At 38.0% G+C, this 72,089-nt stretch overlaps 2 protein-coding genes across 6 annotated transcripts; both read left to right on the forward strand.

Annotated features, from left to right (window-relative positions):
• Positions 1-6,027: 6,027 nt before the first annotated feature.
• Positions 6,028-21,382, forward strand: LOC122035201 (signal peptide peptidase-like 4). 4 transcript variants are annotated; one of them, XM_042594613.1, is made up of 15 exons: positions 6,028-6,335; positions 6,823-6,981; positions 7,067-7,178; positions 7,438-7,557; positions 11,216-11,367; positions 11,454-11,636; positions 12,080-12,114; positions 16,294-16,450; positions 17,523-17,576; positions 18,891-18,983; positions 19,056-19,198; positions 19,768-19,838; positions 20,854-20,937; positions 21,074-21,192; positions 21,284-21,382. In XM_042594613.1, the coding sequence occupies exons 1-15, from the start codon at positions 6,195-6,197 to the stop codon at positions 21,290-21,292; spliced, it is 1,632 nt and encodes a 543-aa protein (XP_042450547.1). In that variant the 5' UTR covers positions 6,028-6,194; the 3' UTR covers positions 21,293-21,382. The 4 variants fall into 4 exon arrangements, with proteins under 4 accessions (XP_042450547.1, XP_042450546.1, XP_042450548.1 ...); XM_042594612.1 differs by having other exon boundaries at positions 21,074-21,382; XM_042594615.1 differs by lacking the exon at positions 6,028-6,335 and having other exon boundaries at positions 6,847-6,986; positions 21,074-21,382.
• A 668-nt stretch (positions 21,383-22,050) lies between these two features.
• LOC122033620 (acyl-CoA-binding domain-containing protein 2-like) lies at positions 22,051-34,816 on the forward strand. Of its 2 annotated transcripts, XM_042592684.1 has the most exons (6): positions 22,053-22,595; positions 23,938-24,043; positions 24,139-24,239; positions 24,725-24,816; positions 33,756-33,853; positions 34,500-34,816. In XM_042592684.1, exons 1-6 carry the CDS (start codon positions 22,171-22,173, stop codon positions 34,662-34,664), a joined length of 987 nt encoding a protein of 328 aa, XP_042448618.1. In that variant the 5' UTR covers positions 22,053-22,170; the 3' UTR covers positions 34,665-34,816. The 2 variants fall into 2 exon arrangements, with proteins under 2 accessions (XP_042448619.1, XP_042448618.1); XM_042592685.1 differs by lacking the exon at positions 24,725-24,816 and having other exon boundaries at positions 22,051-22,595; positions 23,938-24,048.
• Positions 34,817-72,089: the final 37,273 nt, after the last annotated feature.

Below are 72,089 nucleotides of genomic sequence, written 5' to 3' on the forward strand. Positions count from 1 at the left end.
CAGGATTACTATGGAGGAACTAAACTGAGTCAGGCCCTATGACTATGCAAAAGAACTTTAGGATCACTTGATAAAACTACACGAGGAAACTGATGAATCAAAGATAAATAAGAGAGATCTTTTATTAAATAATTTATTTATTATTAAAAAGCTTCCTGGAGAAACAGCTACCCAACTGTATGCGTGACTCAAAGATATCCTCAATAACCTCCATATGATTGGACACCAACTGGAGAATCACGACACAATAAGGTATATACTAAACGTCTTCCCATGGAACACTTTGTAGGCATCGATAATGGATGCTTACAAAGTTTTAAGGGATATTTCAATTCTTAAGTTAGATGAATTATTTTTTGAATTAGAATTACATGACTAGTCTAACTTGAGTCAAGTCGAGAAATGAATTGTCTTATATGCAGGACCAAGCAAGGAGACCAAATCAAGAACAAAGAAGGAATCAGAAAGTGAGTCGAACTCAGACTCAACAAATGAAGAAGAATTGGTCAACATGGTCTGAAGACTGTTGACAAGGAAGAAGTTCAAGAGGAGCACCAAGAAGGTACCAATCAATTAGACGCAAAATAAATCAGAAATGATTTGTTATGGATGCAATAAGAAGAGACATTTCAAACATGAATACCCAAACCAGAAGGAGGAAAAGCCTAAGTCGACAAGGAGGAAGAAAGCTCTCCAAACAACGTGGCACGAGTCATCTTCCTAGGAGTCTGACGCGAAAGAACCGAAGCACTCGAGACATCTTGCCTTTGTTGGTGCAGGTTGCACCAGAATCAAACATAAGTTTTGATGTTGTCAAAGGTTCAAGTTAAGTCTTGTTGCGATCTAACAAGTTGACTAAGTGTGCAGGCTATTTACTCAATCGGGAAAGACCTAGTTGGAGGCTAGGCAGGAAAAGTCTTAGCAGATCGTGGAACCCAGGTGAAAAGTCCAAGTTGGTCGAGAGGGCTCGACACTTGGCAGTGAGATCGAGAGAAAGTCCTGACAAGTCGATCAAGGCTAAGTGAAAAGTCTAAACAGATCTAGAGGATCAAAGTTTGACAGGTAGGTTGAGGTAAACAACTAGAGGAGTAACAGTGAGGTCGTGTTCCTGAAGGGAACAACCTAAGGTCGCTTATCCAATTAAAAAAATCAGAAAGGTTTCCAAGTTGAGATCAAGACAGTTCTACTATCTAATACTACTCATGCATTTTATATATATTACTGTGCTAATCTCTATTTTATAGGAATATACTGTTTAACTCTGTTTTGTAGGTTCGGCCTGATCGGTCGATCGAACAGGAGGATCGATCGATCGAACAAGGCTAACTCAGAACAAACACCAGTTCATATCAAAGTAGAGTGAAATCCGATCAAAGCTTGATCAGTCGACCGAACCCTGAGGATGTGGCACAAATCATTTCGATTAGAAGCAGAGAAGGAAACTAAGTTGATTGGTCGATCGAACGAACACCTCATCAATACAGCATTAAGTGTGAATCTCGTCGAATAGGGAAATTCTCTCTTCGGTCGATCGAAAAAGGTATCAGTCGACCAAACACTTTAATGTCATTAAATGCCAAAGATTGAATTAGCATCAGATCTCAGCAAAGATGGAATGGAGCTAGTTCGATCGACTGAACCCAAGGATCGGTCGATCGAACGTCGACGACTCTTATAAAAGTGAGCTCGAGGTCCGAGGTTGAGGGATGAATGAAAACTGATCTGTTCGAAGTTCATCTCTGCGCAAGTTGCTGTTCATGCTACTACTCTTCTACGCATCCATCAAGCAAGCTACTGTACCATCCAAGAAGTACCGATCGAGCTGCATCTTCTATCTAAGTAATCAGTATATTTATTTATCTTATTTTGTACTTAATATAAGTAAGATAGTAGGCTGTTACTATCTTACTCATTTCATTGTATGATCTGCTTCTCTCCGAGGTTTTCGGAGAAAAGAGTTTTAGTGGATTACCCAACGGTATGATCAAGGATCACGGGCCTTGGAGTAAGAGTCGACCTAGGCTCCGAACTAAGTAACTAAACCTATTTTTTACTTTCTGCTGCACGACTTTGATTTAAACGATTAAAAGAAAAAGTTTTTTAAAAGCGCAATATTCACCCCCCTCTATCGCACTCTTTTGATCCTACAATTAGTATCAGTGTCTCGTAGCTCTGAAAGTACTTAATCATTTTTTGAGCACTTTTAAAAAAAAAATCTTTTCCCTTATTCTTTTTCTTAATTCTTTTTCCAGCACTACTAATTCCAAGACGAGAGTCTTGAAAATTTTCTTATTTAATTTTTTTTTACAAGGATGTCGAACTTTTACCAAGAAGGATACAACACCGTCCAACCTCCATTGTTCAAAGGGGAGAATTTCACTTATTGGAAGAACAGAATGGAGTGTTATCTTAAGTCTGACATTGAGCTTTGGTTCTCAATACTGAAAGGCTATACGCCTCTAATGAAAAGGCTATACACCTCTAATGAAAGATGGAACGCCATTAGAATCAGAAGACTGGACTCCCCTAATGATCAAGAACATACAACTAAACTACAAGACAATCAACACCATTCAGTGTGGGCTTACAATGGAGGAGTTGAACTCAGTCGATCCATACGACAATGCTAAAGAATTATGAGACTATCTGGTAAAGCTACACGAAGGGACCGATGAGTCTAAGGTAAATAAAAGAGACCTACTTTTAAATAATTTATTTAATATTAAAATGCTCCACGGAGAGATGGCTTCGTAACTACACGCTTGACTAAAGGATATCCTCAACGACCTCCATTTGATCGAACACAATATGGAGAATCACGGCACAATAAGGTATACACTAAATGTTTTTCTGCGGAATACTTTGTGGGCATCAATAGTAGATGCTTACAAAATTTCTAAGGATCTTTCAATTCTTAAACTAAATGAGTTATTTTACGAATTAGAATTACACGAACAATATAACTTGAGCCAAGTCAAGAAAGGAGTTGCTTTGTATGCATGTCCAAGTAAGGAAACTAAATCAAGAACAAAGATCAAATCAGAAAGTGAATCAGACTTTGATTCAACAAATGAAGAAGAACTAGTCAACATGGTCCGGAGATTGCTAACAAAGAAGAAATTCAAAAGAAGCATCAAAATGACATCAATCAACCAAACACAAAACAAATCAGAAATGATTTATTACGGATACAACAAGAAGGGGCATTTCAAAAACGAATGCCCAAATCGGAAGGAAGAAAGACCCAAGTCGACAAGAAGAAAGAAAACCCTCCAAGTGACATGGGACGAGACATCTTCCGACGAATCTGACACAGAGCAATCAAAGCACTCGAGTCATCTTGCATTTATGGTAAGAAACGAAGATTTCAAATCCGAGGAAGAATATGAATCCGTGACCGACATCAAGTTCGAGAAAAGCCAATGATCCGCATCCGTTTCTGAAGGTCCAAATATGATAACGATTTATTCAAAGTCAAATTTGCTTAAAGTAATTAAATGTTTATTTAAAAAATTATCAAAATCTGAAAAACAAAAAAACTTGCTACTTAAAGAAATAGACCACCTTAAGAAGTAAGTTAACTTGAGTGACTCGACTAACCAAGTTCAAGTTGGAACTTCAACTCAAGATGTAAAACTTGAGGAAGAAAATTCCAACTTGAAAGGTCAAGTCAAGTGACTCAAGAAAACGTTGGAAAAGTTTGAACTAGGATCCAAGTATCTAAACATGGTACTTGAATCGCAATGAGCCGTGTACAACAAATCAGGACTTGACTATAAATCAAATAAAATAAACAAACCATATCTGTTTTTAATCAATTAAAATATTAGAAGTCAAGTCCAAGCACTGATTTTCACATTTAAATTTTATCCATTTCTCAATTTACACTGGTTTAAAGTTTAGAATTTAGAGTTTAATATTCAGAGTGAGTGTGTTTTTTTTTATGATTTAAGATTTAAAATTTAGAGTATAATATTTATGGTGCGTAATATTTTTTTTATATTTGTTAATCCAAATGCACAATCATATAGTAAGTATATAGATATAAGGAGGCTGGTAGACTTACATTGTAGGTTAGTTTTAATTTGAAATAATTTGGAATTTTCTAGGTGGATTAGTTAGTTTTGAACAAAATTGATTAGTGAATCTATATTATTTAAAAATTTAATATTTTAATACTTTTTAAATTAGGAACATCTATAGAACTTATTGGTAATATTGGTTGATGAATATCATTGCCCTAGGTTGTATAATGAATTTGTGATAAATTTTATCATGTTTTTATAATTTTAAAAATTTATTACTTTTAATTTACACTCTATATTCTTAGATTTGAATTTGACGGTGTAATTGAGAATAGTGAATTGTTAAAGGAGTAGGATAAAAATTTAAATGTGGAAATAGAGAAGTACAGATGAATACTATTGATGTTCTGTAAAAATCCAAATATATTAAAATAAATTATTTTTAAAATTTAATACAATATTATTAGATTGTAATACAATATTATTAGTATTGAGTTAAGGTTAAATTATTCAAAATGACAGTAGTTAGGATATAGTTTAGTTTGAATGTCAATATATGTCAATTTTTTTTTAAAAATATATATAGAATTAACATATTACACAACATCTTTCTTTTATTAACACTCATATTCAATTTAATATTAACATATTATTAGATTCTACTATCTACTCGTGCATTTGTATACTCTCAAGGGCCCTCTTAAAAATATATATGAGAAATGATATTTGCCGCGACAATTCGTCGCGACAATTCGCCGCGATAACTTGCTGCGACAACTACCTGATCGATCTATAGACCAATCAGGAGGCAACCTAATCGGTCTACAAACCGATCAGTAACCTATCGCGACGAATTGTCGCGGCAAATATCATTCCTCAAAATATATAGGTGATCTTATGCCCAGTGGGCAGTGGGTGTAATCTAGATAGTACTCGGACAGAGTTTACAATTAGAAAGGTTGGATTCGATTTTTAGCAAGAGCAAATACTGCTTGGAGTATCTTAAACTCTTTATCTGTCTAAGAAGTAGTTCGGTTAAGATGGAATAAATCCCATGATTGCTCAGAAAGACCACTACGAATTATCTTGTACCCTATCTGACCGCTCAACTAATACGAAATAAGCCCCCTTATTTAATCTCCTTTCAGAATATATATATTCTGACGGTTGTAAGTGGCCGTTCGTCTTTTAGCCTCCGGAATAAGAGAGATCTCTTGGTTAAAAAAAATGGATTAGAGGATGGTCCACTCTGAATTATGATTAAATTATAATGGTAATTTGATCGTAATTGATTATGATTTTTTTATGGGTTTATCATTCCTATCAGATTATAGTTTGAGTTGGAGTGGATGGTCAGAGACCCCCTAAAGGTTACCGAAAATAGGCAAATATCCAGATTATCGGACACTGAGCAGGGGGCGGCATCCAGTGGCCCGTTACGACCCAAACTATAATTTGGTGGAGACAATGAACCTATAAAGGGATCACAACCAATTACGATCAGATCATAATTACGATGTGACCATAATTAAGAGGGAATCATTTTATTATTTCTTTATAAATAAAGAGATCTGGTCTTCCAGAATAAGGTGCTTTATTGAATTGTTGGGCCCCTGAGATTATGGTGTAGCGGTAGAGTATTCAAGTTGTCATCCAAGTACTCACGGTTGGAATCCCAGCTATTATGAATTTGTAGAAATTTTAAAATTTTTGTGGGATCCGATCGATCATTCCAGATTCGACGTTTTTCAACCTGATTAATTAATTTTTTTATAGTCAACTGTTGAAAATAAAAAAATATTTTTAAAAAAATAATCCCTTTTGATGATAAATTTTTAAAAAATAGCCTTTTAACTATTTGAATAAAAAAGCGACGCGTTATTTTTTCCCATTAAATTTGGTTCAAAAGAAAATAAAATGCTGCGATTTTGCGCATTAAATTTGTCCTTTAAAAAAATGACCTTCCGGGAAAAAAGTACTATGTCGTACAAGAAAGCCGGATGACGTCAGGCAGCACTCGGTTTTAGTGCGCAGTACAAGCTTGCGGGAGGAAGCATGGCGACGGTCCGAACCCCAGGACGCCCACGATTCCTCTCACTCTTCTGCTCTCGCCAATCCCTTCCTCCCTTCTAGTTCTGCTCTTTCTCGCCGAGTTGCGTGGCTTCCTCGATGGATCCGGGCAGGGTTTGGTTGTCCGAGGTGCTCGTGCTGCTTCTGCTTGCTCCTGCTTCGTTCGTCCACGGCGGAGACATCGTGCACGAGGACGACGAGGCACCGAAGCTACCCGGATGCTCGAACAACTTCGTCCTGGTAAAATATCCCTCTTGATTCTTCTCGTGGTTCTGCGATTTACTGAAAGTTACCGTGTATTGTTCGTGACATCTTGGTGTGATCGGAAATGCGACTTCAAATCCTTTCTTATCCCTTTCATCCTGGTGCTTAATCGCGTGGTCCAGAAAATATTCTAGTTTATCAGTACGCTTCCCACTTTTTTTTTTTTAAAAAAAACCAATTCGTTTTTCGTCTTCTTGTTTTCGATCGAGGAATCATACTGGCAACATTCTAGGGTTTATAATTTAGCATGGTACATGCCCTTATGTAATCCCCTCTTTATTTCCGCTTCCTGGCATTCTAGTATTCAATGAGTCATTGCGTATGGTAGGCTGGCAGCAGTGTTCAGACTGCTTGATTGCATTGGACTAGCTCTTGACGATTTTATTTAAATGTGCTCCGTGGCTTTCCAATTTGGTCCTTGAATTTCATTTTAAGTTTACTTTCCTTGTTCTATGTCTTACAGGTGAAAGTGCAAACCTGGATTAACAGCAGAGAAGATGCTGAATTTGTCGGTGTTGGCGCTCGATTTGGCCCTACAATAGTTTCAAAAGAGAAGTATGCCAACAGAACGCGTATTACTCTCTCAGATCCTTCTGATTGCTGCACTGCCCCTAAGAAAATGGTTGGGTATATTCCCCATTTCAGATTTGGTACACTCTTAAAGCTTTCCCATTTTGAGGCTAATAATTCAGAATTCCATTTCTTAGCTTGCTGGAGAGGTACTGTTAGTGCATCGTGGGAACTGCAAATTTACAACAAAGGCAATGGTTGCAGAAGCTGCTGGTGCTTCTGCTATTCTCATAATTAATGATCGTAAAGGTTTGTGCTTCTTTTGTCCATGGCAAACAAAAGTTTGACGGTGATTTGTCAATCCTGCTTGTCCAATGCTCAACAAATACACAGGAAGTTGAGGGAAGGCAATTTGATCCTAATTTCATATTTGCTTTATGTAACATATTAGAACTGGTTTGAGCTAGGAAAACATCTGGACTTTTATGTATTCATAGGAGAATAATGCATGATGATGTGAGTTTTACTCCCCTGCTTGCTTCACTTCCATTTTTTTTTTTGTTTGCAGAGTTATACAAGATGGTCTGTGATAAAAGTGAAACAGATTTGAATATTGGTATTCCTGCAGTTATGCTTCCACAAGATGCAGGTGCTAGCTTGGAAACCAGTCTTCAACATGCTTCTGCTGGTAATTTTATTTTTTAGTAGATTTAATTGCTAAATCGTGTTTTAAGTAATTTATCATGAACTTTCAAAATTAATTAATTTATCATATACTTTAGGAATTCATAACAAATTTATCGCACCATTTAAATTTTTTTAAACTGTTGAACTGTCAACATGCCTAGTCATCATTTTATCCATCTCATGTGTCTTATCATGTCCCGTTCAATTATTTTTTTTTTCTTATCTTCTCCTAGCATTCTATAGGCAATCTGGAAGATACGCAAATCATAGATTTATTTATAATACTAAAGAGAATAAAGCTACAAAAAATCCAGGTTTGGAAGAGATTCCTATTGAAGTATGGAAGAGTCTAGGAGATCAAGCTCAATTTGGTTGATTAAGTTATTGTATAAAATTTTGAGAATTAATAAGATAGTCAACGAATAGACAAAAAGTTTTTAAGCACCTATCTATAAGAATAAAGGTGATATACAATATGTTGATCTAATTATGGAGCTTTTATGTTGATGAGTCATACTATACAATTTTAGAAAAAAATTATTGGGAGGAGAATAAGAGATTAGACAACCATTTTTAAAAATTAATTTGGTTTCACATTGGGAAGGTCAATCATAGATACTATAACTAATGAAAAAGAAGAAGAAAATGAATAGGATTTACCTCTCACACTCCATAAGTTGACTCTGCAAAGCTAATCTTCCAGCATAGTCTGGACACTTAACTCCTCATTTCTATAACTTTTCCACACCCGGCTATCCAGATTACTAATAGCCACTAGCCAGGCCTGAATCAACACATTGCCTTTCTTGACCAACCTTATGGATTTGCTGTAGTTCCAGCCATGCCACCAGTTAGGAAAAAACAGTATCAACGTTTGGAAGTTCAGTAGACAATTAATATCCCATCCGACCACTGTCACTGGGCAATCAAAGAATAGGTGCTGTATTGTTTCATTTCAGTGCTCATTCTCCCCTCCAAATAGGACAAAATTGATATCCTCCATGAACCCCTCTTCGTGCCAACCTGACCTTAATATTGACCTTTCCCAAGATAATCAGCCATGTCAGCAGTTTAACTTTGAGTGAGGCAAAGGAGTTCGAAACAGCCTTCTCCAGACCAAATGGATATACTAGGGTTGAAGAACATATCATACACTGAGGAAACTGAAAAAATCTGTCACTGCTCCATCTCCAGGTAAACACATCTGGACAAATTTGCTGGATTCCTCTTGATTTGATGATAAGTGACAGCAAAGCACTCTGTGAAACAGTTTATTAAATCTTAAGTCCAACAGTTGTTTAGGAGGTTGCAGATTACACACAAGTATTTGCTTATCCACACTGGCTTGTTATAAAGCAGGAAGTTGAGTTACCAGTCCATTCGGCCATCCGGAGTACCAAAAATGTTCTTGACTACTCCAACAAAGCTTTGTTGTGATGCTTTTGAAACAAAAGTCCTTCACAAGCAAGAGCCAAGAAGTCCTTCCATAGAAACAACCATCACCCATCACTGTAACTAAGAATCCGATTTCCTTGTTTGAGATAAGTTCTGACCTCAATCCAAGACATCTTTGATTTGTTAATCAGCTTCCACCACCACCTGCAATGCACTCTGTTATAGACTTCTAAATTTAGTAAAATATGACCTCCAAACTTATTTGGAAAGCAAACTGATTCCCATGCAACAGGTGTCAAACCCTGGGCAACCATTCCACGCCAAACTACCAAAAGAAGTACCTTCTGAATCTGTCCACCTCTCTCAGCTCCCTAGCTGAAATCCAATATACCATGTCTGGATATGAAGCAGTTGAGGTAAGTGTACTGCAGATGCAACCACTCAAGGTGAAGGGAACCATCTGCCATGGAGGAAGCCACCTATGTATTTTAGCCACAAGAGACCCCCAATAATCTATATCGGGTTTTTTTCCAGCCCAGCTGAAACCCCAGGTATGTTTTAGGCAGATTAACTAACTGTTCCATTAAAAATGCTTGTCGACTCCAAGCCTTTGACCAGGTTACTTATATACAATATCAATGACTTCTGATATTTTATCTGAAGTCCACTGTATGTGAAGAAGCTGCCAAAATAACCTTGAGATTCTTCACCTTATCCAAATCAGGACAAGAAAACAGTAGGGTATCATCCATGAATTGCAATATTTGGAATCCTCCAGTAGAGCATCCACTACCAACGCCACTGATAAAACCCTCTGCTTGGCTTCTGAATGCACTTGGTGAAGGGCATCGGTTAAGAGGATGGACAAATAAGGAGATATGGGTTGCCTTGACAAGATCCCTTCTTCATTGGAGTCCTTATTGTTGAGTAAAATAGTTTTATTGGCCGTGGTTACAATGTCTATTACCTATCTTCTCCATAACTCATGTAAGCCGAGTAGTTTCAAGATGTCCTCCAAGTCATGCCAACTAACTCTACCAAAAGCTCTAGAGTAATCTAGCTTGCTCAATATTGCCTCCTCATTGCTCCTTTTGCACCAATTTAGGATCTCAGTTGCACTGACATAGCAATCAACGGCACCCCTTGACAAAAAGTAAATTGAAAATCCCAATTAACTCATTAATGATCAGCTGCAGCCTTCATGCAAGAACTTTGGATAGGATCTTAACCATAAAGGTTTCCAATGCTATCGGATGGAAGTCATAAGCTTGACAAGCTCCTTCCACTTCAGGCATCAATAAGAGATATAAGTGATTCATGTTGTTTGCTGGCATCTTACCCTCATGGAAATCATTAAATAGAGCAGCACCTTAGGTTTAACAACACCCCACATGGAAACCTAGAGCTCATGTTAAATCCATCCTAGGGCATTTATTGGGTCCTAAAATTTTTATATCCTAAAAAAGTTCTACCTCCAACAAAGAGCGAGGCATACCCAAGAAAGTCGAGGATGGCCCCTGGGAATAATGATTGGTTGGTGGTTAGGTAAGAGAGGTGTGATTTACTTGTTCTCATAATCTACTAAGCTTCTGCTGCTTGCCTTCAATTGGAACTCAGTTTTCCTCTAAAAAATGAATGGTGTTAGCTTTCTTTGTACTGTTGGCAATTCTTTGAAAGAATCAGATATTTTTATCACCAACTTGATCCATTGGACCTTGGCCCTCTGCTGTGAACTGCATGCGCTTGCATGCATTGATCAAGTTTGATTCTGAATGGCGTAGCTCTGGTAGATCCAGCCTGAGGTCTTGGCCTGTATGTCATCAGATCAGTATTGATATGCATTTTTCTTCATTCTATTGCACTCCAAATAGTGAGGACAAGTAACACATGCCTTGACCGCCCTTGCCGGGGAACGCCAAACTGCCACCCACGCCAACCCTGACAACTCTTGTCAAAGTCACTCCTTTCACCACCCCTCACACTGCCTCTTGCACTTCAGAATGTGATCCTCCCAAGCATGAAGGTTTATGAGAAGATTATTTGTGTTTCTAAAGCCATTTGAAGAGAAAATCATAAATTCCAAGAGCAAAGAGAGCTGGCATGAAGAAGTATAGAAGCGTTCTGTTCGGTTCAAGGATTTAAGAGAAGACATGGTTCTACATGCTTGTATATTTGTTCAATAATGTATACCTTTTGGCATTTGATTATGTTATTCTATTTTACCCTCTTTGGTAAAAAATTTATAATTGTTCGGCATTTTCCAGTTGCTGTGCAACTCTATTCTCCAGATCGTCCTCTGGTTGATACAGCAGAAGTTTTTCTGTGGTTTATGGCAATTGGTACCATCTTATGTGCATCATATTGGTCAGCATGGAGTGCTAGAGAAGCATTAATGGAGTATGAAAAGTTATTAAAGGTTTTCATTTATTCTATATTTACCATGTGAATCTCTATCCTTAGGAGTCGAATTTGTCACAATAGTTGGTGGAATAATGATTGTAGGATGCCCCAGAGGAGTTGATGAACATGGAAGCTACAGGATCCAATGGCATAGTGGACATCACCACAACCTCAGCTTGTTTGTTTGTTGTGATTGCTTCATGCTTCTTAATTTTACTTTACAAACTCATGTCATTCTGGTTTGTGGAGCTTTTGGTGGTTCTGTTTTGCATTGGTGGTGTAGAGGTGCAATTCTTTACCTTTATTCCTACTTCCTTTTGATCATTTAATTGTTTTCTTTTGAAGTTTTGATGCAAGATAACTAGAATTTGATGCACATCAAATCCTAAACAATAAGATGCTAAGGGTCAGACATTCTATGAGCCTGGCATGAATTTTTGTATTTACTTTACATTCTTTTTCAAATAGATAGAATTTACACATTGAACCAACTTTGAAATTCTTTGTAAATTTTTTTGTCGTGTGATTGTAGTTTTGTGCACCATGTTATTTTGGAACTTTGATTTCGAATAATCTTGGTGTACTTATCTTTTATTTTGATATTTTTAAAGGCAATTTATTATTGATTAGTTAACTTGTTTATGTAACATTCATTTATTGGATATTTTGAAACTTAATTTTTTTATTTGTATATCAAATTACCAATTAGATTACTTGTTCTGTATCAGGGTCTACAAACATGCTTGGTAGCTTTGTTATCACGGTATACCGCCTCATACTTTGTGTCATTTATAGGCTGCATGTTCTTTTCTTTCAACATATTAGTTATGCCAACTATTTACTTTGCTTACAATAGTATTGTTAATTATCAAATGCTCTTTATAATTTTTTTTGCTAGAATTTTGTACTACATTATTTGAGAATTGTTATGTATCTTTTAACATTTTCTTCCATTGGTTCATCTTTGATGACCAAACTGGCCTAATATATCATTTATCATGCTTACAAGAGTATTGTTAATTATCAAATGCTCTTTATAATTTTTTTGCTAGAATTTTGTACTACATTACTTGAGAATTGTTATGTACATTTTCTTCCATTGGTTCATCTTTGATGACCAAACTGGCCTAATTTATCATTTATCAGAAAGTATTCCTTCTGTATTAAGATTACGTCCCTGATAAATTGTTTTAGAGAACAGTAAGAGGACTGTTTGCTAGCAAAATCCACAAAAAATCATTCGTATAGCAAGATATTCTGAAAAATAATCCTAAAGCATGCTCCATGAGGGTTTTATTCAAACTGATCAGTTGAAACAGTTTGACTGCACTTTGGAAGGCTCCCACAATCATTTATGGCACTATCAGTATCATTTTATATGGTCTTTAGATGTTTCACAGAGGATCTCAGCTCGATAATTTGTTGGCCAAATGATTGTTTAAATTGATTTGCACGCACACAAAAAAAAATTTAACTCATATATGAGATATTCAATTTATCCAAGATTGGTAGTTAGTACCATGAGTAAAGGTAATGAGCGATCATTGAACTGAGAATTCTATGATCGCAATGAACACTGGTCTTCTAGAAAGTATATGAAGGAGAAAAGAGGATAAAAAAATAGAGAACTGTTTTAGGATTGAACTTGTTTGATTATTGGTTGATGAAAAATTAAATATAGCCAACTCATACAACTTAGTCTAACATAAAATTTGGCCTCACATAGTATTTATAGAGTATAACTTTTCTAGTACTATGTTCCATGGTAGATTAATTCCTGTTTAAGACTAATTATAATAGTTTCAAATATAATTTAAAGTAAATATAATTTATCTATTATTCGTTAACGTTGACATGGAGCTATGATAACGTGGTTGTAAGCACACATATTGCTCCTCTCTTAGATAGCATGCTTGTCCTCTAGCAGAAAATTATATTATTTTTTCTCCCATATCTCCTTTTGCATCTTGATGACTAGGGTGGTGTAGGAACTAAGTGGTGCTTGCAAGTTGCTGATGTTTTTGATTAACCCGTATAATTTAGTCAATGCTATAGAGTTCAGTAAGACTCTTTATTGGAACCAAACCACTCCTAAATCCTAATCAAGTTAAACAAGAATAAAGTTACTGCTTCTTTTGTACGGTGGATCATCTCAATTTTAAATATTTAAAAATATACAATATAATTAATTATTGTCTTATTTTTTACTGCTAATGTTAAGCCCTGCTCGTGGCATATAAGCACTAACAACACATCCCTTGAGAATTATCAAATATGGCGCACTTTTTGCCAGAGACATCAAATGTGGATTTTGTCTTAAACGTAACCACAAGGAGATCATATTCTATACCCTGTTGCTAGAATAGGATATTGCTTAATATTTGGCAATAACTAGTTCAAACTATTCTGATGGAATACTTTAGCTAACTTTGTTGTGTACAAAGGGTGAAAAGAGAAGTGATATTCCAAGGAAATATGGCTAACCAAGCTCTACAATGACTTTTAAATAGGGATTGAGATTTCGTACCGAACCGGGTGAAACGGGCAAAAGATCTTGTTCCACCCACCGACCAGCACCGACACTGGCATTGGCACCGACACTAGCACCAGCATCGGCACCAGCACGAACCCAACACCAGTCCCAGTGGCAGTTGGGACGCTCGTGGCGGTGCCAGGGGGCGTCGCAACACCCGCGGTCGCACAGGGGGGCGTTGCTACGCCCGCGACCGCGCAGGGGGGCATCGCTACGCTCGCGGCCGCGCAGGGGGGCGTCGCAACCTCCTCAGCCGCGCATGGGGGCGTTGCGACCAGTGCGGCCGCATCAGAGCGGCCCGCAACCCAGCGACCACAAGGAAGGGTCGTGCAACCCCTGTTATCATGCGGAAAGGAGCGCGCGACCCCCGCGGCTATGCAGAAGGGGCCGCGCAACCCTCACAGTTGCGCAGAAGGGGTCGCGCGACCCCCACGACTGTGAAAAAGGGCCGCGCAACCCTGAGGCTGCACAAAAGGGGTCGTGTGACCCCGCAACCCCCTTCCCCGCGGCTACGCAGAAGGGGCCACGCGACGACCCTATGGCCACACCGAAGGGGTCGCACCGTCTCGGCCTCATGACCCGGCGGCTGGGGATCGCGGTAGTTACGACTAAGGGTATAAACGAGCCAAGCCGCTCCTGACCTATTCGAGTCTCGGCTCAAAAAAAAATTCGTTCGAGTTCGTTCGATTAAGTTAATGAGCCAAGCTCGAGCCTGATTTTGAGTTCGTAAACATTATCGAGCCGAGCTCGAGCTTAACAGTATTTGGTTCGTGAGCTGCGAACATATTCGTTTAGAGGTTCGTGAACGTGTTCGTTAAGAGGTTCGTTTATCTTATTATATATATATCACATAAATAAAAAAATAATAATATATTATTAATTATTATAGCTAATTATCTTAAACGAGCTCAAACTAAGCTCGTTTAATTTTTAAACGAGTTTTTTTTCGAGTTGAGCTCGAGTCGAACTCGAGCTATTTAATTTTATTACTAGCCGAACTTGAGCTTAAGAACTAAGGCTCGAACAAACTCGAGCCGAGCTCGAGCTTAGGGATAACGAATCGAGCTCGAGCCTCTTACTGTTCAGCTCGGCTCGGCTACAACCCTAGCCACGACGCGTAGTTTTTTTAATTAAAACAATTCCTAGGAGGAATGAAGATAATTCAAAGAGGCTTAATTAAATCTTAATAAAATTATCTAATTAATTAAATATTTTATTTATTTTAATTTTTAAAATATATAATAAAAATTTTATTTATTTTTTAGTTATGTTATTATTTTTTTTAATGATCTAGTTATCTCTAATTTAAATAAATAATAAAATATATTTTTTTAAAATCCTAATTAAATTATCCCATTAAAAATATAAATAAATTAATTTAAAATTCAAATTTTTTTAATAAAATATTATATATTCCTAAAACCCTCCATGAGGTCATTGCAACCGTGATTTTTTTTTATTTTTTAAATATATATTTTTTTATAAATAAACTATTATTAATAATAATTATAAAATATTTCAAAATTTTTAAATAATTTAAAATTTTAATAAATATTTTATAAAATAATTTAATTTTTAAAATAATTTTAAAATTAAACATAAATTTAAAATAATCTAAAAAATAAAAAAAATATATATAATTCTTAAATATTTCAAATATTTTTTTTAAAATTAAAATTTTACAAATGCATTAAAAAATAATTTAAATTTTTTAAATAATTTTATAATTTTAAATTTAGTTTTAAATTTTAAAAATTACTTATTTTTTAAATATTTTTTATAAAAATTTAATAGGCATTATCTTTTGAGAAAATATTAAAATATAAATTCAACATCTTAAAATATGAAACATATTTAATAATCAAATATTAATATACATTTATATTTATATTTAAAAAATACCGAAATTCGGCATGGCACGATACGATACCGAAACCGTATCGTTTCGGTCCAACCAAAATCTCAGCACAATTCGAGATTGTAAACCTTGCTTTTAAATACTATTTATCATATAAAAAATACCATCATAAAACAAAATGAAGAAACTTTGTTCCTCTAGATATTTGAGGTGTAATGAAACATCTGTAGTTTCATCTACTTTTAAACTCATCAATTAAATGGACCTTATACATAGAAAAGCAACACATCTTCTATTTTCATACGGTCACATTGTCACATCCTAGGTTTTCTTAAAGCTGACTTTATTCATTCAATAACTGTGCCTATTTGACCAATAACTCATGACTACTATGACTTCATTAAGGACTCAGCTTTAGCTAAGTTAGTGCAACTAAAACTTGTATAACACAATTGATAGTTCTATGTCTTGTTGCAAGATAGTGTTTTAATCCAGCCAGTATGATTAAACACTACAAGTGGTAAATGATTATGATATGTGGATTTTTCCAGTTGGTTCAAACGTGCTGGAGAATCTTTCCTTAGAGTTCCCTACTTTGGAGACGTCTCCTACCTAACACTAGCTCTCTCTCCACTATGCATTGTCTTTGCTGCTGTATGGGCTGTCTATCGCCGTGAATCCTTTGCATGGATCGGCCAAGATATCCTGGTAGGAAACTAGCTTTATTTTTCTTACATTCTGACATAAGTAATCACAAAAGACATTGTTTGTTATTTATTTTGGTATCTCTTTCTCTTTTTATTATAATTTTCAAGTGATTTTCGCTGAATCTTGGCCCATTTGTTAACTTCATGCATCTTCTGTTACTTGTAGCAACTAATCAAATCTTGAAAAGCAATAGTTACTTAGCACCACCTACCTGAAAGACTTCACAGGACCTGTGATGTACTTTCATTGTGAATAGAGCTGACCCAATCTCTAGACATTAATTAACAAAGACAAAATCCAAAAGTGACACGGTAGAATTCAAATATATAAATATAAATGGATGCCACAATTGATCGATTTTCAAAGAAAATTCATTTTAAAAATATTATTTTTATGTCATGTAACTTATTCATTAGAATAGTTAAGTTTATCTTACACCTTATTAAATTATTTTTATATATACTTTTTTTATGTTATCTTATATTATGTTTTATTTAACGATTGATATAAACCATTTATAACACAATTACGAACTAAAAGATCCCCCCCCCCCCCCCCTCTTTAAGAGAAAGGAATAAACCCACCAAAATTGCACTTCCAAGACCCGTGCTAAGCCAGTTGGCACCTTCGCATGTAGGAAATTAGTAATTATAAATATGTGAACTGTTAGCAAATATTGCATATGTAGAATATCCACATATACTGCAGCTTAGTACACATCATTTTGAAATTTACATTTAGTTGAAATTTCTCATTTTACTAATTGTTTGGAGAGAGAAAGCAAGAGTTGATGTCTTCTTTAGAATTAAATTGGTTGGAGAAATATTTGAGTAAAAGTTGCTTCCATTAGTTAATCTAGATGACTTCAAGCTACTACTGTCTAGATATCTCTTAGGTTCTACTTTGTATTTCAATGCTCATTTTTTCAATCATATACGCATTTCCTGGTTGCCTGTGGTGATTGTGAACTGGATTTTTTGAATGCACTGTCATATGTGTCACCTTACTATGCTTAATTACCTTATCAAGGTACTCACTGTCATTTATGTTAATCTACTTCTATATCAATCAGGGCATTGCATTGATTGTCACAGTTCTCCAAATTGTTCGAGTACCTAACCTTAAGGTTAGTTTTCTTCTGCATTTTTTGCTCAAAAAAATTCTCTTCTTTTTTGAATAACTTGATTAGAGCTGTGCTGTGCTTGCCTGGTGGTGATTGGAATACTGTGTCATTACTAACTCCTAATAGGTATGCATCTGAATATTGTTTTCTTAAATCATTTAAAGCTAATATGGCTAGAACATCATGAGGCTTTTCTGCTCTGACACAGATGTCAGGGTCATAAGTGCTAAGATAGATATATTCTCATTGGAAGTATTTTGATTGTGATATCTATTACATTTGGAAATGCTTGACATTTGTCTTCATTTTGACTTTGTTAGGAGGACGGATTCCTAATGGGATACCCTAGGTGGCTCCCCACTACTTATTTATAAATTATTACTGAACAAGATATATTACAAATAAACCCCTACTATTTCATAATTACATATGGGTCCATAACACTTCCCTTCAAGATGGGTCAAATATCATAAAAATCTAGCTCTTGATTTTCCCGCTCTCTTAACTGTTGACAGCTGCCCGAATCCCTTGGATGTTCAGGTGGCATGCTGTTGATGTCCATTGTACACTCATAGAGGAGGTATATCAGTAGGTGGAATCCTAGGAGGTGGAGTCTGAGAATATGAGGCCTCAGAAGATGGAGGATGGTGCAAATGAATAGAAAGAAGTGGATTTGAAGAAGCTCATATTAGCAAAGATAAAGACATGATAGGACTCCAAGGAGTAACAATGGTAACCTTTCTAGATGTTCAAATAATGAAGAAAGATGCACTTGAGAGATCATGGTGATAATTATCACAATCAGAGGACACAAGATGAATAAATCAAGTGCACTCAAAGATTAGCTGGTGGAAGAGAGGGTTAAGGGAAGTGCTCTACGTCATTCACTGAGATTTTGTTTATCTATGGATTCTTTATCTCTATTTAGAGGTTCAATGCATTCCTGTCTACCTATGGATTCTTTATCTCTATTTAACACCAGCACTTTTTTCCTATATATATATAAAGTGTTCTCTTGTCTCTTATGGCTCCTGTACAGGTATCTCCAGTTAGTCACTTATGCATGCTAAGTGGTTTTTAACCCATCCTACAAATATGAACCATACTGGTGTTTTCTTGTATTTTTCCCAACTGGTGCAACCTTTGCATCGATTGCTTACTTTCTAGATTCTCCATTACCATTTAGTTTGAGTTTATAGTTGTATGTTATTGAATATTGTTGTAGTGATTAATGCTTAATGCAATTCTCATGAATGTTGCTTCCTTGCTGATTGAACTGTTTATCCAGAAATTCATGTTTTGATCTTCGATATTCAGGTGGGCACTGTGCTTCTCAGTTGTGCTTTCTTGTATGACATCTTTTGGGTTTTTATCTCAAAGAGGTGGTTTCATGAAAGCGTAATGATAGTGGTATGTAATATTCTTTCCTTTCAATTTAATTATAATGGTATGGAGGAAAATTTGTCCATGCCTTATTCTTAGGTAGCACGAGGGGATAGGACCGCCGAGGATGGTGTGCCTATGCTACTTAAGATGCCTCGCTTGTTTGATCCATGGGGTGGATATAGCATTATTGGTTTTGGTGATATCCTTTTACCTGGCCTGATAATTGCCTTTTCATTAAGGTTAAGATCTCTTGTTCTTTAGATATCTTTATCTTGTCAGATATAGTTTTCGGATGATAATCTTTTGTTTATATGTTTTATGAAATGCAGTCTCGTATGATGTTCTTTTGTGATATAAGTGATATTCAGAAGTATATCCAGAAGTCGTATGATGTTCATTAACTTATCTTGAATGTTGTGTTACTATGATTTAGACTTATATTCCACACTTCCTGGTGCTTCTTCAGCATACTGTAAACATATCAGACTGCTATCACAATGTTATCTTCGGCTGTGTCAGTGTGTGCTATGAGCTAGGCTAATTTGATCTATACAATCCTCAACATGAGGAGTGATTTACTCTACAACATGAGTGATATACAATAGTTATGTGCCCTATGAAGATACTTTTCCTAACGGCTTGAATATTTGATGCCTCTTTGTAATGGCAGTTTTGTTTTGATAGGATTTTGTTTACAAATGGCTGTCCAATCATACATGTAATCTCAATGTTAATGTGCTAAAGTTATTGGAATCTTTACATTATTATGCAAAAATCTCAATTTTAACTTTCCTTTTGCAATTGTCAGATATGATTGGGCAGCAAATAAGAGCCTACGAGCTGGTTACTTCTTGTGGTGCATGGTGGCTTATGGATCTGGTAAGTGCCCCTGATAGTCTCAAGTATGGGTGTGCTATATTATGAACTTCAAAAATTTGTCAGTAAGCTATAAATGACTAAGCAACTAGTTCCTTTGATCTGCTTGATTAATCTTGTTAGACTTCCCATTTTGTGGGAATGAAGGGTGAATTCGTCGGCCATTTTCACATTAGTTGGAAGGCATTTTGCAAATAGGGTGATTTCTAGGGGCCAAATTTAGATTCACTTGATGCTTGGGTATACTCGAAACACCTTTTGGTACTCAACCTTTTCACAGAATAACAATGTTCATAATCCAGCTAAATCTTTAACATTTGAATACTTGATCTTTGGAAACGATAACAAATGCATATCATTTTTATAATCTTCTTTATGTAGTAGTAGATAATGTCATGTGGCTCTCACTCGAGAAAGAAACAATGTAGACATGACACATCGAAATATAATCAATAACTAAATCTATATTTTGTTTCCAATTTGAAATAAAGGCCAAAATGGATCATGATGAGAATAACATTGCTTCCCTTGTTTGTCTTCCTATTCTGTGCTTTTCTTTTTTGTTCCTCGCCTTCTCCGTTATGCTTACCCCATCTAGTGGGATAAGGCTTGGTTATTGCTGTTGTTGTTGCTGCTGCTGCTTTCTCTGTTATGCTTAATATGGTCCACAAGCCACCTATGCTGATAACTCTATCCTTCGAGAAAAACAGCACTGAACCTTTTGACGATACTAATCTCATTCTCCACCTCAATTGTAAGGCTGCCCGCGTCTCATCCAGAGAATGCATCGCTTTGTTATACTACTCTTCTTTGTCCATTCTTTGCATTGTGCAACAAATAGGTCGATCTGCTTCCCATAATTCTGCCCTATGCTTTCTTTGACACCTCCATCAGAAGCAAGCAAATGAAATTCTAAGCTGAAAATCACTGAAAGAATAATGCTAAACTACCATGCTGCTACTTGGATAGTTGCGCCAGTTTAACATTGATTTATATTGTTTTGATAATTCTTTGACAGGTCTGCTTATCACTTACATCGCTTTGAATTTGATGGACGGACATGGTCAACCAGCCTTGCTTTACATTGTGCCATTCACGTTAGGTAAGTTGGGGTTCCTCTCAACAAGTGAAAGACTTGTTGAGAGGAATCAAACATGCAATTGTTTAACAGCCTTGCTTTTCATTCTAGCATGGCTTTTGACGTTTAGAGCTATTTGGCGGAAATAACCGCGATGCAGGAACATTTTTGTTCCTCGGGTGGAAAAGAGGAGGGCTTCGAAACCTATGGATACAAGGAGATCCACCAAGAGTCTGTACGCATATTCAACATTCCCGAGTAAGAATCCTCAAGGAAAATGTGAGCTCAGGAAGGTCACTGAATGCGATGTAGATGTAGTGTTTTAGCTTGTATCTTGACAATTGATAATGTGTTTCCGAAATGTCTACAGGTTATGTAGTGTCTTGTTCTTGTAACGACGAGCAGTATAAGAAGTTCGATTTAACATGAAGCCTTTTTGGTATAGTGGATGCGATAGCTTTCCCTTTAATTGCCCTGTTGCTTGGATGTAGAGAGTAATAACTTGTGTTTGAGCATGAAGATTTAATTCAAGGCATGGTATCCAATTATGATTTCAACAATAATGATAGTTATTTGTTTATTTTTTATTTTAATTGACATTAGGTATTCAATTTATATTGGTTAATCCTAGGATGATGGATTCGATGCTATAAAATTTTTTACCAACCATCATTTGAAATAGACACTTTATTAATCGTGGGTAATCGTCTATATAAAAAAAAAATTTATTTATTAATTTATTGGAATTGAGATTTGATTTTTAAGCGGATGGCCTATTTGAAATACCTTCAATTCTAAATTTGAAATTGAATCAAATTAATAGGTTTTATATTAAAAAAATTGAATTTTTTAATTAACTGAAATTTCTGTCTATTAATTCGATTTAATCAATATTTTGTTCAATTCGGTACCACTAGTTTTTTTTTAAAGAAAGAATTTAAAGATCTACCTACCTTTACACTTGGTAATTATTTAAGTGGATTTTAGAACCCCACATCCATCCCTGACTGGGCCACCTCTTCGTCGAACCACAGCGGGTTCACGGAATCGGGTCCAGCCAGGGCTGGGACGTTTAGAAGCATCATCATGTGCCGGTTGGCCCGGTTCCACTTCCATAAATGGTATAAAATCCGGGTTCCCAAATCTTCCATTAATTTTGCCCTTTTTAATTTTTCTCCCTCTTCCCCCGGCCGCCGTTCTACCTCGTTCTTCGATTCTCCTCGCGCTGATCCGTCCGACTTTGCAGAATTTTCCGGTATGGGGGACTGGTTGGAGCTCTGTCAGGCCGTGATCGTCGGCCTCATCTTCTCCTTCCTCATCGCGAAGTTGATCTCGGTCGCCATCTCCTTCACGGAGGACAACGTCAAGGTCTTCCGCGGGGGTGATCTGGCCATCTCGCTCGATGGGTCGAAGGAGGCGGGAGAAGGTGCGGGTGAGTTCGAGAAGAAAATGGAGAGCTTTTTGGAGGATGACAGTGACTGGGAGGGGGTTGAATGCACCGAATTGGAGGATGCCTTCGTTGCCGCCGCAGCTTTTGTGGCCGCTGCAGCCGCGGACAAAAAATCGGTAAAGGTGTCGAATGATCTGCAGCTGCAGTTGTATGGACTGTACAAGATTGCGACTGAGGGTCCCTGCATTGTGCCTCAGCCATCTGCGCTCAAGATGACCGCTCGTGCCAAGTGGTATGCCTTTGTCGACTTCTTTGTCCGCTTCAGCTAACTGTAGTGGCATTTTACAGGAGAGCCTGCGCTTATCTATGCCATTTATAATGTTAGCTAACCAAGATAGTTTGGTTAGACACGCAAGGAAAATTACTTAGTAGCTTAAATCAATGCTTGTTTCTCTTGAATTTCTAAACCTTTTCCCTTCTTCTCATTATATATGTGACAGATGTTAATTACCACTGGTGAATGCTATCTATGACAACATATTTCACTGATGAAATGTTACTTGAGGTTAATTCTGAATTTAACTTGTAAATAAGTTTTGAAATTTGAAGGATCTAACTTAAGGAGGGGATATGCACGGCTGAGACTGAATGTTGGAAATGTAATATTAGCTAAAGAACCGATAGGATGGATGCACAAAAAAATATTTACACATTAGCCCCCGGGGCTATGGTGCAGCGGTAGGGCATCCATGTTGTCACCCAGGTACTCGCGGTTCGAGCCCCAGCTATGACGAATTTACAGGAATTTTTCCTCCAAATGGGGCACGCAACTAAAGGCGCAACTAAAGAATGCTGGGCTCCTGGGCTGCCCGCTACGAGCGCTTCCCGATTTACCCTGATGGCCGGTGGGAAACTTCCGTGGGGCCGGGCCGGTCACCCATAAAAAAGGAAAAAAAATATTCACACATTAGCATTGATTTATTATGGTTCTTCTATTCAAATAGTAGAGAGATTGAAATAAATGAGGAAGAAATAGAATAGTAACCAGATGGTAGAACTTGAGGTGATAAGGGTTTAAAGTCATAAGTTTGTTCTCTTACTCTAGATTAATGAAAAACATTAAAGTTATAATTTCATGAATCAAATTGTTAGCTGATGCTACAATTTGCTTTTGATTTGGTGTTGCTCCAGCACAGCAGAAAATTGTAGATGAAGTGAGTGGATGATGGAGATATTGCAGGAAGCATGTAGAAATTCAATAAAAGACATGTTGAATCAACTAAATCTTCTTGCTAAATATTTGTAAATTCATGCTTCAAGAAAATTCAATGAAGTGTCAAGCAAGGTCAAATAAATTTCTGATTATTCACTGTTGAACTGTGTATGTTTTCTTTCTTAGGTTACTGTTTGTTTATCCTCACAACCATTCTGCTATTTTAGTAAGGTGCAGTTTCTAAAGCCTGTTTGTAATTGTTGCTTAAATGTTCTAATAATGTCTATGGGATCTTTGTCTACTCCAAAGCGATTGCTACTATATTTAACCACTTTTATGCATTTCGATGTCAGATTATAGTCTGTACATTTTGTATATTATGGCTCTTATTTGGTATAAATATTCGATGATGATCTGTAAGGAACGCATGGCAGAGGTTGGGTACTATGCCTCCTGAAGAGGCTATGCAGAAGTACATCATGATAATCAGTGAGCTGTATCCTTCTTGGGCAGATGACTCTACCAAAGTAAGGTCTCAACTCTTTACACTTTCTTCTCTTATTTGAAATGCAAGCTCATAAATTGCACAGATATTTTTCTTTAATGAATCATACCATCACAGAAAGGATCTCATGATAAGCTGCCATCTGGTTCAACTGCAAAAGGATCAATGGGTCCAGTTTTTAGCAGTTTTATCCATGAAGAAGGGCCAGAAGTTGATTTGTAAGCCTCTTAATGCCTTCAGAATGTATTCAATCTGCTGTGTGATAACAGTAAGGTCTGCCTATTTGTTCATTAATCATGTCAGTGCTGTTCTGCAACTGATCTTGGATGATGGTTTTATGTTGTTATTTTTCAAATGTAGCATATGTTTTGATGAAACCTACTGATGTTACTTATTTCTTAATCATGTTAAATAGATCACCTGTTCATTAGACTAGTAATCCTTGTTTGTGATGGAAAGTATTAGTTAGTTCTCTCTCGTGCTTGATCTTTTCTGATTCATGTTTATGTCTAGTATGTGTCCAATTGCTTGATGCTTGGCTCATAATATGTTGGAATAGGTAGAATCGTAAATTCTACTTGGTATGTCACATGGCTAGAGAAGTGAAATATTCTTATCATGACTCTTAAGTGTACTTGATGCCCATCTTCGATTATGTGAGTATCAGTCTCTAAATTTCAAATGTCTTTTTTTTTGTCTCCAGACATTTGGAGCCTATACATGTTTTTGCCAGAGAAGGACAACCTGCTGGGCTATTGACACTTATTACCAAGGGTGCTTCAGTAAATTCTAGAGGTTGTGGTGCTTAAGTATATGCTAGGCTTTAGATTACTACTTCAATTTTTTGCTAAATAAAGTATAATTTCAATGAAAGACTAAGCTTAGTTTTTCTTCTGTTCACCAAAAATGTTAACTTTTAAATGAATAATAGCACACCATTAAAACCCTCCTACCACAACGAACTTCTTTGTTGGGAAAGTCTGGGATAGGAGTATTTTCAGAGCTACAATTGCACACTTTTGAGTCAATTCTTTTTCTTTCTTTCTTTTTTTGGGTAAAAGTAAGCAGCTAAGGTGGATTTGATCACAAGACCTCTGCACCACTATAATCAATGTCTTTACCAGCTCAGCTTATCTAGCTAGCACCTTTTGATTGTCTTGCAGGAAGCATGTCTTCTCTTCAAACTGTAATGATAGAACATAGTTGACATGAGGCTTCTAAGGTTTTTGTTAGTTTCTGTTTCATTTTTTGCTTTTATGTGATTGTAATAGCTCCACTATTCTTCCTGTCAGTATTCATCCTTTTCAAGTTCCTATTGCAATTATAGAAACGCAAATTGGTTTTAAATTAATCTATGTAGCCAATTTAAGTTACAAGTCTATATATGGCCATATTGTATCTCAGACTGAAAGATTGCCCATTTGTGTAATTTCCCAAGTAGTCTTTTAGGCCATTTGTGTTTCTTTCATAGATATTATCTCAATTAGTACTTTTCTTCAGGCTGCAGCTACAAGTTTGTTATATTGAAAGAAGAACTATTATATTGAGTTGATTGGTGGGTTGTTAGCCTGTTGTTTCTTGGCTTAAGAGTATCTGTTATCGTGTGTAGATGATCGGTTTTTTTTAACCTGGATAACACTTCTTATTTACTAGAAATTGGTGGTAGAGTAAAAGGCCAAGTCTAGGCTACAAAGACAAGTGAGAAAGAACAAAGGAGGGCCAACTTAATCTTGCCAAAACTTAAGCCCTTGAAAGAACTAAACTGCTTAGTTCTCAAACAATGGGGCATTTTTATTTGTCTGAAGAGATTTTCTAGAAGATTGACTATATAATGCTCGAGAGCATTTCAATATTCTCTGATTCACTATTGAACTGGTGTCCAAGCTTGATTTTTTTTATTAGATATCAAAGCTTGATTTGGATAGGACATACTTTACAGATTCTTTATCTGTTTATTTTTTATTTTTGTCCATTCACCCAATTGCTCCTCCATGAACTTGTTGACTTTCTCCTTCATTACCATAAGATTTGCTAGGTGGCGACTGAATTGCTACAGAAGGTTGATTTGCTGTAGGGTCAAAGGATGAGTTTGAGTCTTCATTGACCTTAATTCGACATGAATTTAACATTCTAGAAGATATCTGTGCAGATGCCAAGAATCAACTGTACGAATGGTTATCTTAGTATCTTCTTGTAACATTTAGAAAAGATTGTCAAGCCCATTATAGTTCCGAGAGGCATCACTTATATATAGATCTCCAACCCGACTCCAAATCTCGTAGTACGAGAACAAAAATCTGAAGATCCTCAAGAACTGTTATCTGTTTTCCCTTTTCAATATAATTATCCATGTCCCTATATAATTCATAATATTCTTCAGCTGCACCATTATAATTTGTGAAAACTCCTGGTTTTGTTTCAATTAAAACTGCCAGGATTTCTTGAATTTCTTCATTTTTATTATTAAAAATCGGTTGCTCCGTTGGTCGTGCCGCCGCAAAATTGCTGAAGCTTAATGATATACGCCCATCCATCATTGTTTGACTATTTACTTCTGATGGCTGCATTGGAATAGAGATTTGGGTAGGGTTTATAACCCAATTTAAACCTTGCAGGTTTCTTGTGGAGAACCTTCTTCCAGGCAAAGCATTAACCCCGTGAGAGGTTAGATAATCTACCACTCCCTGCACTTCATAGGCAAATCCAACATTAGGTGTATTAGAAAGCCTACCGACCATTCCTCTGGTGATTAATAGATTTGCTTCACTGTTTTGCCAGACCTCATATCCTCTTGCGAGAATAGAGATTTGAATGTTACGGTAGAAGTCTCCAATGGTCATCATGACTTCTGGAATTACATAAATCATCTGACTTCCTCGTGTCAGATCTACCTCCATCGTTGCTAAAATAGCTTGATCGTCTTGCCATCAATTATCTCTGAAAACTATGAGTGCCATAGTACCTTCATGTTGTCTATGCAATATTTGAACACGTACCTGGAGGGACACCCAGGTGGATATACTGCATATGGCTTCTTTGTAGTTGCATGAAGCTTTCTTCTTGAATGAAACTTCTGTCAACTTGGTGATTGTCGGTCACCAATATGGCTTCTTCTGATCTATGCATATAAACTCTATGGTGGGCATCATCCCGCCTAGAGTGATAAAGAACCTCTGCTGGTACTATAGAGACTCGTTCTTGCATTGAAAGCTGTAGCTGGGCTTCAGGTTCTGAAATGGAGTACCCTTGTTTACAAAGATAGTGGAAGCAACACTAATTACTGAGCAAATTTACTCCACTAGCACCGTAATATCTCCATATCGCCCTCCCACAGATACGACAATGGGACCACCTGGGTATCCCCCAGCTGACAACACCACTACAAATCCTCCTGCTTTTCAACCAATATATGAACAGTAGCCACCAAAAGTCAAGTTTCGAGGGGGAATGAACAATGAGTTATGGACTCTCCCATCAGCACAACAACAGAGTGGGGCACTATTTGTAATTCCTGAACAAATAAATCTTTTTGATGATGCTTTTTCAAGATGGGAATCTATTACGAAGAATTTTGTGGTAGCACAATCATTCTCAGATACCAAGGAGAAAGTAGAATTTATTGAAAATCTTTTGGGAGAAATTGAAAAAATAAGCTGGATACAATGAAGAATGACCTATGCTACAGAATATGATGCTCTCATAACAATTAGTGAAGGAAGAGAAGGGACCCAAAATATATTATCCCAAATGAGAAGGGTATTTTCTGCAGAAGATCCTACCCAAGGGTCTACTGAAATTCAAAACTCCACCTACAGAGATCTTGAGAAGCTATCTTGTGACAATATAAAGAACATAATCCAGTATATCAATGACTATATGTGGTTAGCAGCCAAAACTGGAAGATTATATGCAGGACCAGAGCTATCAGAAAAATTCTGGCTTAAAATGCCAGGAGACCTTGGAAATCGAATCAAAGCAGCCTTTGAAGCAAAGCATCCGGGTTTAACAGTGGGAGTATTTCCCAGAATCATTTTTGCTCATAAATTCTTAGAGCAAGAATGTAAAGATGCTGCATTCAAAAGGTCACTAAAGGACTTGTCTTTTTGTAGCCAAATCCCGATTCTCGGCTACTATCAGAAAGCTGGAACTAAGAAGATGGGTGTAAGACAATCTAAGACCTATAAAGGTAAACCTCACAATTCCCATGCAAGAATTGAGAAGAGAAAACACTTACTCAGAAATAAAAAATGTAAGTGTTATTTATGCGGGCAAGAAGGACACTTCGCCAGAGATTGTCCTAATGAAAAACGAAATGTAAAGAGAGTTGCTATATTCGAGCAACTAGACCTTCCTGATGATTGTGATATACTCTCGGTTCAAGAAGGAGAAGCACAAAGTGATGCCATCTTCAGTCTATCTGAAGGAGAAGATGGAATATATGAGGTACAACAATCTCTTCAAACTCTCCAATTCAATACTATATATATGCTTGGTTTGGAAGTTGGAGGGTATAAGTAACAAGTTCGGTTGACAGAAGCACAATCTAATTGCCTACATCAATGGAGGCACAATGAAAGGATATTTGCTCCTCAATCCCATATCTGTACTTGCTGCAAACGGGCAACAGTGCAAAGGGCAAAGGGCAAGAATACACTGCCCAGAATGCTTCCTTATGGTCTGCAACCTCTGTGGACCTTATTACTTCAACAAAGAGGTACCAGTTACCCCTGCCCCTGCAACAATATTTAATCCTAACAATGTAATACAGGAGCAGTAAAATTATATTATATGGTGTGAGGAAGAAATAAAAAGATTACAGGAGGAAGTTAGCTACTTCAAAACTCAGTATGAAGCATTACAACTAGAAAAGAGATTACAAAAGGATTTCCAAGATTTGGAAGAATAAGATGAGGAGGCTGCTCATATGCTGATAGAAGAAGTAGCTGCCTCTAATTCAAGCCCCAGGTTGGTAAAAAATATGCTATATAATTTAATGGTTGAAATGGATATTCCAGGAATTTTGAAATTCAAGCTGAAAGCAATACTTGATACGGGGGCTACCACCTGCTGTGTTGATAAAAGGTCAGTTCCAAAGGACTCATTAGAACAGAATACGTTTACAGTATGCTTCAGTGGTGTGAATTCACAGCAAACTGCAAAAATGAAGCTGAGGAACGACAGGATGATGATTGGTGACAACATTTTTCGAATTCCTTATACTTATAGTTTCCCTATGACCTTGGGAGACAACATCCAATTCATTATTGGATGCAACTTTATATGAGCCATGCATGGAGGGCTAAGGATCGAAGGAAACACGGTAACATTTTACAAGAATTTAACTACTATCAATACGTTTCCTTCTGCAAATGCAGCTATAGAAGAGCTAGAATTAGAGGAAGAGGAGTATATTCAAATTAAGGAAATGGTTCATATATCAGTTGGAAAAAGAAATTTATCCTTTTGAGCAAAAGTTCGGACCACTTCTACAAAACTTAAAGAAGCAAGGAATTATTGGAGAAAATCCTCTGCAACATTGGCAGAAGAACAAAATTGTATGCCAGCTAGATATCAAGAACCCGGAATTTATTATTGAAGACAGACCTCTGAAGCACTTAACTCCTATTCAGAAGGAAGCTTTCACAAAGCATGTCAAGGCTCTTATGGAATTGGGTATTATCCGACCGAGCAAAAGCAGACATCGGACAGCAACGATTAGTGTAAATTCGGGAACTACTATTGATCCCATTACAAAGGAAGAAAAGAAAGGGAAGGAGAGATTGATATTCAATTACAAGCGCTTGAATGATATAACACATAAAGACCAGTACAGTTTACCTGGTATCAATACCATCCTAAAGAAGGTCAGTAATAGTTGTATTTTTTTAAAATTTGATTTGAAAAGCGGTTTCCATCAGGTTGCTATGCATCTTGATTCTATTGAATGGACGACATTCTGGGTCTTGATGGACTATATGAATGGCTAGTCATGCCATTTGGTCTTAAAAATGCACCAACGGTTTTTCAAAGGAAGATGGATTTATGTTTTAAAGGGACAGAAGATTTTATTGCCGTATACATAGACGATATTTTGGTATTCTCTCCAGATGAAAGAAGTCATGAGCAACACCTCCAGAAAATGCTCAGTATTTGTCAAGAAAATGGGTTGATATTAAGCCCAACAAAAATGAAAATCGCCGTACCCGAAATTGAATTTTTAGACGCTATCATTGGCAATTGCAGGATCAAGTTGCAACCCCATGTGATTACAAAAATCGCAGATTTTAATGACAGTGAATTAAAAACTGTCAAAGGAATGCGGTCTTGGCTAGGGTTGCTAAACTATGCCAGAAACTATATCCCTAATTGGGGAAAATTACTTGGACCCTTATATGCTAAGACGCCCCCAAATGGAGAAAGAAGGTTGAACCAGCAAGATTGGGATTTAATTCACCAGATCAAAGCCAAGGTAAAACAATTACCAGACCTTGAGCTACCCCCACCAGAATGTTATATAATCCTTAAGGTGGATGGATGTATGGACAGATGGGGTGAGATCTGTAAATGGAAAAGGAAGAAGTTTGATCCTGTTTCTTCAGAAAAAAATCTATGCTTACTCAAGTGGTAAATTCAATCCACCTAAGTCAACAATTGATGCGGAGATCTATGCAGTCATGAATACAATAGAAGCCTTAAAAATATATTTTCTAAATAAATCTGAGCTTCTTATCAGACCAGACTGTCAGACTATTATTGGTTTCTTTGGAAAGACGGCTAATCATAAACCCTTTAGAGTAAGGTGGATCTCCTTTACTGACTATATTACCGGGGCTGGACCTACCGTACAGGTCGAACATATAGACGGCAAAAACAATCAGGTAGCTGACTCTTTATCTCGTCTAATTTCTGTGTTAATATTTTCAGAATGGCCAGAACAGTATTTAGGCCAACCGGCGTTGCTAGCACCAGCCATCAAAGAAGTCATGAACCAACCACATCCACAATTTCAGGACCTACTGGACAAGACGATTCGAGCTCTCTCGAAATTGCTGAACAGTGCCAACAAAATATTGCTACAGGACATGGAAGACCAATCTCACTTGATGAATACCACCAGATTTCAGAAGAACTGCACGCTATTGAACAAAGAGCGGCCATCCGAGCTGTCAATGCTCTACAGCAGCTCAGACTTATCCATTTCCTCAAGCGACAAGAGTGCAACAAGTGTCGAGGAAAGGATAACTGGTGGAACGACTGGTACCCGGCGGTAGAACAGTGTGACAGACAGCTATCACATGCTGCGTATCTTCTTCAAGATTGTATGACAAGAATGGGCAACTTTAAAGTTTAAAGACAACGGGCGTGATGGACCCAAGATAAAGAAGATTCGCGCATGATAAAAGCAACATGTAAATAAGTGTGAGCAATAATGCACTACTTTATAAAAGTAGATGTGCTGTGAGCTGTAAATGAGTAGATAAGGCACTACTTTTCCAAAAGAAGATGCAAAGTTCTTCCTATCTTCTTATCAACAAACGTGATGATGGGGCCCAATGAGCACCCAGCGTTTGCTATAAGAAAGGAAGCTTAACCTCTTGCAAGGGCATCGAGCGTTCACTCGAACCTTACTTGAGGTAGTAGTACTTGTAAGTGCTTTCAAGTTTATCAATTTCCTTCCGTTTCCATCTGTGCACCCTGTTTCTGGTATCAGAGCTTGTCATACTCTTGTTCCTTAAGCTTGTTGGTATTATGCAACCCTGAGAAGCAAAAGGACAGATCCTAACTTGGCGAAGAAAGGCAAGGAAGGCCTGAGAAGTCCAAGGGCACATCTGTATGAGGTTCTCTGGGAAGGAACTGCCCTCGCCCAAAGAGCAAGAGTCCCTGTAAGTTCTGATAAGCTTTTATGAGCACTTTCGTTACTTCAAGAAACACAATTTCATATCGTGAAGCCCTTTCTACTACTGATCCTATAGAAAATCCCTCTATTGGTTTTGCTAAACCAAGCGATTACCAAGGTACTACGCTCGGAATTGCTGCCATCATAAAACAAAACAATACACAAATCCATTAGCTTGTTCAAATAGCCGAAACCTTGAAAGAAATTCAGCAAGACCTTCGAAAGCAAAATACTCCTCTCCCACAAGACTTAATTTCCAAACTTCAAAATCTATCTCTTGGCCCATCTAACCCAAAGAGAAGCTTGGAAAGTTAAGAGTATTTAAGGATCCATACAAAATCCTAAAACAAGAATAAGAAAAATTAAAAGGAGTATGGCCACCACCAAAACAGAACAGCAACAAGTAGCTACAACACCGTTATTTGAAGATCAAATAAGGAGTTACAGAAGAAACCAACGACGTCTTTACAACACTCAGCAAGCAGCCAGGAGACTTGGACGTCAACTTATTGGTGGTACATCATCAAGGTACACCCTTGAACAACAGCTGGAACCTGAAGCCCAACTACAGCTTTCAATGCAAGAACGAGCCTCTATAGTACCAGCAGAGGTTCTTTATCACTCTAGGCGGGATGATGCCCACCATAGAGTTTATGTGCATAGATCAGAAGAAGTCATATTGGTGACCGACAATCACCAAGTTGACAGAAGTTTCATTCAAGAAGAAAGCTTCATGCAACTACAAAGAAGCCATATGCAGTATATCCACCTGGGTGTCCTCCAGGTATGTGTTCAAATATTGCATAGACAACATGAAGGTACTATGACACTCATAGTTTTAAGAGATAATCGATGGCAAGGCGATCAAGCTATTTTAGCAACGATGGAGGTAGATCTGACACGAGGAAGTCAGATGATTTATGTAATTCAAGAAGTCATGATGACCATTGGAGACTTCTACCGTAACATTCAAATCTCTATTCTCACAAGAGGATATGAGGCCTGGCAAAACAGTGAAGCAAATCTATTAATCACCAGAGGAATGGTCGGTAGACTTTCTAATACACCTAATGTTGGGTTTGCCTATGAAGTGCAGGGAGTGGTAGATTATCTAACCTCTCACGGGGTTAATGCTTTGCCTGGAAGAAGGTTCTCCATAAGAAACCTGCAAGGTTTAAATTGGGTTATAAACCCTACCCAAATCTCTATTCCGATGCAGTTATCAGAAGTAAATAGTCAAACAATGATGGATGGGCGTATATCATTAAGCTTCAGCAATTATGCGGCGGCACGACTAACGGAGCAGTCGATTTTTAATAATAAAAATGAAGAAATTCAAGAAATCTTGGCAGTTTTAATTGAAACAAAACCAGGAGTTTTCACAAATTATGATGGTGCAGCTGAAGAATATTATGAATTATATTGAAAAGGGAAAATAGATAATAGAGCAAGATGATGAAGACAGGTATTCCTAAAATATTGAACCTCATATTCTTATAAATAAAATATCTCCACATGCAGTTACACCCACAAGGCATACTGAGGTAGTAGTACTAGTAAGTGCTTTCAAGTTTATCAATTTTCTTCCGTTTCCATCTGTGCACCCTGTTTCTGGTATCAAGAAGAGCAAGCAACTAACCATCAATTCGCTTTGAGGAAGCTCTGGTGGATTAAACTATTAGGATACAATGAACCTAATTCCGGTATCATATTGGTAGTGGGGAAAATTATTATGATTTTCTCACCATTGGACACTTTTTTTTAATACATTTGTGCAATTTAATTATAATATTTTCATTTCTTTTCAACTTTCTCATGCTTTATCTGGTTGTTGCAGACAGTGAAGGGCGTACTGCTTTGCATTGGGCTGTAGATCGTGGGCATCTTGATGCCGTAAAAACACTTCTCGACAACGACGCACATGTGAATGCTAAGGTTTTGATCTTTCTCATAAATTCCTAGCTATGTTAGTAGTGTATTACAAGGCTGCTTAATCAAATGCACTAATCATAAACTCACCACAGAGGCACAGACGAGAAATGCACGCGGCAGCCTCTGCAACATACTAGATGACCTTATTTATATGATTTCAACAATAAAATGAAAATGACCTTATATATAAGGAGATGTCGGCTAGTTAAAATTAGCGAAGTTTTATGTTTAAAGACAAGTTTTTACATAAGAAGGATAAATGAATTTGTAAGAATATGCCTCTATTAGCATAAGACATTGGCACACTATCTTCTGTTCTCTCATTTGAATAAACATCTAATGAAACCAGATGTGTTTCATTACAGCTTATATTATGCAGTGAAACTAAATGTTGTGCCAATTGATGCCTAATTATTCAGGTAATGCTGACGATAATACAATGGTACGACAAAGTAAAAAACAATGATCGTTAATTCGATAACCAACCATTGTGATGGATTATTTGTAACTTCTTTGGATACTGTTAATACTTGATGCTTTCTGGTTATGAAAGTCGCTATTTATGAATCGTTTCATCTTGAGACATCGTCGTATTTTCGCCCGCCCGCCCGCTTGTATCTAACCTATGCTTGTTTTCTATGATGTATAGGATGACGAAGGACAAACCCCGCTGCATTATGCTGCCCTGTGCGAGAGGGAAGAAATTGCCAAGTTGCTCGTCAGCCGCCATGCCGATCCATCCATGAAGGATAACTTCGACAGTTCACCGCTCGATCTCGGACCCCGATGGGCTTTTCTGACGGCTTCAAGTTAGAATATTTACGATGTTCACGACCACAAACGTATGAAAGACTAAGCGATTTGCTTCATTCTGCTGAATGTGATTGCGCGTGTTGGTTGCGCTGATCTTATTTGAAGATGACTTTGATTGCTAATCTGAGCTGTTCCACCATTTTCTGCAGTTCAGTTTTATTTTTTATTATTACTATTTTTTTTTATAGTCCAGTCCTGGGACTTCTCTTGGTTCATCCACCAGTGAATTTGAAAGTGCAAACGGCTCATCATCTAACAACTAACGTTCTTGATTTTTCATCCCACGGAAAATACTTTGCAGTGCCCCATAGTCGTAATTCGAACCATGAGTACTTAGTTATAATCTATTGAACGTTTTGTCGCTGCAGCATGCTTGAGGGTTCCAGTGCAGTGTTTTTGAATTTGATCGAAGGGGGCAAAATCACCCTCGATAAATTATTCGTATTGACAAAATCACCCCTTTAAGTGTGATCGAAAGGGGTGTCTTGAACCATCAATATAGATATTCTGGTGTATCATACTCCCGTAATATTTAAAAGGAAAATAAAAAAAAAAAATAGTGTCTTCGAATAGTTGCACTTTTGATGCTTTCAGTTTGCCATGACAAATGAACGAACATTACCAATACCTTAACAACTTAGGCAAATTGGTGAAAGGGCAGATCGACATACTGATAAATGATTGGGACCGGGACGAGTCTTTTTTATGTACATATCCCATTTCTTTATAGGGAATCATCGTATTTTTTTTTTTTCGTTTTCTATAATACAATAGAAAAAGTAGAAATTATGATATGGTGTGACCTGATTTCTGTTGCCACAAGCAAAATTGCTATAAAAAAAAAAATATGAGATGAGATATATGGATAGATGAATAATTATACTGGCATATACTTTACTTAAGAAATATTACTCCTATTATGCAATTCAATCATATTTCATAAATCCATATATTATATATAGTAAAAGTCAAATTATATTTATATTATATAGTAAAAAGTAAAAGTTATATTTATATTTTATATATAGTAAAAGTAAAAAAATCCGAAAATTTTTTTCATGTTGAAAAAAAACCCTAAGCCTAAGCCCTAAGCCTCACACGGCCGTGTAAAGATTTGAAGTCAGATGGAGCCCTGGCCGTGTACACCACACGACCATGTGAGATTTCCAGAGACCAGGACGGCCCTGGCCATGTACATCACATTGCCGTGCAGGACTTCCAGTGAGCAACAGGGCCCTGGCTGTGTACACCACACGACCGTGCCAGGTTTCGAGAGGTAGAGCCAGTGCAGGCCGTGTAGATCTACACGGCCGTGCAAGGGGAGCATTGGCAGAAGCAAGCCACGGTAGGGATGACAATTTCACCCGAACCCGATGGAGGATCCGACATCCGACCCGAATGGAGGAGGGTATGGAGGGACTATCAATACCCGATACCGACCCGAATACCCGATTAAATAACATATATACATATGTTAAAGAAAATTTCCTTTTTCTAAAATCAACTTACTATTTTTGTTGATATTAGGAGGAGACTATATAAATGTTTAATCTATTTTTTAATTATATATATATATTTTTAATAGGTTGTTAATTTTAATATATTTTTGTTGAATGATAATAGTTGGATAGAAAGAAGAAAAATTATAACTATAGAAGATATCCGATCATTTAATGGGTATGTGTATACCCATCGGAGATCCTATACCTGATGGGTATGGGGACGGAGGATATAGAATCCGACCCGAACCCGACCTATGGCCATCCCTAAGCCACGGCCGTGTACCACACACGGCCGTGTAAGGTTGGCAGAGAAGGAAATGACTCTGGCCGTGTGAACCTCACACGGCTGTGCCTCATGGCCATGTGGCGCCCGAACCCCACCTCTATATAAAGGTTTCTTCAAGATTTGAAGGGGGATCTTCTCCCTTTTGGGGGCAATTGAAGATTTGGGCGTTCCTCCACCTTCTTGGAGGGATTCCGGCGATTCTAAGGGCGGATCTTCAACGTTTCGACTCCGGGGAGCGAGGATTGGATCCGAAGACCGTCTTCATCGTAGATAAGCTTTTCTTCCCTGTCTTTCTTGGATTTGGGGATCAAGATGTTTATCTTTTCTTCTTCTTTTGGATTCTTTCTTTATTCCATGGATTAGATCTTTTGTTCTAGGATGGAGGGAGTATTTGTAATGGAAATTTTGATGTAAACTCTTGCGGATTTGCCAAAATACCTATTTCTACGATTTTACCCTGTTTTGTATCTATTCTTTCTAGTGTGGATTGTTGTGATTAGGGCTTAATTACTATGCTTGATTGAATGTTTGAATATCTCGTGGATCTTGTATGGATTGCTTCTCATTCGATTTTTCGAGAGATATTCGTGATAGGAACATGCCCGTGTAAGGACGTTTGAGGGGTAAGCTTGAGAGGGAAATTACGTATTTCAAGAGGGTAGGATGGATTGGATGCATTAATCTTTATATCTAATGAGGTTGAGAAGTAGTGATTTCTATGTTGATTTTCCGAGGGGCGCACGTGATAGGCAAGCCCGTGTAAGGACAACATAGGGTTTATTCCTAATTGATCGCATTTAAATATATTTCAGTCCTAGGCCGGTTGTCTATTGCAAGAGGAAACCGACAACCTTCTACAAATGATGGACAATTGAGAAATAAGATTTGGTAGATCATTACATTGAATAACATTACAAAGAAACCGAAACTCCTAGAATATACCTTTTTCATTGTCCTTATTCTTGTTTCTTATTCTTTTATTTCTTTGTTTACCTTTCATAGTTACACTTAGACTTTGTAAATCAATTGATTGGTTGTTTAGCTAACTCGCTTTGAAACATCTTTAGTGCTTATTCCAGTCCCTGTGGATTCGATATCTTTTATTATTACTTGTGACATATCCGTACACTTGCGGAGGTCAACAAGGGTCGAATCTATCAACAACCTAATGGAGATTAGAGATTATAGTCTCAGAGAATTAATCCTACCCTACCACCGGTGGTACCAACTCTTGCTACTACCATCTAGGTGAAAGATAGAGTTGTATACAATTATTGGCTTGGTTAGTAAAGGATCAATTCATTCATGTTGTCTCGATCAATAGAGGACCAATTTAGCCTATTTCATGGAGTTTCTGACCTTTGAGTAGCTTGTGACTAGTTAGATAACCTAGAAGGAACACTTGAGTACATAACTTGTACAGACGTAGAAAGGACTGAATTATATATATACCATTGTTAGCTTGACTAGTCAATAGAGGATCGAGGTATCTTATTCCATGAGGACTTTTACGATGGACTGTATATACATGGTTTGGATAACTTAGTAGATATATTCAGGTAGATGACCCCCAATGATATGAAAAAGTATAGAGGTAGTTGCTTAATACTTATGTGATACAATTGTCATGCCTCGAGAGTAAGATAGTCCGACAAAAATCAGACAACACATCCCCTGTAACAATGACAATCTGAAGTATATATACATACATCCACAAGCATACTCATCAGCTAAATACTTTAGCCCACACGGTTGGATATAAACACACCAGCAGTTTATAAGTAGTCCACACGGCTTGAAATAATCACAACCAATGCAGTTAATAGTCAGCCCACATGGCTGAAACATAGCAAAGCGGAAATCATAAAATAACAAACATGAAACGAACAAAACAACTAACTGCTAGCCGGCTCGGCTGGACACATCATCACCAAACCAAATACAAGATTCCACAAAACAAAACTCCATATAAAAGAATACACAAATACAAGAACAAGTGCAAAACCAATAATGCAAATGGAAGCACTAACGGTAGGAGAAGCTCGATGTGACATAGGACTGGCGGACAGGATCTCCAGGCGACTCCATAAATCCTTTATCTGCTACCTGGTGAAATAAACCAGTTTATGGGGTAGTGAGCGCTGAGACTCAGTGGGTAATAGACAGATAGTGCATGAACATAATAAAGAACTAGAGATACAAGGTATACAGTCTCGTAGGGAAAATAGCAGATACTATAGTGATATCATAATATGTGTCCATAATTGAAACCATATCCTAGGCTAGTAATAGAAAGTCAGGAGTAGCAAAGACATGCTACAGTACTGCACATAACTACATGGGTAACATGTGAGTTATATACATATTAACAATAAGTAAGTCAGTGCCTAAACACATACCATAGGTATATATCTAAACCTATGTAAGCATATCAGCATAAGTAAGCAACAGCATTAGCAGGTATAATAATAACAGCATACGCACGGATGGTCACTCCCGCCCACCCTCTGCACCATGACCCCTGTATGGTCGAGAGGTCAGGTTAGTGACAGATTATACACCACTCCATCTACCACTACTCTCAATTGACCGAGGGGACAGTTGCATAGTAGCTAACTAGCTACGTCTACGACGAGGGTCCCTGCTGCTCGCAACTCCAGCTATCACTACCCATGAGTAACCGAGTGGGAGCACGACAGGACAAGCGGCACGCTGCAGCTACCACTACCCATGAGTGGCTGAGCGTGTGGCCCTGGCCAACGACCCTCTCAACCACAAGGGAGAAATGGTCGCCGCCATGCATGCAATGGCATGATGCGTAAAATGTGTTGGGACCAAAAAGTAGCTAGAGGGGGGGGTGAATAGCTCGTCGCGTGCTTCGTGGTTGGCGTTGCTTGTTTCTTCAAAGATGTGCAGCGGAAATGTACAAGAAACAAAATACAACGCTAACAAATAGATTTTACTTGGTATCCACCTCACAAGAGGTGACTAATCCAAGGATCCACACACTCACGCACCCTCCACTATGAAACACACTCCTCTACGGTAACTACCGAAGGCGGAGAAGCCTTTACAAACTCTCAATACAAGAAGAAAGGAAAGGATATGAAATATAAGCAAAAGCTTACAATAAACCCTAACCCTAACTTCTCTTCTTGCTTTTGATCCGCCTCTTGACTTGGAAGAACCTCCAAGAATCTTCAAGAACTGGCGATCTGAACTTGAGAGAGAGCTGTGGAGTCGCTGGTGAAGATCAAAGATGAATCGTGTAAGCACTACTGAAGCGCCTACAGCTAAATACGACGCCAACGGTCGGATCCCGATCGATTGGATTGCTCCCAATCGATCGGGGAGGCTTTGGATCGATCAACCGATCGATCCAGAGTGCCTCTGTGCTCTCTGGAATAGCCTGGATCGATCGGCTAATCGATCCAGGGCTTATCGCACACAAACAGCAGCTCCCAATCGATCCATTGATCGATTGGGACCTCTGGATCGATCCACGGATCGGTCCAAAGGGGTTCTGTTCGTGGGGACTCACCCGATCGATCAGCTGATCGATTGGGCATGATCCAATCGATCGGCTGATCGATCCAGATCTGCTAGATCAATCGACTGATCAATCCAGATCTGCTAGATCAATCGACTGATCAATCCAGATCTTGGTTTTTGCCCAAAAGCAAATCCAAAGCCCCCTAAACCAACATCCAGTCAACCATGACTTGTTGGTACATAAAACCTAGCATCCGGTCACCCTTAACCAGGTAGGACTCTCTCACCAAGTGTCTGGTCAATCCCTTTGACCCACTTGGACTTTTCTCCTCTTGCCAAGTATCCGGTCAATCCATTTGACCTACTTGGACATTCACCAGATGTCTGGTCAACCTTGACCCATCTGGATTTCTCTTCTACCTGGCTTCACTCACTAGGACTCACCTGACTTCAATCACCAGGACTTCCCTTCTGCCTAGCTTCACTCACTAGGATTTCTCTTCTACCTGGCTTCACTCACTAGGACTCACCTGGCTTCACTCACCAGGATTTCCCTTCTGCCTAGCTTCACTCACTAGGTCTTCTCATCTGCCTGGCTTCACTCAACAGGACTTTCACCTAGCTTCACTCACTAGGGTTTCCTTCTGCCTGACTTCACTTACCAGGACTTTCACCTAGCTTCACTCACTAGAATTTTCAGTCAAGTATCCAGTCAACCTTGACCTACTTGACTCTCCTTCACAATCTCCCCACATGAACAATTGCACCTACAATGTTCATGTGTTGTCTACAAGTATTGTCAAACATCGAAACCAAATCATCAAGACTCGAGCTTGACTCACTTCAAGCCCAATCAAACAGGTCAACCTTAACCTAGGGAATATTGCACCAACAATCTTCCCCTTTTTGATGTTTGACAATACCACATGTTAAGTTAGGAAATTAGGCTAATCCCATAGCCTCAACTCCCTTCATGCCAATATCTGAATGATGGTTCCCTCCATTCTTCTCCTTTTTTAGAGGGCAAACTCCCCCTTTAAGTACTGAAGGCCTAACTTAACCATGCATTCTCCCCCTATTGGCACACATCATAAACATGCCCCCATATTTGGGCACACATCAACCACAACCTCTCCCCCTGAAGAGTTGCTTATTCGTTGTTTACAACTTCACTCGGTGTGATCAACACGATAATAAAGATCTCATACTCTTCATTATCATCAATGCTCACCCTTGAGCATTAACCACTTGAATAACCTAAATAAAGGTATCATACCCTTCATTTTTTATCAAATGCTCATCCATGAGCAAACTCCACTTAAACAATGAGGATATCCACTCCCCATTAATTTCAATGCCCAACCTTGAGCATTTTCTCTAAAAGAAGGTTAACCACCTCCCAAGGTGTATGAAAAATAATTTTCATGTCCTTAAAGAGTAACTCCCCCTAAAGACATGGTCATACCTTCTGTCATTGCACCAACAATGACTTAGAATCCCTAAACCTTTAGGAAACCCAAATTTAGAAGTTTTGAGGTTCAAACATTCAATATTGAAATCAAACCTCAACCTAAACTTCAATTTAGTCTTCCCCAACCAATCCATCTTTGTTTGCAACATGAAAAACACCCTTTTTATGTATAAAAATGTATTTTGATGGGTTTGGAATGGTTACCTCAACTAAACCTGGTTTGGAATGCTGAAATCAGGCTTTCCCAGCCAAAATCAGCTTCCTCAATCGATTGGAGTTGGGTCCCAATCGATTGAACTTCTTTGAATCGATCCACTGATCGATTCAGCCAGTCTGGATCGATCGACTGATCGATCCAGCGAGCTTCTGCTCGTGAGAATAGCCTTCTCAATCGATCGGCCGATCGATTGAGATACTCCAATCGATCGGGTGATCGATTGGAGTTCTGATAGTTGCTGAAATTTCATTTCAGTCAACTTCAGAAACCCCTAGAAAAATCTATAAAAATTCAAAAATTGTGAAAATTTGTGTAGACATTATTTAGGGCATATATTATCATGGAAAAATAATTTATAATAAAATACTTCATATTTTCCAAGATTGACACTAACTAGAGAACTTGTAAAAACTTTAATATTTTCTTCTAGTTTGTGCTCAACTATTCAATGATGATTACTATCAAAAGATAATCTTCATCAAGGTTTGCCAAAAGCATTTTAAAATGATTTTCAAAACCAATATCCCACCATGTTCCTTGGGCTTAATGCACATGACTTGTACATTAGCTTTCCCAATGATGGGAAAACACATACCTATGTGTTTTGATGAACTTAGAACTCAAAAGAATGCACTAAATCAACATCTTGAGTTTTGTTCATCATCCTAACATCTCACTTGTATCTAATGTGCACTAAACCACATACAAGTCACCTTATGGGTCTTTGTGAGATGTAAAGTTTGGTTTTGCCCTAATCTAGGGATCATGCATATCTATCTAGGTATATTTGAATACTAAACATCCATCAAGGATGTTACTGTAGGACCGTTGGGCCGGCTAGAGGGGTTGGTAAATAACCTGTCAATTAAAAACAGACAACCTTTCCTCGAACGATTAAGCTAACACTTGTAAAATGAATTAAGCAGATAAATAGAAGCATAAAAGAAAAGATGAGGCACCAGATGTTTACTTGGTTACAACCGATGTGGTTGTTAATCCAAGGAAGATTAAGCTCAAAAACTCCTTCAGGCGGAGAAACCTCTTACAGCGTTTAGGCACAGAAAACAGAAGCTTAACTACAACTAAAGCATACAAGTGTTTGGAAATAGAATGATCGTAATTGTTGAAAAGCTTCTGGACCAAGGCTATATTTATAGCCTTGGTCGGGGCGCCTGGAAGGGTTCTGGGCGCCCTGGGGGGGATAAAATTTATCCCCCAACGGTTGGATCGAGTCAAGGCTCGATCCTGTGAAAAAGTCACTTCCGGGCGCTCGGAAGGGTTCCGGGCGCCCCGGACACTTCCGGGCGCCCCGGAGCCAAAAGTCAACCCAGTTGACTTTTGGTCCGTGCTCTCTTCTCCGGTTCAGCTCGCCTCTGGTCCGGGTCTTTCTGCTCCGGCTCCGCTTTGCTTGGGTGATCTCTGACATCCGAAATAGGGCTCACCCGAACCCAACTTCCGGTCTTCTCGAGCGGGCTTCCCTCCGGCTTCTCGTCCCTCGGAATCGCCGCGTGCCCCTTCTCGTCCACCAGCGTACTCATCCGCAGACTTCGTCCCTCGGTCGCACCCCGTGCCGACCTTGGTTGCGTCTCTTGCTCCCGAGCAATCTTCCGCTCCGGCCCTCGGAACCACCGCACTTCCTTCTCGTCCGGTGTACTCTTCCGCAAAGACTCGTCCCTCGGTGTCATCTTTCTTTCTCGCTGCGTCTTCCGCTCGAGTACCTGTGTTCCTAAGCTCCTGCACACTTAGACACAAAGTTAAATACACACAGGACCTAACTTAACTTGTTGATCACACCAAAACAACCTTGGGGTTCCAACAATCTCCCCCTTTTTGGTGTGATCAACCCAAGTTAAGCTAGGGGAAAAATAGACATAAAACATAAACTAACTTATATTGCAATTAAGTGCAATAAGATAGAAAAAATTAAATTCCAACAGAAAATTTTAATTTTCAATTTTCTCTACCTCCCCCTAGACTTATACTTCTTCTCCCCCTTTGATCACAATAAAAATGGGGTTTAAAATTCTAAGGGTTTAAAGACATAGAAAATTTTGAAAAGTTATCTGTTAAAATATCTCTAAGTCAACAATAACTTTTTGAAAAGTTTCTAAGTTAAAAAAAAAACTTTCTAAGCCCAAAAGACTTTTATGCAAGAAAATTTAAACATTTTAAAAAAAATTTCTATGCATTTATTTATTTATTTCTTAATTCTATTTATCAGAAAGTTTTAAATTTCCATTTTAACTTATCATAATTTCTTAAATCAATCTTTTTTAGATTTAATGCCACAAAGATTATACATGCAGAAATTTGTATCATGTTAATTTCTATTTGAATTTCAATTTCATAGAAATATTTAGATGGCATAGATTTTAACTTGATAAAATTTTTCGACAATATAAACAATTCTTTTGGCAATGTGCAAAATTCGTTTGAAGGAATATTTTGTAATTTGCAAGAATTTTTTAACAATAAGAGTTTGCATGAATCTATTAATAATAGATTTCTTAATCTGAAAATTTTGTTTGATGAATCAATTTCTAATTCACAAAACTTTTTCAGCAAAGTAATTTGTAATTCGAAATTTTTAGATCCGGAAAAAGTTTTCAATAATATTTCTAAGTTGCATAATTCTTTCGTAAAAATATTTTGTAATTTGCAACAATTATTCGACCGAAGATTTTCTAATCCGAAAAGTTCTTTCGATAATTCAAATTTTGGTTCGCAAAAATCTTCAGGTAATTTGATTAATTGAATCAGTTGTTCAGAGGGTAGAGGCCATACCTTACTTACCTCGTCGACCGTTGGTTCTCCCCCTGTTGAATTAATTTCTTCCAAAGTTTCTCCCCCTTTATCGATCTCGGGATGTACTTCGGCTGTTGGGGCTGTCTTGGTAATTTCTTCCGTCTCGGATTCTTCTGATGACGGCTCGATGTCTATTGAGGAGACGACTTCAACCGGTTCCTCGTAGAGCATTAAGAACTTTTCCCAAAGTTCTTTCGCGCTTTTGTACTCTCCGACTCTGTCGAAATCTTTAGTTGGTATTGCGCTTAGAATGTGAAACTCTGCCCGAGCATTCGCCATGGACTCTTCACGTTACTTCTCGTTCCAGAGGCGTATGCTGATTTTCTCTCCGTTCGTGTCTTTTGGTGCTTCATAACATGTTTTCATTATTAGAGAAATACCAATATCAGAGTTAAGAAATACCTTCATTTGTTGCTTCCATGAAGAAAGCTCCCCCTCGAATGTTGGTGGGTAGTCGCTAGCTCCGGCCATTGTTGCTTCAGACGGCGGTTAGTCCTTCTGAGGCGTACTCGGCTCTGATACCACTTGTAGGACTGTTGGGCCGGCTAGAGGGGTTGGTAAATAACCTGTCAATTAAAAATAGACAACCCTTCCTCGAACGATTAAGCTAACACTTGTAAAATGAATTAAGCAGATAAATAGAAGCATAAAAGAAAAGATGAGGCACCAGATGTTTACTTGGTTACAACCGATGTGGTTGTTAATCCAAGGAAGATTAAGCTCAAAAACTCCTTCAGGCGGAGAAGCCTCTTACAGTGTTTAGGCACAGAAAACAGAAGCTTAACTACAACTAAAGCATACAAGTGTTTGGAAATAGAATGATCGTAATTGTTGAAAAGCTTCTGGACCAAGGCTATATTTATAGCCTTGGTCGGGGCGCTTTATCCCCCAACGGTTGGATCGAGTCAAGGCTCGATCCTGTGAAAAAGTCCCTTCCGGGCGCTCGGAAGGGTTCCGTGCGCCCCGGACAGCTCCGGGCGCCCCGGACAGTACCGGGCGCCCCGGAGCCAAAAGTCAACCCAGTTGACTTTTGGTCCATGCTCTTTTCTCCGGTTCAGCTCGCCTCTGGTCCGGGTCTTTCTGCTCCGGCTCCGCTTTGCTTGGGTGATCTCTGACATCCGGAATAGGGCTCACCCGAACCCAACTTCCGGTCTTCTCGAGCGGGCTTCCCTCCGGCTTCTCGTCCCTCGGAATTGCCGCATGCCCCTTCTCGTCCACCAGCGTACTCATCAGCAGACTTCGTCCCTCGGTCGCACCCCGTGCCGACCTTCGCGCTAGCTGCGTCTCTTGCTCCCCGAGCAATCTTCCGCTCCGGCTTTCGTACCTCGGAACCACCGCGCGCACTTCCTTCTCGTCCGCCGGTATACTCTTCCGCAGCGTGCCGTCCTTCTTGCTAGCTGCGTCTTCCGCTCGAGTACCTGTGTTCCTAAGCTCCTGCACACTTAGACACAAGGTTAAATACACACAGGACCTAACTTAACTTGTTGATCACACCAAAACAACCTTGGGGTTCCAACAGTTACTTGTTAATTAATACCATTAGTCCTTAATAAACAAGGAATTCAAATGATGCATGATGATGTTATGACATACATCAAAAAGAAATAATTTTCAAAAGAAAATTTCTTATAACTATATGAAGTATGGATGACATGACATGGTATTTTTGTGTTTTTCATAATAAGGCATGAGTGCAAACACAAATAAATAAATATGATGTCATGACATTTGATGGGCAAACAAAGCATGGCAAGTTAGCATAGATAAAATACCTAGATTACCTACCTAAGTATTCTTAACCCCATAGCTAATTTTAAATCTAACCTAGATTGCCCAAAGTGCTTCAAGACAATGTCAAAGTCTAAATTGACATTTCTAATTCTCTTGATTAATTTATGCCAATTGAAATTAATCATATTCCTCAAGTGTTGGCATATTTCATTTTTCCACAAGAGTAACACTTTAAATTAAGGCCCGGATTACCTTTAATCTCTTAAGAGCATACCAAACTCCCAACTTGGTAGTTCTTATGATTTTCCTAAATTGTGCCAATTAAGATTAAAATCACTATTTCCAAAATTTGGCACATTTTACTCTTCCAAGGAGTAAATGATACATCTATTTCATTTTCAAAGGTTAATAATAACCTTGAAAATGCTCCTTGAGTGTCAACTTCAACATGATTAGGCTAACTACCCTTTCACTTAGAGTCGACACTCTCTAACCCATCTATGGGGTAGAGAAGATGCTCCTAGGAACCCAAAACCTATTGGTGCTCCTTGGATGCTCTAGGTACTCACTAGGGATAACCTCCCTAGATACCTTCCTAGTAACCTTGTTTGACTTCTTAGAAGCCTTTGTCACATTTTCTAAGTCAACCCTAGGAATTGCTTCCCTTGTGACCTTCTTTATGACTTTCTTGGACTTCTTAGAAGTCTTAGTCACATTTGTTGCAAAAATACTCTTAGAGATGACCTCTCTAGTATTCTTTACTTGACCACTAAACCTAGGGTTTGTTCCATAACTATATGGAACTCTATGATAAGTAGGTACATCCTTTTTGGTTTTAGGTTTGTATCCCAAACTTCTATGACCCTTGGATGACCCTTGTTGTCCTAAACCTAGATTTTGACTCTTGGACCCTTGTGTCATATTTGTTATTTTTCGAAGAGTCCTCTCTAATTTGTCAAGTCTTGACCTCAAGACTTGATTTTCCTTCCATAATTCTTCACCCTTAGGTTTTTCACTAAAACCTTGATTTTTCTTCTTCTTAGGCAAATACCTAGAATCCTTAGGGTTCTTGCCTAAATTCCTATCTACCTTTCTAGGCCTAGGTTGAGAGGTTTTAGCATGATAAGCTACATGATTTTCCTTACTCTTATCATGCCTTCTATTTTCATGGTAAATAGCATTAAAATGATATAGATTAGAACTATCATGCTTTTTACCATTATTAAAGGGGGTAGGTTCAATGAATGATACCTTCCTTTTTACCTTGGAGGCTCCCCCTTGAATTGTGCTTCCTCCTTGAGCCTTGACCACCTTCTTCCCCTTAGGGCATTGACTTCGGTAATGTCCCTTTTGATTGCAAGAGAAGCACACAATGTGCTCCTTGCTCTTCTTTGTTCTAGGAGTGGTCTCCTTAGGCTTCTCCTTGTCCTTTTGTGCCACTTGACCCTTCTTCTTGACCAATTTAGGGCATTTGCTCTTGTAATGCCCATGTTCCCTACATTCAAAGCATATGATATGATTTTTATTATTAAATGAAATATTTATACCTTCTTGTGTAGGGGTGGCTTCTTCTCCTTTGGATCCGGATGCGGAGGCTTCCTCTTGATCCGATGATGATTCTCCTCCAATAGATATGTCTTGATTTGTGGAGGTGGAAGCTTCTTCATCCTCTTCTCTTCTTGACCCGGATGTGGAGACTTCTCCTTCTACTTGATCCGGTGTCACCAAAAGTTGCTCCCCCTCAATCCTAGAGGTGGAGATTTCTTCATCTTCATCTTGTACATGGAACAAGGAGTATACTCCCTCCTTGCCCTCTTCATTGCATCCCTTTGAAGATGAAGCTTCTTCTTGAACTTCTTCTTCGGAAGTTGAGCATCTCTCAACTTCGGAGTCCTCCTCTTGGTCTTGATCCAATGAGTCACCCTCTTTGGATTCCTCTCAATTCGGTACAGTGGAGGGGATCTCATGGATTGATGCCAATTTGCTCCAAAGCTCCTTGGCATCCTTGAACTCTCCAATTTTTCCAAGAATGTGGTTAGGCAATAAATTGACCAAAAGCTTGGTCACTTTATCATTGGCCTCACATCTTTGGATTTGCTCTTGGCTCCAATTGCTTTTCTTGAGGACTTTGCCCTTTGAATTTCTTGGAGCCTCGAAGCCTTCCATTAGAGCAAACTATTGCTCTATCTCCACCATTAAGAATTTTTCGATCCTTGATTTCCAAAGATTGAAACTAGTAGACGTGTACGGTGGAGCCACCCTTGTGTCAAATCCAAGTCCATCTTGGAATTGCATCTTGAAGTTGAGCTTCTTGAATTCTTTGACTTTGATGAATTTGCTCCAACTTCTTCACCCTCTAGCTTTGCTTGTTTTGTTTGCCCCTTCCGGCGATGATTTCGGTGAAGAGCGGCCTCGCTCTGATGCCACTTGTTGGGACCAAAAAGTAGCTAGAGGGGGGGGGGGGTGAATAGCTCGTCGCGTGCTTCGTGGTTGGCGTTGCTTGTTTCTTCAAAGATGTGCAGCGAAAATGTACAAGAAATAAAATACAACGCTAACAAATAGATTTTACTTGGTATCCACCTCACAAGAGGTGACTAATCCAAGGATCCACACACTCACGCACCCTCCATTATGAAACACACTCCTCTACGGTAACTACCGAAGGCGGAGAAGCCTTTACAAACTCTCAATACAAGAAGAAAGGAAAGGATATGAAATACAAGCAAAAGCTTACAATAAACCCTAATCCTAACTTATCTTCTTGCTATTGATCCACCTCTTGACTTGGAAGAACCTCCAAGAATCTTCAAGAACTGGCGATCTGAACTTGAGAGAGAGCTGTGGAGTCACTGGTGAAGATCAGAGATGAATCGTGTAAGCACTACTGAAGGAAACGCTCGCCTGCAGCTAAATACGACGCCAACGGTCGGATCCCGATCGATTGGATTGCTCCCAATCGATCGGGGAGGCTTTGGATCGATCAACCGATCGATCCAGAGTGCCTCTGTGCTCTCTGGAATAGCCTGGATCGATCGGCTGATCGATCCAGGGCTTATCGCGCACAAACAGTAGCTTCCAATCGATCCACTGATCGATTGGGACCTCTGGATCGATCCACGGATCGGTCCAAAGGGGTTCTGTTCGTGGGGACTCACCCGATCGATCAGTTGATCGATTGGGCATGATCCAATCGATCGGCTGATCGATCCAGATCTGCTAGATCAATCGACTGATCAATCCAGATCTTGGTTTTTGCCCAAAAGCAAATCCAAAGCCCCCTAAACCAACATCCAGTCAACCATGACTTGTTGGTACATAAAACCTAGCATCCGGTCACCCTTAACCAGGTAGGACTCTCTCACCAAGTGTCTGGTCAATCTCTTTGACCCACTTGGACTTTTCTCCTCTTGCCAAGTATCCGGTCAATCCATTTGACCTACTTGGACATTCAACAGATGTCTGGTCAACCTTGACCCATCTGGATTTTCCCGTGCCTGGCTTCACTCACCAGGACTTCCCTTCTGCCTAGCTTCACTCACTAGGATTTCTCTTCTACCTGACTTCACTCACTAGGACTTTCACCTGGCTTCACTCACCAGGATTTCCCTTCTGCCTGGCTTCACTCACTAGGTCTTCTCATCTGCCTGGCTTCACTCACCAGAACTTTCACCTAGCTTCACTCACTAGGGTTTCCTTCTGCCTGACTTCACTTACCAGGACTTTCACCTAGCTTCACTCACTAAGATTTTCAGTCAAGTATCCAGTCAACCTTGACCTACTTGACTCTCCTTCACAATCTCCCCACATGAACAATTGCACCTGCAATGTTCATGTGTTGTCTACAAGTATTGTCAAACATCGAAACCAAATCATCAAGACTCGAGCTTGACTCACTTCAAGCCCAGTCAAACAGGTCAACCTTGACCTAGGGAATATTGCACCAACAAAATGTAGCAGTCATCATATATATATAAACAGAAATCGGGTATGCTACATGAAGCTAGCATGCTTAGTAAGGTGTGTAAATAATCAACATTCAAGCAAGTAAGCACGGTATCTAGTATCTGCTAAATATTATAGATGACAAGAGAGACTGTATATATATAGAAACGAGTAGCTCAAAGATCGGGTGGATAAACATCAAGCACAAGAAAAATACTAGTGGAGTCAGGATAAACACAGTAACTATCTGAATATTTAGCTCATGCACTAAGATCAATGCACTAAAGAGATAAAGCGAGAAGTACCTGCCTTTTTATGTCGATCATGGTAAAAAATCTCACGTCGATACACATATCTCGAATCAACGTCTTGTAAATAATATGATATATGGTTTAGCTAATCACATATACAACAACTAGCTAAACCCCAAAACTCAATCCTAATTCTATTAGGTAACTATGTTTCCATTCCATTTGGTAATCCAATACTTCTTCGTAGATAAAATCTTGGTGAATTAATTCAACTAGAGAAATCAACTTATAAATGAAGCTCTAATTTCATAACTAAATAGATTAAGCAACCCTAACCATTTAACCTCCAATTAGAGTATACTAGAAGCAAAATCAATCTAAAACTCAGTTACTTCATTATCAATCGATCAACTCATCCACAAAGAATCATAACTACACTGGAGTAAGCTAACTTGAGTCAACTATTAAGCATCATAAACCCAACCTACATAGTCCATCCACATGATTAGTTTAGGTTTAATCATATCATGCAACAAATCCAATAATCCTCAATCAACACAATCATTTTCTCCTCCAATTCACATTCATATTTAGTAATCCATATACAACCAAACTTAACAACATCATTAATTAACAAATCAAATCAAAGCAGAATTGAAATTCAACTCTAAAACTCACCCAAATTGGATTTCTCCTCTGTCAACTAATGGATGGAGAAGTTTCGTGTTAGTAATTAGCCCTAAGAGCCGATCATGAGATGATTAGGCCTTTTGGTTACTAATTGAGTTAGACTCAAATGAACCCACTCATTGGATTGAGTCCAATCCGAATTAGACACATTGGATTAATGGGTTAGACTTATTGGGTTATTGGATTAATGGTTAATCCAATATAATAAATCCAACCCATTAAGAGGAATACAAAGAGACAAAATATCCTTGGTATTCATTAGATGAATATAAATAGGTTTTTGGATTTTATTTTTCATTATATGAAAAAAAGGTGACTCTTGAGATTCCATCTTCTTCCTCCTCCTTCCATGGTCGATTCTTGATGTTTGGTCATGTTGGTGCAATCGACCTCCAAGGTTTTAATGTCAGACAAATATGTTTAAGTATGCTTAAGTATGTATGGAGCTTGATCTAGGGAAGTCCTAGTTGTAGGCTAGGCAAGGGAAGTCCTAGTTGGAGGCTAGGCAAGGAGGGAAATCTTGGTATATCGTGGAAGCCAGGTGGATAGGTCTGGAGGACTTGATCCCTGGGTAGCCGAATACTGAGTCCTAGTTGTAGGCTAGGTAAGGGAAATCTCGGTATGTCGTGGAAGCCAGGTGGATAGGTATGGAAGACTTGATCCCTGGGTAGCCGAATACTGAGTCCTGGTGAGTGAAGCTAGGTTGAGAAAACCCTAGGGGGTGGTAACCTTAGGTAACGAGAAGTCTTGGAGGAGTGAGCTCTAAGCAAGGTTGTTTGGATGGTTTCCGGTCGACCGCATGCGGTCGACCGGACCAGCAGATCTCGATAAATCTAGGTTTAGGTTTACCATTGTTTTCTGTATTACTATTATTGCTATTGGCTAATGTAGTATTGCAGGAAAAGTCTTAGTGGATCAGGCGATCAAACACTGAGCAGGCAAAAGTCCAAATATGTTTGGAGGAGCATGTTTGGCAGGTAAGTTGAGGTAAACAACTGGAGGAGCGACAGTGAGGTCGGGTTCCCAAAGGGAACAACCTAAGGTCGCTGATCCAACTGAAGAAACCGGGAAGGTTTCTAAGTTGAGATCAAGACAGTCCTACTGTCTTTATATTACTCATGCATTATATATTACTGTTCTAACCTTTGTGTTGTAGGGATACTTTGCTTAACTCTGTGTTGCAGGTATAGCCGGATCGGTCGATCGAACAGAGGGATCGGTCGAATGAACCAAGTTGACTCAGCACAGATCAGTTATGTCACCAACGATCAGAAGGAAAAGGAAGCTAAGCTGATCGGTCGACCGAACCCATGGATCGGTCGACCGAACGATCAATATTAATGACCCAGTAAATGTAGAACACGGAAAATCTCGACGAACAAGGAAGAAGTCTGTTCGGTCGACCGAACAAGGGGATCGGTCGACCGAACCCTTAAAGACAAATTAATGCCAGAGATTCGAGCCAGCATCAGACTCCAGCTGGAGGGGGTCGAAGCTGGTTCGGTCGACCGAAAAGAGGGATTTCACCCCTCCCTCAAATTCGAGTCAAACGCTTCTTGTTACCACAAGAAGATGGTTCTTCTCCGAAGGATTCGTTAGTGCGACGAACGAAGGATATGTTCGTGTGGATACCGTAGAGGCGCGGACGCTTGAACGCGCAGAGACCTGGATCCAAGAAAAGGTTGATGTCGGGATTATGAAGTGCACGCAATAAAGATATAATCCTATCATGTAGCTTAGCATAGATTATTGCCATGAAAATTATTTCTTCCCTTCACATGGATCCGCTGGATAAGAGGATCTAGTATTTTTCCGCTCATGATGGAAATGGATCACTAATTTGTTATGATAATTTAAAAAAAAATTAAATGATAATGTGAAATTTTCTTACATATTTTTTTGTTGGCATAATAATTTTCAAGACCATTTAGGTAACTTAAAAATATTATAATGATCAATTTATCTTTATACAAAATAAACATTTCTTTACATACTTTAAATTACTTACATACTTTAAATTACTTCCTACGTTGAAAGTATAAAATCTTAAGTTATCCTTATCACATAAAAGTAACATATGTTTCTAACCATATAAATAGTAGATCCAAATGGACATATTATTCAATTAAATTTAAAAGCTAATCAAGTTTGTGTTTCACATCCATCTTAATATTAGAGACATGATAATGGACACAAGGAAAATTAGCCTAGCTATCCTCTTTATGTTATCCATTTTTATTATTCCGACAACATCTAGAGAGCTTGCTCCTACACCATCTTCGACAGGAATTGATTTTTTTGAATTACTATGTAAGTTATTAATATTATTTTCATACATTGTTTGAAAGCATAAATCTCAAGGCATCGGAGTGAAATATGCTATGAAACTAAGTGACATTACATATTTAGATAATCACCTTATCTTTATTGTTCCTAAATTTAAATCTCAAAGTTTTTATACAAAATATTTATTTTTGTGTGCATGATTATCAAATTACAAATACTAAGAGTACTCATTTCTATTTACTAATATGCAGTTAACCAACTTGCTGAAATTGCGGAAAAAGGACAAGGCATATTTTTCCCAAGGAATCAATTAATTGGAAATCGTAACATGCAATGTTGGCTTTGCTTGGATCCCCCTAGACAGTATGATTAGTCATATCTATAAGAAATAAATATATCTTGAATAAACTACTTTTAAAAATATCTAATTGAGATATGTGCATGAATCATATTTAAGTGATCTAAGATTATATACTTCAAATTATTTTTTAAAAGATTAATAGAAATATTGAGCCTATCAAAAATGAATATACATTATATAAAATCATTTAAATTAAAAATAAATTTATCATTTGAAAAAATTATTGAAATTTTTATTAGTAATCTTAAGAATATACTAAACTATATTATAGTTTATATTAATATTAACTAAAATAAAGCTATAATAAAAGATACAATGAACAAGTAAATATGAAACTATTCAATTAACAAATTATAGCAATGCTTATAAGTGTCAAGATTTGGTAACTATAGTCCCCACGAGGTTCTCATTTGGCTAAAGGGGGGCAGATTAGGTACGGGGCAAAGGACCAATTCTCCGAGGGTACATATCCTTTTGAAAAAAAAAAACCTCTTCCACCCCCTAACCACTTGGCGGTAGGCTACAAATTAAACCCGTGATTTACCTCCCTTAATATAACTTAGGGACCAGTTAAAAGGGGCTCATAGGGTGAGCGTAATAACCTTTTATAATAAAAATATTTGTTATATATAATTTAGTGTAAAAATAGCATCACTTTTTTTTTACTAAAATTATTAATTTTAATATAAAATATGCTTTAAATTGTAATTATTCAACTTTTTGACTATAAAAATCCTAAAATTTAGTTGATAATTTAAATAATTAGATATAATGAAAAAAATATATTGATGATAATAAATAAAAAAATTATCAATACTATGAAATATTTAAATGAAAACATAAGTTTTTTTACAAAATTACAATTGATCAAAAAAATGTTTTTATTATTATCCATATATATTTAAATGAAAACATAAGTTTAACCCTATGTTGCTTGAAAAAAAATATACAAATCACTAAAAATTTTAAAGTTTCAAAGAAAGGTTTTCTTGAAAAATCACAAAGTTACATGAACATCATCAAAATTTTCAAAAATGATACAAAGTTGAAAGATGACTATAAGTTTCATTAAATTCAACATTAAATGCCTTAGTTTTGAATCAATACAAGAAAAAACTTTACTTTTAAATACAAACTAAAAGAAAATTTTAAATTTGTATATTTGATATAAATATAACCTATCAATACATTGAACTTCTCATGAGCTAATCAATGATTACTATTTTGATACTTTTGATTCAATAAAAAAAAATATAAATTCTAGTTTATTAGCTTACCATCTCACTTGAAATATAAGAGTCTCAATACAAATATTAAGTTCAACCCTATATTTTGAGTGAGAATAATGTATCAAAACTTTGTTATGTGATGATGCAAATCTAACCTTGCAAAGCAAAGCAACAACCATAATATAAAGTTATTGGTTGAAATTCAACATGGTCTGCTTTTCTAAAATACTATATGGAAGAGTTAATTATTTGGGAAAAAAAATTAAATTTGACCTGAATAGATTCACCATTTACTCCATACGAACCCATATCCTAAAAATAAACTTTTATTTCATAGCTTCTATTAAATACTCCAAGATAGGACTTTCGTTTCTTAGATTCCTTGTAAACAATCCATTTTTTTATAGAAATTAACCCTTTATCTCTCAAGATCATGTTCCACATGGATTTCTAGTCCTTGATCCCAATTTTTATTGCTTGATACTGGTTTCAGAGCCACAGGTTTACAAGGTCTATTATACATGCTTCTGATTTTATGGTTTGTTTTTTTCAAAGCGACTTTTGAGTTCTAGGACTAGGCAACTGTAGTGAAAGGGTTTAAGTTAGGACTTCATTACCTAGAGGGAGTTTGCCCTCTTAGGAGGAGAATGAAGGGTTTAACTTATGTCTTCATTACCTAGTGGCATGAAGAAGGTTGAGGCTATGGGAATTAGCCTAACTTAAATGTGGTATTGTCAAACATCTAAAAGGGGGAGATTGTTGGTGCAATATCCCTCAGGTCAAGGCTAACCTGGTTGACCAAGCTTGAGTCTTGGTTTGGGTTTCAATGTTTGACAATACAAGACTTCGATGATGTGGACAAGTGCAGGTGCAGTTGTTCATTTGGGGAGATTAGTTGGTGCAATTCCCCTCTGATCAGGTTGGTTGAAGAAAAGTCAAGTAGGTCAAGGTTGACCAGATACTTGACTGGGAAGTCCTAACTGGGATGTTAGGCAGTATGGAAAGTCCTGGTGAGTGAAGTCAGGCAGATGGAAAGACCTAGTGAGTGAAGCTATGCAGAAAGAAAATCCTAGTGAGTGAAGCTAGGTGAAAAGTCCTAGTGAGTGAAGCCAGGCACGGGGAAATCCAGATGGGTCAAGGTTGACCAGACATCTTGTGAAAGTCCAAGTAGGTCAAGAGATTGACCGGATACTTGGCACGATGAAGTAAAGTCCAAGTGGGTCAAAGGGATTGACCAGACACTTGGTGAGGGAGTCCTAGCAGGTCAAGGGTGACCAGATGCTAGGCATGATGAACCAACAGGTCATGGATTGACCGGATGTTGGTTTGGGGGCTTTGAGACTTGGTTTTGGGCAAAAACCAACAGCTAGATCGATCAGCCGATCGATTGGCTGGAGCCCAATCGATCGATCGATCGATTGGGGTGTCCCTGCGAGAAGCCTTCATCCCAATCGATCAGTGGATCAATTGGGAGGAAGCCGCGAGCACACAGAACGCCTCTAGATCGATCAGCTGATCGATCCAAAGGTCCCAATCGATCAGTGGATCGATTGGGAAGGTGCTGTATGTCGCGATAAGCCCTGGATCGATCAGCCGATTGATCCAGGCGAATTTCCAGAGCACAGAGGCACTCTGGATCGATCCGTGGATTGATCCGAAGCCTCCCCGATCGATTGGGAGCAATCCAATCGATCGGGATCCAACCGTTGGCGCAGATAAAGGCTGTTGGCGTGCGTCTTCTTCGTAAGAACGGAACAGAACTTCTACTGCTCTATCACGATCTTCACCAGCAACTCCACAGCTCTCACTAAGCTCCAGATCGCCAGTTATTGAAGGTTCTTGGAGGTTCTTCCAAGTCAAGAGGCGGATCAAAAGCAAGAAGAAGAAGCTAGGGTTAGGGTATTTGTACTCATTGTAAGCTTGTGCTTGTATTTCATTACCTTTCCTTTTCTTCTTGTATTGAGAGTCTTGTAGGGCTTCTCCGCCTTTGGTAGTTACCATAAAGGAGTGTTTAATAGTGGAGGGTGCGTGAGTAGGTGTGGATCCTTGGACTAGTCACCTCTTGTGAGGTGGATACCAAGTAAACCATCCTTGTTAGCGTTGTTTGTTTTTGTTTCTTGTATTTCCGTTGCATATCTCAGAAGAAACAAGCAACGACGAGCACCTAGCACGCGACGAGCTATTCACCCCCCCTCTAGCTACTTTTCGGTCCCAACAAGTGGTATAAGAGCGAGGTTGCTCTTCACCGGAATCATCGCCGGAAGGGGCAAACACAACAAGCAAAGCTAGAGGGTGAAGAAGTTGGAGCAAATTCATCAAAGTCAAAGAATTCAAAAGGCTCAACTTCAAGATGCAATTCCAAGATGGACTTGGATTTGACACGAGGGTGGCTCCACCATACACATTTACAAACTTCGATCTTTGGAGATCAAGGATCGAGAATTTCTTGATGGTGGAGATAGAGCAATGGTTTGCTCTTATGGAAGGATTTGAAGCTCCAAAGAATTTCAAAGGAAAAGCTCTCAAGAAAAGCAAATGGAGCTCAGAGCAACTACAAAGGAGCAAGGCAAATGACAAAGTGACCAAGCTTTTGGTCAACCTATTGCCTAGCCACATTTTGGCTCAAATTGGAGAGTTTGAAGATGCCAAGGAGCTTTGGAGCAAGTTGGCAAAGATACATGAGATCCCCTCCACTGTACCGGATCAAGAGGAATCCAAAGAGGGTGACTCATTGGAGTAAGACCAAGAGGAGGACTCCGAAGTTGAGAGATGCTCAACTTCCGAAGAAGAAGTCGAAGAAGAAGCTTCATCTTCGATGAAATGCAATGAAGAGAACAAGGAGGGAGCATACTCCTTGTTCCATGTACAAGATGATGAAGCCTCCACCTCTAGGATTGAGGGGGAGCAATCTTCATTGACACCGGATCAAGAGCAAGAAGAATCCTCTACATCCGAGTCAAAAGAAGAAGAGGATGAAGAAGCTTCCACCTCCACAAGTCAAGCAAAATCAAATGGAGGAGTATCATCTTCGGGTCAAGAGGAAGCATCTACATCTACATCACATGGAGGACCAAGTGCCATCCCTACATGTGAAGGTAAAAATATTTCAATTAATAATAAAAATCATATTATATGTTTTGAGTGTAGGGAACATGGGCACTACAAGAGCAAGTGTCCTAAATTGACCAAGAAGAAGGGCCAAGTGACACAAAAGGGTAAGGAGAAGCCCAAGGAGACCATCCCCACTACAAAGAAGAGCAAGGAGCACATAGTGTGTTTCTCTTGCAACCAAAAGGGGCATTACCGAAGTCAATGCCCTAAGGGGAAGAAGGTGGTCAACGCTCAAGGAGGAAGCTCAAGTCAAGGGGGAGCCTCCAAGGTAAAAAGAAAGGTAACTTTCATTGAGCCTACCCCTTTAAATTATGGTAAAAAGCATGATAGTTCTAATCTATATCATTTTAATGCTATTTACCATGAAAATAGAAAGCATGATAGCATTAAGGAAAAACACATAGCTTTTCATGCTAAAACCTCTCAACCTAGGTTTAGAAAGGTAGATAGAAATTTAGGCAAGAACCCTAAGGATTCTAGGTATGTGCCTAAAAAGAAGAAAAATCAAGATTTTAGTGAAAAACCTAAGGTTGAAGAATTATGGAAGGAAAATCAAGTCTTGAGGTCAAGACTTGATAAATTAGAGAAGACCCTTAGAAAAATCACAAATATGACACAAGAGTCCAAGAGTCAAAACCTAGGTTTTGGACAACAAGGGTCATCCAATTGCCATAGAGGTTTGGGATACAAACCAAAGGCCAAGAAGGATGTAATTTCCTATCATAAGGTTCCATATAGTTATGGAACCAATCCTAGGTCTAGTGGGCGAGTCAAAAATACTAGGGAGGTCATCCCTAAGAGTATTTTTGCAATAAATGTGACTAAGACTTCTAAGAAGTCTAAGAAAGTCACAAACAAGGTCACAAGGGAAGCAATCCTTAGAGTTGACCAAGAAAAAGTGACCAAGGCTTCTAAGAAGCCAAACAAGGTCACTAGGAAGGTATCTAGGGAAGTTATCCCTAGTGAATACCTAGAGCATCCAAGGAGCACCAATAGGTTTTGGGTTCCTAGGAGCATCTTCTCTACCCCATAGATGGGCTAGAGAGTGTCAACTCTAAGAAGAAGGGTAGTTAACCCAACTTTGAAGAAATTGACACTCAAGGAGCATTTTCAAGGTTATTATTAACCTTTGAAAATGAAATGGATTTATGATTTACTCTTGGAAAGAGTAAAATGTGCCAAATTTGAGAAGTGTTGATTTTATTTTAAATTGGCACAATTTGGGAAAACATAAGAAATACCAAGTTGGGATTTTGGTATTTTCTTAGTGCTACTCGTGTGGAAGAATGAAATATGCCAGCATTTGAGGTGTAAGCTTAATTTCAGTTGGCATAAATTAAACAAGAGAACTAGAAATGCCAATTTAGGTTTTGGCATTTTCTTGGAGCACTTAAAGGGCAATCTAGGTTTAATTTTAAGTTAGCTAAGGTTTAAGGATACTTAGATGGATAATCTAGGTATTTTATTTATGCTAAATCTTGCCATGATTGTTTGCTCATCAAATGCCATGACATCATATTTAATTTTGTACTTTGCATTCATGACTTATTATGAAAAATACAAAAATACCATGTCATGTCATACATACATCATGTAGTTATGGGAATCTTTCTTTTGAAAGCTATTTCATTTTGATGTATGCCATAACATTATCATGCATTATATTTATTTCCTTAAAAATAAGGACAAATGACATTCATATACAAGTTTACCAAACAAGTGGTATACAAGTTTACCAACAAGTGGTATCAACAAGTAACATCCTTGTGGATGTTTACCACTCAAAATACCTAGATAGATATGCATGATCCCTAGATTAGGGCAAAAGCAAAAATTGCATCTCACAAAGACCAATAAGATGACTTGTATGTATTTTAGTACACATTAGATACAAGTGAGATGTTAGGATGATGAACAAAACTCAAGATGTTGATTTAGTGCATTCTTTTGAGTTTTAAGTTCATCAAAACACATAGTTATGTGTTTCCCCATCATTGGGAAAGCTAATGTACAAGTCATGTGCATTAAGCCCAAGGAATATGGTGGGATATTGGTTTTGAAAATGTTTTTAAAATAATTTTGGAAAACCTTGGTGAAGGCTATCTTTTGAGAGTAATCACCATTGAATAGTTAGACACAAACTTGAAGAAAATACTGAAGTTTTTGTAAGGTTTCAAGTTTGTGTCAATCTTTAAAAATATGAAGTATTTTCTTAGAAAACTATTTTTCCTTGATAGTATACACCCTAAATAATGTCCACACAAATTTTTACAATTTTTAGAATTTTGTAGATTTTTCTAGGGGCTTCTGAAATTCACAGAAAGTGAATTTCAGCAACTATCAGACCTCAATCGATCACCCGATCGATTGAAGGGTCTCAATCGATCGGGCGATCGATTGAGAACAAGATTCTCACGAACAGAAGCCGTCTGGATTGATCCATCGATCGATCCAGCCCTCCTGAATCGATCAGTGGATCGATTCAGCATGATCCGATCGATTGGGACCCAACTCCAATCGATCCAAGTTGCTGATTTTGGCTAGCAAAGCCTGATTTCAGCATTTTTGAACCATGGTTAGTCTAGGTAACCATTCCAAACCCCTAAAAATATATTTGTATACATAAAAAGGGTGTTTTCATGTTGAAAACAAAGATGGATTGGTTGAGGAAGACTAAATTGAAGTTTAGGTTGAGGTTTGCTTCAAATATTGAATATTTGAACCTCAAAACTTTCAAATTTGGGTTTCCTAAAGTTTTAGGGATTCCAAGTCATTGTTGGTGCAATGACAGAAGTCACGAACATGTCTTTAGGGGGAGGGACTCTTTAAAGACATGAAAATTATTTTTCATGAACCTTGGAAGGTGGTTAACCTTCCGTTAAGAACATGCTCAAGGTTGAGCGTTTGAACTTTAATGGAGAGTGGATATCCTCATTGTTCTAGTGGTTTCAAATGGATGATGCTCAAGGATTCGCATTTGCCTACATTGGGGGAGAATGTAGGGTTAAAGATAATGAAGGGTATGAGACCTTCATTATCGTGTTGTTCACAACGAGTGAAGTTGTAAACAACAATGAGCAACTCTTCAGGGGGAGAGTCTCCAAGGGGAGAGTTTTCAACAAGTGAACTTGTTGATATGTGCCCAAAGATGGGTATGTTTGTGATGTGTGCCAATAGGGGAAGAATGAAAGGGTTTAAGTTAGGACTTCATTACCTAGAGGGAGTTTTCCCTCTTAGGAGGAGAATGAAGGGTTTAACTTATGTCTTCATTACCTAGTGGCATGAAGAAGGTTGAGGCTATGAGAATTAGCCTAACTTAAATGTGGTATTGTCAAACATCAAAAAGGGGGTGATTGTTGGTGCAATATCCCTCAGGTCAAGGCTGACCTGGTTGACCAAGCTTGAGTCTTGGTTTGGGTTTCAATGTTTGACAATACAAGACTTCGATGATGTGGACAAGTGCAGGTGCAGTTGTTCATTTGGGGAGATTGGTTAGTGCAATTCCCCTCTGATCAGGTTGGTTGAAGAAAAGTCAAGTAGGTCAAGGTTGACCAGATACTTGACTGGGAAGTCCTAACTGGGATGTTAGGCAGTATGGAAAGTCCTGGTGAGTGAAGCTAGGCAGAAGGAAGTCCTAGTGAGTGAAGCTAGGCAGTATGGAAAGTCCTAGTGAGTGAAGCCAGGCAGAAGGAAGTCCGGGTGAGTGAAGTTAGGCAGTATGGAAAGTCCTGGTGAGTGAAGCCAGGTAGAAGGAAGTCCTAGTGAGTGAAGCTAGGCAGTATGGAAAGTCCTGGTGAGTGAAGCCAGGCAGATGGAAAGACCTAGTGAGTGAAGCTAGGCAGAAAGAAAATCCTAGTGAGTGAAGCTAGGTAAAAAGTCCTAGTGAGTGAAGCTAGGCAGAAGGGAAGTCCTGGTGAGTGAAGCCAGGCACGGGGAAATCTAGATGGGTCAAGGTTGACCAGACATCTTGTGAAAGTCCAAGTAGGTCAAGAGATTGACCGGATACTTGGCACGATGAAGAAAAGTCCAAGTGGGTCAAAGGGATTGACCAGACACTTGGTGAGGGAGTCCTAGTAGGTCAAGGGTGACCGGATGCTAGGCATGATGAACCAACAGGTCATGGATTGACCGGATGTTGGTTTGGGGGCTTTGGGACTTGGTTTTGGGCAAAAACCAACAGCTGGATCGATCAGCCGATCGATTGGCTGGAGCCCAATCGATCGGTCGATCGATTGGGATGTCCCTGCGAGAAGCCTTCATCCCAATCGATCAGTGGATCGATTGGGAGGAAGCCACGAGCACACAGAACGCCTCTGGATCGATCAGCTGATCGATCCAAAGGTCCCAATCGATCAGTGGATCGATTGGGAAGGTGCTGTATGTCGCGATAAGCCCTGGATCGATCAGCCGATCGATCCAGGCGAATTTCCAGAGCACAGAGGCGCTCTGGATCGATCCGTGGATCGATCCGAAGCCTCTCCGATCGATTTGGAGCAATCCAATCGATCGGGATCCAACCGTTGGCGCAGATAAAGGCTGTTGGCGTGCGTCTTCTTCGTAAGAACGGAACAGAACTTCTACTGCTCTATCACGATCTTCACCAGCAACTCCACAGCTCTCACTAAGCTCCAGATCGCCAGTTCTTGAAGGTTCTTGGAGGTTCTTCCAAGTCAAGAGGTGGATCAAAAGCAAGAAGAAGAAGCTAGGGTTAGGGTTTTTGTACTCATTGTAAGCTTGTGCTTGTATTTCATTACCTTTCCTTTTCTTCTTGTATTGAGAGTCTTGTAGGGCTTCTCCGCCTTTGGTAGTTACCATAAAGGAGTGTTTAATAGTGGAGGGTGCGTGAGTAGGTGTGGATCCTTGGACTAGTCACCTCTTGTGAGGTGGATACCAAGTAAACCATCCTTGTTAGCGTTGTTTGTTTTTGTTTCTTGTATTTCCGCTGCATATCTCAGAAGAAACAAGCAACGACAAGTACCTAGCACGCGACGAGCTATTCGCCCCCCCTCTAGCTACTTTTCGGTCCCAACATGTAGGACATCTCCAAGATATAGGAAATGAAGTTATATTTCTGGTGATTATCTTATCTTTTGTGTTGACTAACTTTTAAACGTCATGGATAGACACTCTCCAATTTAGTTGGATTGTGTATCTATTTCTATACCTGTCTAGTAGGTATTCATTAACTTGGTGTAGCATGATGATACTTAGTCAATCAGCTCTATTTTCAATTGTGGTCATTGTTGACTATGGAAGTTACTAGTTGACACATTGAAGACTCTACCTTGATGAAGAGAATGTTGATTCTCTAGTAGCACCGACTGATATCGAGTTGGAAAGTAAGGGTCGAATCTATCAACAACCTAGTGGAGATTAGAGATTATAGTCTCAGAGAATTAATCCTACCCTACCACTGGTGGTACCAACTCTTGCTACTACCATCTAGGTGAAAGATAGAGTTGTATACAATTATTGGCTTGGTTAGTAAATGATCAATTGATTCATGTTGTCTCGATCAATAGAGGACCAATTTAGCCTATTTCATGGAGTTTCTGACCTTTGAGTAGCTTGTGACTAGTTAGATAACCTAGAAGGAACACTTGAGTACATAACTTGTACAGACGTAGAAAGGACTGAATTATATATATACCATTGTTAGCTTGACTAGTCAATAGAGGATCGAGGTATCTTATTCCATGAGGACTTTTACGATGGACTGTATATACATGGTTTGGATAACTTAGTAGATATATTCAGGTAGATGGCCCCCAATGATATGGAAAAGTGTAGAGGTAGTAGCTTAATACTTATACGATACAACTGCCACGCCTCAACAGTAAGGTAGTCCGACGAAAATCGGACAACACATCCCCTGTAACAATGACAATCTGAAGTATATATACATACATCCACAAGCATACTCATCAGCTAAATACTTTAGCCCACACGGCTGGATATAAACACACCAGCAGTTTATAAGTAGCTCACACGGCTTGAAATAATCACAACAGATACAGTTAATAGTCAGCCCACATGGCTGAAACATAGCACAGCGGAAATCATAAAATAACGAACATGAAATGAATAAAACAACTAACTACGAGCCGGCTCGGCTAGACACATCATCACCAAAACAAATACAAGATTCCACAAAACAAAACTCCATATAAAAGAATACACAAATACAAAAACAAGTGCAAAACCAATAATACGAATGGAAGCACTAACGGTAGGAGAAGCTCGATGTGACAAAGGACTGGCGGACAAGATCTCCAGGCGACTCCATAAATCCATTATCTGCTACCTGGCGAAATAAACCAAAGTATGGGGTAGTGAGTGCTAGAACTCAGCGGATAATAGACAGATAGCGCATGAACATAATAAAGAACTAGAGCTAGAAGGTATATAGTCTCGTAGGTAAAATAGCAGATACTACAGTGATATCATAATATGTGTCCATAATTGAAACCATATCCTAGACTAGCAATAGAAAGTCAGGAGTAGCAAAGACATGCTACAGTACTGCTCATAACTACATGTGTAACATGTGAGTTATATACATATTAACAATAAGTAAGCCAGTGCCTAAACACATATCATAGGTATATATCTAAACCTATGTAAGCATATCAGAATAAGTAAGCAACAGCATTAGCAGGTATAATAATAACAGCGTACGCACGGATGGTCACTCCCGCCCACCCCTCTGCACCATAACCCCTGTATGGTCGAGAGGTCAGGTTAGTGACAGACTATACACCACTCCATCTACCACTACTCTCGATTGGCCGAGGGGATTGTTGCATAGTAGCTAACTAGCTACGTCTACAACGAGGGTCCCTGCTGCTCGCAACTCCAGCTATCACTACTCATGAGTAACCGAGTGGGAGCACGACAGGATAAGCGGCACGCTCCAGCTACCACTACCCATGAGTGGACGAGTGTGTGGCCCTGGCCAACGACCCTCTCAACCACAAGGGAGAAATGGTCGCCGCCATGCATGCAATGGCATGATGCGTAAAATGTAGCAGTCATCATATATATATAAACAGAAATCGGGTATGCTACATGAAGCTAGCATGCTTAGTAAGGTGTGTAAATAATCAACATTCAAGCAAGTAAGCACGGTATCTAGTATCTGCTAAATATCATAGATGACAAGAGAGACTGTATATATATAGAAACGAGTAGCTCAAAGATCGGGTGGATAAACATCAAGCACAAGAAAAATACGAGTGGAGTCAGGATAAACACAGTAACTATCTGAATATTTAGCTCATGCACTAAGATCAATGTACTAAAGAGATAAAGCGAGAAGTACCTGCCTTTTTATGTCGATCATGGTAAAAAATCTCACGTCGATACACATATCTCGAATCAACGTCTTGTAAATAATATGATATATGGTTTAGCTAATCACATATACAACAACTAGCTAAACCCCAAAACTCAATCCTAATTCTATTAGGTAACTATGTTTCCATTCCATTTGGTAATCCAATACTTCTTCGTAGATAAAATCTTGGTGAATTAATTCAACTAGAGAAATCAACTTATAAATGAAGCTCTAATTTCATAACTAAATAGATTAAGCAACCCTAACCATTTAACCTCCAATTAGAGTATACTAGAAGCAAAATCAATCTAAAACTCAGTTACTTCATTATCAATCGATCAACTCATCCACAAAGAATCATAACTACACTGGAGTAAGCTAACTTGAGTCAACTATTAAGCATCATAAACCCAACCTACATAGTCCATCCACATGATTAGTTTAGGTTTAATCATATCATGCAACAAATCCAATAATCCTCAATCAACACAATCATTTTCTCCTCCAATTCACATTCATATTTAGTAATCCATATACAACCAAACTTAACAACATCATTAATTAACAAATCAAATCAAAGCAGAATTGAAATTCAACTCTAAAACTCACCCAAATTGGATTTCTCCTCTGTCAAATAATGGATGGAGAAGTTTCGTGTTAGTAATTAGCCCTAAGAGCCAATCATGAGATGATTAGGCCTTTTGGTTACTAATTGAGTTAGACTCAAATGAACCCACTCATTGGATTGAGTCCAATCCGAATTAGACACATTGGATTAATGGGTTAGACTCAATGGGTTAGACTTATTGGGTTATTGGATTAATGGTTAATCCAATATAATAAATCCAACCCATTAAGAGGAATACAAAGAGACAAAAAATCCTTGGTATTCATTAGATGAATATAAATAGGTTTTTGGATTTTATTTTTCATAATATGAAAAAAAAAAGGTGACCCTTGAGATTCCATCTTCTTCCTTCTCCTTCCATGGCTGATTCTTGATGTTTGGTCGAACCATGCTTCTTGCTATCACAAGAAGATGGTTCTTCTCCGAAGGCTTCGTTCGTGCGACAAACGAAGGATATGTTCGTGTGTATACCGTAGAGGCGCGGACGCTTGAACGCGCTGAGATCTGGATCCAAAGAAAAGGTTGCTGTCGGGATTGCAAAGGGCACGCAACAAAGATATAATCCTATCATGTAGCTTTGCATAGATTATTGCCATGAAAATGATTTCTTCCCTTCGCATGGATCCGCTGGATAAGAGGATCTAGTATTTTTCCGCTCATGATAGAAATGGATCACTAATATGTTTATGATAATTTTAAAAAAAAATTAAATGATAATGTGAAATTTTCTTACATGTTTTTTTGTTGGCATAATAATTTTCAAGACCATTTAGATAACTTAAAAATATTATAATTATCAATTTATCTTTATACAAAATAAACATTTCTTTACATACTTTAAATAACTTCCTACGTTGAAAGTATAAAATCTTAAGTTATCCTTATCACATAAAAGTAACATATGTTTCTAACCATATAAATAGTAGATCCAAATGGACATATTATTCAATTAAATTTAAAAGCTAATCAAGTTTGTGTTTCACATCCATCTTAATATTAGAGACATGATAATGGACACAAGGAAAATTAGCCTAGCTATCCTCTTTATGTTATCCATTTTTATTATTCCGACAACATCTAGAGAGCTTGCTCCTACACCATCTTCGATAGGAATTGATTTTTTTGAATTACTATGTAAGTTATTAATATTGTTTTCATACATTGTTTGAAAGCATAAATCTCAAGGCATCGGAGTGAAATATGCTATGAAACTAAGTGACATTACATATTTAGATAATCACCTTATCTTTATTGTTCCTAAATTTAAATCTCAAAGTTTTTATACAAAATATTTATTTTTGTGTGTATGATTATCAAATTACAAATACTAAGAGTACTCATTTCTATTTACTAATATGCAGTTAACCAACTTGTTGAAATTGCGGAAAAAGGACAAGGCATATTTTTCCCAAGGAATCAATTAATTGGAAATCGTAACATGCAATGTTGGCTTTGCTTGGATCCCCCTAGACAGTATGATTAGTCATATCTATAAGAAATAAATATATCTTAAATAAAATACTTTTAAAAATATCTAATTGAGATACGTGCATGAATCATATTTAAGTGATCTAAGATAATATACTTCAAATTATTTTTTAAAAAATTAATAGAAATATTGAGCCTATCAAAAATGAATATACATTCTATAAAAGCATTTAAATTAAAAATATATTTATCATTTGAAAAAATTATTGAAATTTTTATTAGTAATCTTAAGAATATACTAAACTATATTATAGTTTATATTAATATTAACTAAAATAAAGTTATAATAAAAGATGCAATGAACAAGTAAATATGAAACTATTCAATTAACAAATTATAGCAATGCTTACAAGTGTCAAGATTTGGTAACTATAGTCCCCATGAGGTTCCCATTTGGCTAAAGGGGGGCATACTAGGTACGGGGCAAAGGACCAATTCTCCGAGGGTGCATATCCTTTTGAAAAAAAAAAACCCTTCCACCCCCTAACCACTTCGCGGTAGGCGCTATAAATTAAACCCGTGATTTACCTCTCATTATATAACTTAGGGACCGGTTGTAAGGGGCTCATAGGGTGAGCGTAATCACCTTTTATAATAAAAATATTTGTTACATATAATTTAGTGTAAAAATAACATCATTTTTTTTACTAAAATTATTAATTTTAATATAAAATATGCTTTAAATTGTAATTATTCAACTTTTTGATTATAAAAATCCTAAAATTTAGTTGATAATTTAAATAATTAGATATAATGAAAAAAATATATTGATGATAATAAATAAAAAATTATCAATACTATGAAATATTTAAATGAAAACATAAGTTTTTTTACAAAATTACAATTGATCAAAAAAATGTTTTTATTATTATGAGAAACAAAAGTTTATTTTTGTTTTTCTAAGAAACAAAAAGTCCTATCATAATAATAAAAAGCAAAAATAACTATATTAAAATACTAGAGCTGATTGACCACATTCTCTATTTTCAATTGTGGTCATTGTTGACTATGGAAGTGACTAGTTGACACGTTGAAGACACTACCTTGATGAAGAGAATGTTGATTCTCTAGTAGCACCGACTGATATCGAGTTGGAAAGTGAGGGTCGAATCTATCAACAACCTAGTGGAGATTAGAGATTATAGTCTCAGAGAATTAATCCTACCCTACCACCGGTGGTACCAACTCTTGCTACTACCATCTAGGTGAAAGATAGAGTTGTATACAATTATTGGCTTGGTTAGTAAATGATCAATTGATTCATGTTGTCTCGATCAATAGAGGATCAATTTAGCCTATTTCATGGAGTTTCTGACCTTTGAGTAGCTTGTGACTAGTTAGATAACCTAGAAGGAACACTTGAGTACATAACTTGTATAGACGTAGAAAGGACTGAATTATATATATACCATTGTTAGCTTGACTAGTCAATAGAGGATCGAGGTATCTTATTCCACGAGGACTTTTACGATGGACTGTATATACATGGTTTGGATAACTTAGTAGATATATTCAGTAGATGGCCCCCAATGATATGGAAAAGTGTAGGGGTAGTAGCTTAATACTTATGCGATACAACTGTCACGCCTCGAGAGTAAGGTAGTCCGACGAAAATCGGACAGCACATCCCCTGTAACAATGACAATTTGAAGTATATATACATACATCCACAAGCATACTCATCAGCTATATACTTTAGCCCACACGGCTGGATATAAACACACCAGCAGTTTATAAGTAGCCCACACGGCTTGAAATAATCACAACCAATGCAGTTAATAGTCAACCCACATGGCTGAAACATAGCACAGCGGAAATCACAAAATAACGAACATAAAATGAACAAAACAACTAACTGCGAGCTGGCTCGGCTGGACTCATCATCACCAAACCAAATACAAGATTCCACAAAATAAAACTCCATATAAAAGAATACACAAATACAAGAACAAGTGCAAAACCAATAATGCGAATGGAAGCACTAACGGTAGGAGAAGCTCGATGTGACATAGGACTGGCAGACTGGATCTCCAGGCTATTCCATAAATCCTTTATCTTCTACCTGGCGAAATAAACCTGTTTATGGGGTAGTGAGTGCTGGAACTCAGCGGGTAATAGACAGATAGTGCATGAACATAATAAAGAACTAGAGCTACGAGGTATACAGTCTCGTAGGGAAAATAGCAGATACTACAGTGATATCATAATATATGTCCATAATTGAAACCATATCCTAGGCTAGTAATAGAAAGTCAGGAGTAGCAAAGACTTGCTACAGTACTGCTCATAACTACATAGGTAACATGTGAGTTATATACATAGTAACAATAAGTAAGCCAGTGCCTAAACACATACCATAGGTATATATCTAAACCTATGTAAGCACATCAGCATAAGTAAGCAACAGCATTAGCAGGTATAATAATAACAGCGTACGCACGGATGGTCACTCCCGCCCACCCCTCTGCACCATAACCCCTGTATGGTCGAGAGGTCAGGTTAGTGACAGATTATACACCACTCCATCTACCACTACTCTAGATTGGTCGGGGAGGCAGTTGCATAGTAGCTAACTAGCTACGTCTGCGACGAAGGTCCCTGCTGCTCGTAACTCTAGCTATCACTACCCATGAGTAACCGAGTGGGAGCACGACAGGACAAACGACACGCTCCAGCTACCACTACCCATGAGTGGCCGAGCGTGTGACCCTGGCCAACGACCCCCTCAACAACAAGGGAGAAATGGTCGTCGCCATGCATGCAATGGCATGATGCGTAAAATGTAGCAGTCATCATATATATATAAACAGAAATTAGGTATGCTACATGAAGCCAGCATGCTTAGTAAGGTGTGTAAAAAAACAACATTCAAGTAAGTAAGCACGGTATCTAGTATCTGCTAAATATCATAGATGATAAGAGAGACTGTATAGATATAGAAACGAGTAGCTCAAAGATCGGGTGGATAAACATCAAGCACAAGAAAAATACGAGTGGAGTCAGGATAAACACAGTAACTATCTGAATATTTAGCTCATGCACTAAGATCGATATACTAAAGAGATAAAGCGAGAAGTACTTTCCTTTATATGTCGATCATGGTAAAAAATCTCACGTCGATACACTTATCTCGAATCAACGTCCTGCAAATAATATGATATATGGTTTAGCTAATCACATATACAACAACTAGCTAAACCCCAAAACTCAATCCTAATTCGATTAGGTAACTATGTTTCCATTCCATTTGGAAATCCAATACTTCTTCGTAGATAAAATCTTGGTGAATTAATTCAACTAGAGAAATCAACTTATAAATGAAGCTCTAATTTCATAACTAAATAGATTAAGCAACCCTAACCATTTAACCTCCAATTAGAGTATACTAGAAGCATAATCAATCTAAAACTCAGTTACTTCATTATCAATCGATCAACCCATCCACAAAGAATTACAACTACACTAGATTAAGCTAACTTGAGTCAACTATTAAGCATCATAAACCCAACCTACATAGTCCATCCACATGATTAGTTTAGGTTTAATCATATCATTCAACAAATCCAATAATCCTCAATCAACACAATCATTTTCTCCTCCAATTCACATTTATATTTAGTAATCCATATACAACCAAACTTAACAACATCATCAATTAACAAATCAAATCAAAGCATAATTGAAATTCAACTCTAAAACTCACCCAAATTGGATTTCTCCTCTGTCAACTCAAGGATGGAGAAGTTTCGTGTTAGTAATTAGCCCTAAGAGCCAATCATGAGATGATTAGGCATTTTGGTTACTAATTGAGTTAGACTCAAATGAACTCACTCATTGGATTGAGTCCAATCTGAATTAGACACATTGGATTAATGGGTTAAACTCAATGGGTTAGACTTATTGGGTTATTGGATTAATGGTAATCCAATATAATAAATCCAACCCATTAAGAGGATTACAAAGAGACAAAAATCCCTTGGTATTCATTAGATGAATATAAATAGGGTTTTGAATTTTATTTTTCATTAGATGAAAAAAAAGGTGACTCTTGAGATTCCATCTTCTTCCTCCTCCTTCCATAGTCGATTCTTGATGTTTGGCCGAACCATGCTTCTTGCTATCACAAGAAGTTGGTTCTTCTCCGAAGGCTTCGTTCGTGCGACGAACGAAGGATATGTTCGTGTGGATACCGTAGAGGCCCGGACGCTTGAACGCGCTGAGATCTAGATCCAAAGAAAAGGTTGTTGTCGGGATTCTGAAGGGCAGGCAACAAAGGTATAATCCTATCATGTAGCTTAGCATAGATTATTGCCATGAAAATTGTTTCTTCCCTTCGCATGGATCCGTTGGATAAGAGGATCTAGTATTTTTCCGCTCATGATAGAAATGGATCACTAATATGGTTATGATAATTTTTAAAAAAATTAAATGATAATGTGAAATTTTCTTACATGTTTTTTTGTTGGCATAATAATTTTCAAGACCATTTAGGTAACTTAAAAATATTATAATTATCAATTTATCTTTATACAAAATAAACATTTCTTTACATACTTTAAATAACTTCCTACGTTGAAAGTATAAAATCTTAAGTTATCCT

This window comes from Zingiber officinale, chromosome 11B, assembly GCF_018446385.1.
Source record: "Zingiber officinale cultivar Zhangliang chromosome 11B, Zo_v1.1, whole genome shotgun sequence".
NCBI lineage: Eukaryota > Viridiplantae > Streptophyta > Magnoliopsida > Zingiberales > Zingiberaceae > Zingiber > Zingiber officinale.

What these genes read in the sequence shown, in the direction of transcription:
- LOC122035201 (XM_042594612.1), top strand. Translation starts at nt 6,195, where the DNA reads ATGGATCCGGGCAGGGTTTGGTTGTCCGAGGTGCTCGTGCTGCTTCTG. An exon ending in GCACTGCCCCTAAGAAAATG is followed by an intron (nt 6,982 to 7,066) that starts GTTGGGTATATT and finishes TCCATTTCTTAG; the next exon opens with CTTGCTGGAGAGGTACTGTT. An exon ending in CATTGTGCCATTCACGTTAG is followed by an intron (nt 20,938 to 21,073) that starts GTAAGTTGGGGT and finishes ACCGCGATGCAG; the next exon opens with GAACATTTTTGTTCCTCGGG.
- LOC122033620 (XM_042592684.1), top strand. Translation starts at nt 22,171, where the DNA reads ATGGGGGACTGGTTGGAGCTCTGTCAGGCCGTGATCGTCGGCCTCATC. An exon ending in GGGCAGATGACTCTACCAAA is followed by an intron (nt 24,044 to 24,138) that starts GTAAGGTCTCAA and finishes ATACCATCACAG; the next exon opens with AAAGGATCTCATGATAAGCT. An exon ending in GAAGGGCCAGAAGTTGATTT is followed by an intron (nt 24,240 to 24,724) that starts GTAAGCCTCTTA and finishes TTTTGTCTCCAG; the next exon opens with ACATTTGGAGCCTATACATG.